At 43.3% G+C, this 68,605-nt stretch overlaps 1 protein-coding gene and 1 long non-coding RNA gene across 2 annotated transcripts; both read right to left on the bottom strand.

Annotated features, from left to right (window-relative positions):
* Nucleotides 1–20,925: 20,925 nt before the first annotated feature.
* On the bottom strand, nt 20,926–23,783 carry LOC106585332 (tumor necrosis factor ligand superfamily member 14). Its single transcript, XM_014171423.3, has 4 exons — nt 23,554–23,783; nt 23,017–23,044; nt 22,867–22,920; nt 20,926–22,776 (listed from the first exon to the last, which is right to left on the bottom strand). Exons 1-4 carry the CDS (start codon nt 23,755–23,757, stop codon nt 22,292–22,294), a joined length of 771 nt encoding a protein of 256 aa, XP_014026898.2. The 5' UTR covers nt 23,758–23,783; the 3' UTR covers nt 20,926–22,291.
* A 12,810-nt stretch (nt 23,784–36,593) lies between these two features.
* LOC145863969 (uncharacterized) lies at nt 36,594–46,734 on the bottom strand. Its single transcript, XR_014382537.1, has 2 exons — nt 46,287–46,734; nt 36,594–37,070 (listed from the first exon to the last, which is right to left on the bottom strand). It is a non-coding gene; the product is annotated as an uncharacterized LOC145863969 (long non-coding RNA).
* Nucleotides 46,735–68,605: the final 21,871 nt, after the last annotated feature.

A 68,605-nucleotide genomic window follows, 5' to 3' on the forward strand; every position in this document is an offset into this window, starting at 1 on the left:
TCTCAACGTGAGAGGCGAGGTAGTCTGAGTGACCCCTCGAAGTGTAGTTTCGCATCGCTCCACTTTTAACCAACGTTTAGTTGGCTTCAAAGCCCTTTTGAGATCATCAAACAATGTTTGAGAGATGAGTGATATTGTCGCACCCGAATCAATTAGCGCATGACAAGTTAAGCAATCCTCCAGGACTGTTTCCAGGTATGGCCGTTTAGATTCGTGGTTAGTGGACATATTCCCCACAAAGTGGAGTGGTCGTTCGCAACGACGTGATGTGCCCTTTCTGTTCAAGGTGGAAGCAGATTGACTTTTCCGATTTTGAATGGGCTTGGCTTTAACGAAGCGTTTGACCTTTTTCTTTGCAACTTTTGTATCAGAGTCTACAGACAAAGCCCGGGGGCTTGTTTCTTGATCAAGCGGGCCCTGGATAGGGTCTTGAATGAGAGCGGGAGAAATTTGATCTTTAACGTCCTTGCTATGGGTGTTAATTTCTGCGGACCTGGTGTCCGGTAATTCCCCGTCTAGTCCTTGTGTCTTATCTTTTACCCTTTTCTCAAATTGTTCTCGCTTTAGTTCTTCCCGTAGTGGGACTTCTGGAGAACATTGGTCTATGTTTTGATCGTCCTTCAACCCTTTGTTACCCTTGTGCTCTGACACTTTGTGTGGGTTAGGTGCAGGAACGTAGCGAACAGGTCGATTGTAGCGGTAGTCGTTTTGAAGGCGACGTACTTTACAGTTATTTCGACCGCGGCGGTTATTGGAATCATGGTTTCGTGGTAGAAACTGTTGTTGTGCGTCATCTCTCGACGCTCCAATACCTAATAATGCACCCTCTAACTGGTGTGAGTGCTCCTGGTCAAACTTCAAATCCGAGTGGTCAGGGCTCTTAGAGTTGCGAGCTTTTGATGCCTCAAAAGCTGTGCTTGCAAGCTCTCTGAGTTGTAAGATAGGCAAGCCAACGTGGGCTGCAGGGCCCAAGTAGGTAATGAAGGTGGGATACATGTTCGACAGAAACATTTGTTTGAATGGTAACAGCTCTTCCATTCCTGGTTCCGTGAGTAGGCTAAAGTAAGCTGAACGAAGCCTATGATAGAAAGCTTGTGGGTGTTCGTTCCGAGCTTGTTTGACCATGTTAGCCAGTGAGTTATCGTGTTTGCGAGTCGCAGAACCACTGAATTCTAATTTCAAAGCTGTGGCAAGTTTAGCGTAGTCATTTAGCACGTGTTGCTGTTGTAGACGAATGAACCTTGTCACGTGTCTATTCGACGTTTGCTTCAACAGGTAAACCCTGTCAGAATCCGTAGCGTTCGGGTAGCCACCCAACGCGTCCTCTATGTCAGCTAGGAACGTCTCAGTATCGTTTGGCTGACCTGGAACGGGGTCAAAGGTGGGGAAATTCTTGACAAGTTTGTCAAGGAATTCCGCGCCAAGCGGGCGGAGAGGGTTGGCTTCATCCTGTGGAGAAATTGGGGCCGACAGGCCAAGAGGAGAAGCCAAGCTTTGGCTTTGTTGGCCAAGAGGCTCCATATTACTCAGTGCCGAATGGCCAAGAGGGGAAGACTGAGGGACACATGATGGAGGCAATGTCTGAAACCTATCGTCTTCACTCCTTTGAGTACCGGACTCCGGTTGCTTGGATGGGTAGTCATGCTGTAGAGAGTGACCATTCTGGACTTCCTCCAGATGGTACCTAAGGGTGGTCTTCTGCTGCATTGCAGAGTCCACTTGAGCGCTTAGAGTACCGATTTTGGACATGTGAGTGTCACCTCTGCTCCTTTCGGTCTCAAACTTATCTGTCATGGTTTGCAGATAGAGGTCTCGAGTACGGAGCGAGAGATTCAGTGATGAGATTTCCTCTGCTTGCTTAGAGATCAATATTTCCATCCTCATCACCTGAGTTCTCTCATCATTCATTTGGTCAGCGACTTCAATAAGTTCTGCTGATTTGTCATCCAACTTTGTCATTGTGTTCATCAACTGATCGTCTTTGGTCTGCAGAATTTGGAGTAGAACATTGTTACCTTGAGTAACGTTCAACAAAACTGCCTGCATGTTATCAAATTGTGCGCTCCTGTTTATAGATAACTCGACAGATTTATCTAGTTTGGAGTGGACTACATCGTATTTAGTTTTGGCTATATCGAGTTGTTCCTGCAGATTACGATTTTGTTGGAGAGTTTGTGCTCGCTCATCGTCATAAGTATTAGCAATTACTTTTAATTCTTCCGATTTCAAACGCAGTTCCTCGGCTAGCAGAATGTTTTCACTTCCTGCTTTTGTCAATAGTTGCTCAGTTCTCTCCACCTTTGCCCTCATGCTAGCCATGTCTTGCACGTGCTTCAGCTGTGCACTGTGGTATTGGATCGATGCCAACCTTTGATGGCGATACATAAGTGCTAAAGTGGAGAGAACCGTCACAAAGCCTGTGTTTGATGGTTGATTTTGGACAGCGTTCGCAATTTCGGCTGTTTTTTCGCTAATGGCATAATTAGGGTTGGTATCGCTGCTGAGGTCAGAGATCAATCCTTTTATGGGTGGAGGTTCACTAATTAGCGGAGGAGTGGTGACCACCTCCTTTGGTAGCTTGCACATTATTAGAAAAATGTAGAGGAAAAATGTTCCTAATTTTTTCAATGTTTGGGTTTGGAATTCATTGGAAGCTGCAAAGACAAGTTTAATCTATTTATAGATGTTGATGAACCATCAGTACTGTACCAGTAATGTGGAAGTTGGACGTGAATGAATTTGCAAAAGCAAATTGAATTAATTAATCAATGCCAATGATTAATCCTACATGGGTAGGCTATCTGGGTATTAAACTTGAATTAACCTGAGAGGTTGCTTCATCCAGGTCAATATGCAAAGTTTAAGTGTCTCATTTGATTGGAAGAACATTAAGGTATGTTCAACAATTTAATTTATTAAACTGAATGAGACGATAATCCATACAATCTCCATTGATTGGATATCATGAGTGTAAACAGTGGATCAAATGTTGGGAACACTCCCCACTATGGTACACTTCTTCCTTGGGCCGAAGCCACATGGGATTCCCGCGGGGGGCGGGACTTCTGTCAGTACTGGATTACTGAATGGGTTTTGCAAAAACCAAATTTTACTGATTGATCAATTTTAATGATAAATCAAACCTGTATAGGCTATTTGGGATTTAAACTTTAATTAACCTGAGAGGTTTATTCATCTAGGTTAATGTGGGAAAAAGATTACAATGTCTCATTTAGAAAACTCATCAATTTGGATATTATTTAAAAGATCCACTTGAGAATGTAAATCTGGCAATTTCACTTATTAGTTCAATTGAATAAGACATCGATATCTGTCTGGATATCACGAGTAACGACTTGAGTGTCACCTGACTAATTCTTCTTGAAGGAAAGTACTGGTGACTCTTCAGAGGTCCCTGCTGGCACACACTGAAATCAAGCGGAAGTACCCAGGGCGGGACTTCTGTTCAGCAAGGCGGAGGATTTACAATGTGGCACAAAACAAAATGGCTGTTTTCCCTTTTGTTAGCTTAGCATCTCGAGCAAGCTAATGCTACTTTATGCCTGAAAAATGCACAACATAGGATTCCCTTGGCAAGGGAAAGGTTTTACTTATAACGTATTATGTTCAAACCCTTTTCGGCGATATTTGACGATGTTTTAACCAGAACTCGCGGCAAACAACGAAATGCACCGTGGTCTACTCGCATCGAAACGCGAGAGACAGAGAGATACTTATCGCTGGTCAAGCTAATCTCTCCTAAATTTCAATCGGCTGGCTCTTTGTCCTCGCTCGAGAGGCAGAAATAGCCCAGCGTTTGGCCAAACGCGCTATTTCTCAGATAGCTTTATCAGCCCTCATACAGAACTGTATAGCTTATGCTACCCACTGACTACGTCAGAGCACAACACGGAGGCGATTCTCCAGAGCACACACGCACCAATAATTCCGGTCTACAATTCCCATCATGTATATAATAAACTTGGTATATTATGTAATCCGCTTTTCAATTTTATATAGGCTGAATCAAAATGAAAGCGTCATCCTATTTTAGATTCCTCACAGGGGGCACCAATATGTTGTGTCTTTGGCTATGCCGGATTAAGTGATATGTCATGCTATTCTATAAAATCCTTTCTCTGTAATTAATATTACCTGATTAAGCTAATCATGTAAATGTAATTAACTAGAAAGTCGGGGCACCACGGAAGAACGTTTATAGAGCCGTTATCTTCCGAATAAACTCGTAAAATACTTAGTAATATTTTACATCGATAGCAGTCAATATTAACCCTTATCTTATTTTCAGTCTCATAATGAAAGTTGTAAATTCTTGGCTATCTTCACGAACCCTGGCTAACAAGTTGAATCAGCAATACAAAATTGGGTTTAATTATTTATTTGCTAAATACCTAAACTAATCACACAGAATTACAAATACACAGAATACAAATGATGTCATACAGAAAACATCCCTGGTGGACGGAACCTGTATGATGGCTGGTTACACAAAGGAAAGGGGGTTGGGCTTGAATGAAAGAGCGGGAAGACTTAGGAACAAAGAAACAGCAGCTATGCTATCGTAAATACATTATCTTATGCATTCTAAATTACCGCCCATTTGGAAAAGGAAAATGCAATAAATATTTACTCTGAGCTGCGCTTCGGTAGATTGGTCGTAGATGCTGGCCGGGTTGGCCAACAGATCTTCCTGTCCTCGGAAGAATGTCTCTGGTGGTAAATTGGATACATGGTGGTATCTTCATCTCTTTGTTGTTAGACTGGATCCGTCGTCCGTCCTTTCCTAGCCCACGTCTACAGCGGCCGCTGCTAACTCAACGGCTAGGAAGTATCACTTCTGTAGTGAATAAGCTCAAAGTTCATACCATTCACCACCAAAGCTCACGCCGAGGTTGGCTTAGTTCTGTACTTGACGTGTGTCCTTCTAACGTAGAGGCTGCAGACCTCACGTACTGGAACATGTATTTATCTTTTCGTCAAAGGCTTATATAGTGGAGGGGGGGGGGAAGGATGTGTTTCATCGTTTATAACCCCTGTCTCTTCACAGGGGTGGGCCACTGATCAAGCAGGGCACTTTCCTTATGAAAACCCAATTCTCTCATTTGGAAGCTAAAATTACATTTAATCTCCTAACAAACAATTTCAATATCAAACATTTCAATTGCATAACAATTCCATGTGACTCTGATAACTAGAGGGTGTATACTTTCCCAGGTACAGTTTATGTCGTCCTGTCATCAGTCATAATGTCTCAGATGACAACCGAACTGACATCCATACTCATTACGTTCCAAAGCATATTTCCAACTGGTTTTATTAACAAAATATGGTTCCTTTCCCCATTTGTTTGATGTTCCCAGACTCTCTATATTTAACAGGACAGCAGTCCTTCATGACAGCAGTCCTTCAGTAGGGTCAGAAAGAGAGGGGAAGGGAGAAAGGTATTTATGGGGGGGTCATAAACCTTACCCACAGGCCAACGTCATGACAATGGCAAAAATGTCAACATTGTGAACAGAGTGCCCCATGGTGGCGGTGGGGTTATGGTATGGGCAGGCATAAGCTTCGGACAACGAACCCAATTGCATTTTATCGATGACAATTTGAATGCACAGAGATACCGAGACAAGACCCTGAAGTCCATTGTTGTGCCATTCATCTGCCGTCATCATGTTTCAGCATGATAACGCACGGCCCAATGTCACAAGGATCTGTACACAATTCCTGGAAGCTGAAAATGTCTTCCATGGTTCTTTCATGGTCTGCATACTCACCAGACATGTCACCCATTGAGTTTGTTTGGGATGCTCTGGATCGACAGCGAGTTCCAGTTCCCGCCAGTATCCAGTATCTTCGCACAGCCATTGAAGAGGAGTAGGACAACATTCCACAGGCCACATCCTGGTCAACTCTATGCAAAGGAGATGTGTCACGCTGCTTGAGGCAAATGGTGGTCACACCAAATACTGGCTGGTTTTCTGATCCACACCACTACCTTTTTATTTACATTTTTACCCCTCTTTTTCTCCCCAATTTTGTGATTACTATCTTTTCTCACGGCAGCAACTCCCCAACGCACCCGGGAGAGGCAAAGGTGAAGTCATGCATCCTCCGAAACATGACCCACCAAACCACACGTCTTAACACCTGCTCACTTAACCCAGAAGCCAGCTGCACCAATGTGTTGGAGGAAACACTGCCACAAGGAGTCACTAGAGCACAATGATCCAAGTTAAGGTCCCCCGGTCAAACCCTCCCAATTGTGCGCCGCCCTACGGGAATCCCTGTCACGGCCGGTAATGACACAGGCTGGGATTGAAGCCCAGGATGTAGTGCCTCAGACCGCTGCGCCACTCAGGAGGCCCTCCCTAACTTTTTTTGCAGGTATCTGTGGCCAACAGATGCACATTTGTATTCCCAGTCATGTGAAAATCCATAGATTAGGGTCTCATTTATTTATTTCAATTGACTGATTTCCTTTTATGAACTGTAACTCAGTAAAATATTAATTTTTTTGCGTATTGCGTTTATTTTTTGGTTCAGTATAATTTTACATATACTCAGCAACTAAAATAAACGTCCTCTCACTGTCAACTGCGTTTATTTTCAGCAAACTTAACTTCCCTGGGCTAGGTGGGACACTTGCGTCCCACCCTAGTCAACAGCCAGTGGAATCGCGTAGCGCGAAATACAAATACCTCAAAAATGCTATAACTTCAATTTCTCAAACATATGACTATTTTACACCATTTTAAAGACAAGACTCTCGTTAATCTAACCACATTGTCCGATTTCAAAAAGGCTTTACAGCGAAACAAAACATTAGATTATGTCAGGAGAGTACCCTTCCAAAAATAATCACACAGCCATTTTCAAAGCAAGCATATATGTCACAAAAACCAAATATACAGCTAAAATTAAGCACTAACCTTTGATGATCTTCATCAGATGACACTCCTAGGACAATATGTTATACAATACATGCATGTTTTGTTCAATCAAGTTTATATTTATATCAAAAAACAGCTTTTTACATTAGCATGTGATGTTCAGAACTAGCATACCCACCGAAAACTTCCGGTGAATTTACTAAATTACTCATGATAAACGTTCACAAAATACATAACAATTATTTTAAGAATTATAGATACAGAACTCCTTTATGCAAACGCTATGTCAGATTTTAAAATAGCTTTTCGGTGAAAGCACATTTTGCAATATTCTGAGTACATAGCTCAGCCAATCACGGCTAGCTAATTTGACACCCACCAAGTTTGGGACAACCTAAACTCAGAATTACTATTAGAAAAATTGGATTACCTTTGCTGTTCTTTGTCAGAATGCACTCCCAGGACTTCTACTTCAACAACAAATGTTGTTTTGGTTCCAAATAATCCATAGTTATATTCAAATAGCTCCGTTTTGCTCGTGCGTTCAGGTCACTAAACGAAGGGTAACGCGCAAGCGCATTTCGTGACAAAAAAATTCAAAATATTCCATTACCGTACTTAGAAGCATGTCAAACACTGGTTAAAATCAATTTTTATGCTATTTTTCTCGTAAAATAGCGATAATATTCCAACCGGGCAACGTTGTATTCATTCAAAGGCTGAAAGAAAAAAATGGAGAATTCTCGTGACCGCGCATCTCAGTCTCACTGTCCCCAGGCTGACCACTCACAAAGCCTGCTGCTGTTCTTCGCCCAGAGACAGCAGACACCCCATTCCACTTTCTGGCGGCTTTAGAGAGCCAATGGGAGCCTTAGAAAGTGTCACGTTACAGCACAGATGCTGTATTTTCGATAGAGATGCAACAGAAGGACAACAAATTGTCAGACAGGGCACTTCCTGTATGGAATCTTCTCAGGTTTTGGCATATGAGTTCTGTTATACTCACAGACACCATTGAAACAGTTTTAGAAACTTTAGAGTGTTTTCTATCCAAATCTACTAATTATATGCATATTGTAGTTTCTGGGCAGGTGCAGTAACCAGATTAAATTGGGTACGTTTTTTATCCGGCCGTGCAAATACTGCCCCCTAGCCCCAACAGGTTAACATGTGTAAATATTTGTATAAACATAACAAGATTCAACAACTGAGACAAACTTTTTGCCAGTCCTGTCTGGTCCAGCGACGGTGGGTTTGTGCCCATAGGCGACGTTGTTGCCGGTGATGTCTGGTGAGGACCTGCCTTACAACAGGCCTACAAGTCCTCAGTCCAGCCTCTCTCAGCCTATTGCGGACAGTCTGAGCACTGATGGAGGGATTGTGCGTTCCTGGTGTAACTCAGGCAGTTGTTGTTGCCATCCTGTACCTGTCCCACAAGTGTGATGTTCGGATGTACCGATCCTGTGTAGGTGTTGTTACACATGGTCTGCCACTGCGAGGACGATCAGCTGTCCGTCCTGTCTCCCTGTAGTGCTGTCTTAGGCGTCTCACAGTACGGACATTGCAATTTATTTCTCTGGCCACATCTGCAGTCCTCATGTCTCCTTGCAGCATGCCTAAGGTACGTTCATGCAAATGAGCAGGGACCATGGGTATCATTCTTTTGGTGTTTTTCAGAGTCTGTAGAAAGGCTTCTTTAACTGTGACCTTAATTGCCTACCGTCTGTGAGCTGTTAGTGTCTTAACGACCGTTCCACAGGTGCATGTTCATGAATTGTTTATGGATCATTGAACAAGCATTGGAAACAGTGTTTAACTCCTTTACAGTGAAGATCTGTGAAGTTATTTGGATTTTTACAAATTATCTTTGAAAGACAGGGTCCTGAAAAAGGGACGTTTCTTTTTTGCTGAGTTTATTAGTAAAGACCAGATTAAATTGAGAATAGTCTGATGGGTGAAAATATGATCAATTGATGCGAGAACAGCTGTGCAGCCTGAGCCAAGTAACAGAGTGCAAGCTTTTTTTGCAACTTTCTCAAATCATCAATAGTCTATAGTTGCATCATGCATCCCATATATATTTTGATTTCTAAGGCATTCTAAGGTTTGTATCACTCACAACTAAAGTTGCCAAATAACTCTAAATCTAGTTTATAGACCTGTTTCAAATGATCACCTTTACGCTCAACATAGCCACTTTATATGCGCTCTCTCGCTTTGGAAATATCCTTTCTATTTTATTCAGCTAAGTTCAATTATATTCTTCTTACTACAAAATAATATCAAATAATGGCATGGAACTTAGAAGCATATTTTGTCTGCTAAATGAACAAGCCTAGAGCCTATGGCATGGCGCATAGCCAGAAAACATACAGTAGGCCAACTCATTTTCTGTTCTTCTGAAATGCACTTTCTTCATAACATAATGTTTCTTTAGACCTGCCCAAAATACATAACGATTTATTGTGATGGTGTATATTCAATTGGTTTATTATACTTTTTTAAAATGTAAATCTTCCAAAGGTGTGCATTAGCAGCTTGTATGTGGGAGGCCTGGAGATGCTAAACGTGTTTATGTTAATTAACGGTCAATTACCATAAGATCGGCAGTCTTTTACATGACAATAACCGGTTGACAAAATAGTTATTTTGCTCTATACTGATATTGTTTCTCTTTTATTTTGTCATAGGGTAGGTGGCTGGGCAAGGGCATGAACTGGGCCTGGTAGAAGGCTGGCTTGTTGGGTCCTGGCTGGCAGGCTATGATACGGGGGCCTGGGTAGTGAGGTGGTTTTGGAGGTAGATAAGGTAGGCCATCTTAGGGTCAGGTGGGCTGTAGGGTGGGTGCTTTTCTAATGGGGTGGATGCTGTCATATCTTGGTGAACCAAGAAGATCTGTGGTTGACACACGGTCGAGCACGTCCCTCCTGACTGGTCAGTCTGGCCTGGCAGCTGATCCTTGGTTAACCTCCCTTCACTGTCACTGTGAGCTCTACTGCAGACAGGCAACGGAAGTACTGTCTGCCTCAGGCACTGCAGGAATACTCTCATTATTATGAGTGGGATTTGCTGGGCAGAGAGTGTGGACACTGTCACTGTTTGATGTTAGATGGGTGGCTTGAACAGGTGAGCTTGTACATCTTGTGTTCCTGGGTTTCCTTCCTGAACTGCTGTCCTCCCATTGGACATGGCCTGGCTCTCAGTGCCGGATGGTTGAATGACTGAGGAGTAGAAAGCGGAGGGATAGATAGGATGAAGGTTAGACTGTGTGTAATTGTTAGTCAGCTGGCAATGAAAAATGTGACTAAAAGCTGTTCACTGAACATTCTGCTGGATAACTAGAGCATAATAGCAACCTAAGTTATTTTCAGTGTGAATTTTACCACCCTGAAAGAATATTGATTGTTTTAAACAATCCCATATTTTATTTTACATCAACCCAATGCATACAGTTTGGCCAATGTTGTACTGTTTGTTTATGTCTGACTGACCAAAGTCAGCATTTTATAAAATAATAAACTACAATTTTGGTTTGTAGTACTAAACATGCCTTAGAGTCAGAAATGAACAGAGACTAACCTATTTTGCCAGGCAGCGTACAGTACAGCACAGTATCCAGTTGGAGAACGGTAGAGAGGAGGATTCAGGGGGTCATCTGTAGAAAATGTCTGATCCAGACTACAGAGACAGAATGTGGGAATCTTGTGCCTCCACTCCTCAGAGGAGAAATATAATTATGTTTGTTTAAAAATTGACAGGCGGTGTGTGTGTGTGTGTGTGTGTGTGTGTGTGTGTGTGTGTGTGTGTGTGTGTGTGTGTGTGTGTGTGTGTGTGTGTGTGTGTGTGTGTGTGCATGCGTGCGTGTGTGTGTGCAGTGTGTGTTTTAGGATGTGACAATGAACTCAAAAAGGGGGAGTGGGATTATGGCTGAAGGTGGATTGAAACCTGGATTGTAACGTAACCTGGATACGACAACATCACAGTCTCTCTGGTCACACCAAAACCAATGTCAAAATAAACAACCATGTTTTAGAAAAGGATAAGCTTATTATCATGACTGGGAACTGTGATAACATTTGATAAAAAATAATTCTGATGGATTGTTTAAACAAGAATCAAATGAACCGTGAAGAACAATTAATTTCCAAACGGAAAACCCAGAGTGTGACTCAGTGATCAGGTATCTAGAGCACCGTACTTCCTTTCCTCATCCACTACAAAGGTTAGTAACAAAGGACAGGATCAGCAACAAGCATCAATAGGAGTATCTACAGTCCACTTTCCATTTGGAAACAAATGTGCGTTTAGAAAAGTTCTGATATTGTCAAATACAGTCAGGTCCATAATTATTGGCACCCTTGACAAAGTAGAACAAAAAAGACTATAAAATAATACAAATACTGAGCTATATTGCATTCTCCAATGTATTAATTAATTATTTTATACTAATTAAATTGCTCAGAGAAAGAGATTGTGTAATAAAACACATTTCAAAAAGATAGGGTTCAAAATGATTGGCACCCCTGTTTTCAATACTCCAGCACCCTACCCTTGCGACGACACTGAGCCTTTTTGTAAAACGTTTTATGAGATTGGAGAATCTGACCACAGCACCACTTGGAGTTTGATAAACGGCATTGGGACTTGAATGGTAACCGGTGCTTTGGTCAGATGACATAAAAATAGAGCTCTTTGGCCACGCACACCAGTGGTGGGTTTGGTGTTGGAAAACAAAAGCATCTGCAGAAAAGTATGTCATACCTATTGTAAAATATGGTAGTGGATCTTTGATTTTATAGGGATGTTTTGCTTCCCCTAGTCCTGGGGCTCTTGTTAAGGTCAACAGCATCATAAACTTTACCAAGTATCAGGACATTTTAGCCAAAAACCTGGTTGCCTCCTTACGGTTGTCATAAGGAGTAGACCAAGGTGCAGCGGGAACGTGTATACTCATCTTCTTTATTTTTATTAAAAGAAGGAAAAACAAAAGAAACACACATACAAAACAACAAACAACACTAAACAGTCCTGTCAGGTGCACAGACACAAAACAGGAGACAACTACCCACAAATTCCATAGAAAAAACACCCCTCTTAAATAAGACCTTCAATTAGAAGCAATGAGGAGCAGCTGCTTCCAATTGAAGGTCAACCCCATTAACTAAACATAGAAATAGAAAGACTAGAACTAACATAGAAATAAACTAACAAGAACATACCCCAACAAACTCCGAACCACATAAAACAAACACCCCCTGCCACGCCCTGACCAAACTGCAATAACAAATAACCCCTTATACTGGTCAGGATGTGACACCGACACTTGTTCGCAATTGGATCTTCCAGCAAGACAATAACCCTAAGCACTAATCAAAATCCACAAAGAATTGTTAATTTACCACAAAGTCAACATTTTACAATGGCCATCCATCTCCGGACTTGAACCCCATTGAAAACCTGTGGTTTGAAATGAAGAGGGCAGTCCATAATATGTCTGTATGGAGGAATGGTCTATTAAAGGCTCAGTGACATAATCGTCTCAAGGGGAGGGTGCAAGAGTATTGAAAACAGGGGTGCCAATAATTTTGAACCCTATTGTTTTCAGATTTGTATTTTATTCCGTTTATGCTCATCTACATCAAGGGTGCCAATAATTATGAACCTGATTTGTATTTCTCTCTTTTTTTTATATAACACAGATTGTCATCACACTTCTACCTTTCAATTATAGTTGCTAGTTTTAGATTTTATACTTATTTTCCATACTTTTATAATGATTTATAAAGTGTTTTGTTTTTCAAACTGCACATACAGTGCCTTAGGAAAGTATTCAAGACCCCTTGACTTTTTCCACATTTTGCTACGTTACAGCCTTTTTCTAAAATGCATAAAAAAAAATATATATACTTTCAGCAATCTACACACAATACCTCATAATGACGAAGTGAAAACAAGTTTTTAGACATTTTTGCGAATGTATACAAAATTAAAAACATAAATACCTTATTTACATAATTGATAAAATGGCGCTGGAGCAGAAGGCAGACATTTTATGTGCCCCCAACCAATTGAATCCTACAAACCATATATGTGACAATTTTTCCATTTTAAGATAATCAGTTATTTTTATATTATTCATTGTGTGTACCACATTGGGTGTTTTATGGTTGACAAATAATTCACCATACTCATATCTTCCAACAACAATTGATATTTTTTTGTTATTTCAAAAAATACTTTTTTTATTGCCGTTTTAATTTTTAGAATGTGGAAGAACAGTATATCTCCAGTGATGATTTCAGTTTGTGGAAGAACAGTATATGTGACATTTTGCATGACACTTGTAAGATGTCCTTTTTTAATACCTGATATGATGTTTTAAGTACTTTCAAGTACAGATGCCCTTCATGTAAATAACTTAAATGCAATATGTAGTTAATTCATTTGTATGGAGGTTCATTTAAAGGTGGTCTATCAACTTTAGCACCGATGACTTTTCTTAAAAGTTGAGTCATGAAATCTTAGTCTCATTTAAAATGAAGCCCTCAATGTGAACATACCATAGAATAACTACAAAAATAGAATACAATTAAATTAATTCAATCAAAAGAAGTACAACTTGTACATATCAAATATGGATCAATGTGATGTGCCAATATGCATGTCCATTATGCAGGTCCCTAAGGTCAATATTACAAAACGTTCAGAAAACCATTATCTTTGCGTTTAACACTATGATCTGCAATTAAGTTTTGAATTGCGTTAAACCCATGCTAAAGGCAAGAAACGTCCTTCTGTACTGAGGTGACAGCAGTAAATAAGTATTAACTGCTTAGAGTTGATGCTAAATGTGGTGACAGAGATGTATATTGTAATGAATAAAAAAAGGGAATCATTAGGATTTTTTATTGTTAGAACAACATGTTGCATGTTGATGGGATGTTAGTAAACTATTCTCTGTGCAATACATGTGACTTTTAACCACCTCACTGAAGTGATCTGTAGTCCAGCTGGTCGCTTGAGAACAGAATCTGGGATGTGACTGAAGTCTTCACATTGCATCCTCATCACCTTGAATGGTTTTGCTGGTTGTGCTTGTTGTTTCTCGTATGGGACAGTGTAGAAAATGTTGAACAGATGCAGCTTGCGCTCATCAATCAACTTTCCACAATCCTTTCTGCACGTCGTGGAACACGCTCTTCCCTGCAGGATACAGTGTAACGTTACATATAACTAGCTAGCTACTGTAGCCATGTCGAATCATCCGGTGGATGGACAAAAAGTAGCTAGCTATGTTTCTTCTATAATCTAGCAATAACATTTGTAACGATAATGTATAAGTTAGTAGCCAACGAACTTTAGCTAATATGTTTTCTCTATAGTTACAAATTAGACAACCCAGAACATACATGTTAGTTACTGTACTCTATAGCTAGCTAGCTTGATTGTTTGATATACGGTTCTTCCACATACCTCTTTTGGACAGCTTTTCCTATTTTTTTCTTGACCCTTACGATTTGTATAGGGTTTTCCCGCATCCCGTAAGATCTTCCTTTGCCTGTCTTTCCATTCTTTTAGTTTTGTTTTACATTTCTTTCCCACATTTCGGTGATTTTCATCAGCAACAGAAAAGTTGTGCGCTTGTCCGTCCATTCTGAGTGGTGCACATAAACGGTTATTCCACGAGAGCCTATCTTTAAATTTAAACATATTGTTAATTAGCGCGTGGAAAGCTTGTGAAACCGGTTCACTATAGAAAAAGGGTGTCCAATAATGATTTTTCATGTATATCTCGTTTTTTTGAAAAATGTCACATATACGGTTCTTCGTCTGTAGGATTCAATTGTCTTTTTTTGTTTGTTTTTCTGCATTGTTTGTAACATTTTTGAAAACTATTTTTGTACATAATGTTGCCGCTACCGTCTCTTATGACCGAAAATAACTTCTAGACATCAGGACTGCGATTACTCACCACAGACTAGCAGAATCCTCTTTTTCCTTTCACGACTCTGACAAGCCCGACGCGAAGGATATGATGCTTACTCGGGAACAGGCCCCCGATCCCCATGATCTGCGTGAAGAAGAGGCGGAGAAAGAGAGGCCGGAGGGCGGGCTGCCTTCTGAGGAGTAGGAGGCAATCTAATAAACCCCCACTCCCCTCAATTCTGCTCACAAACCTAATTGACATAATTGACATAATTTGAGTCAATTGGAGGAGTATCTGTGGATGTATTTCAAGGCCTACCTTCAAACTCAGTGCCTCTTTGCTTGACATCATGGGAAAATCAAAAGAAATCAGCCAAGACCTCAGAAAAAGAATTGTAGACCTCCACAAGTCTGGTTCATCCTTGGGAGCAATTTCCAAATGCCTGAAGGTACCGCGTTCATCTGTACAAACAATAGTACACAAGTATAAACACCATGGGACCACGTAACCGTCATACCCACTCAGGAAGGAGACGCGTTCTGTCTCCTAGAGATGAACATACTTTGTTGCGAAAAGTGAAAATCAATCCCAAAACAACAGAAAAGGACCTTGTGAAGATGCTGGAGGAAATAGGTACAAAAGTATCTATATCCACAGTAAAACGAGTCCAATATTGACATAACCTGAAAGGCCGCACAGCAAGGAAGAAGCCACTGCTCCAAAACCGCCATAAAAAAGACAGACTACGGTTTGCAACTGCACACGGGGACAAAGATCGTACTTTTTGGAGAAATGACCTCTGGTCTGATGAAACAGAAATATAACTGTTTGGCCATAATCACCATCGTTATGTTTGGAGGAAAAAGGGGAAGGCTTGCAAGCCGAAGAACACCATCCCAACCGTGAAGCACGGGGGTGGCAGCATCATGTTGTGGGGGTGATTTGCTGCAGGAGGGACTGGTGCACTTCACAAAATAGATGGCATCATGTGAAAGGAAAATTATGTAGATATATTGAAGCAACATCTCAAGACATCAGTCAGGAAGTTAAAGCTTGGTTGCAAATAGGTCTTCCAAATGGACAATGACCCCAAGCATAATTCCAAAGTTGTGGCAAAATGGCTTAAGGACAACAAAGTCAAGGTATTGGAGTGGCCATATTGGAGTGGCCATCACAAAGCCCTGATCTCAATTTGTGGGCAGAACTGAAAAAGCATGTGGGAGCAAGGAGGCCTACAGCCTGACTCAATTAAACCAGCTCTGACAGGAGGAATGGGCCAAAATGCACCCAACTTATTGTGGGAAGCTTGTGGAAGGCTACCCAAAACATTTGACCCAAGTTAAACTATTTAAAGGAAATCCTACCAAATGCTAATTGAGTGTATGTAAACTTCTGACCCACTGGGAATGTGATGAAATAAATAAAAGCTGAAATAAATAATTCTCTCTACTATTATTCTGACATTTCACATTCTTAAAATAAAGTGGTGATCCTAACTGACCTAAAACAGGGAATTTTTACTAGGATTAAATGTCAGGAATTGTGAAAAACTGAGTTTAAATGTATTTGGCTGAGGTGTATGTAAACTTCTAACTTCAACTGTACCACCACAGTCAGAGGCTGGCACCAAGATAGCATTGAATGAGCTGTATTCCACCATAAGCAAACAAGAAAACGTTCACCGAGAGGCGGTGCTCCTGGTAGCCAGGGACTTTCATGCAGGGAAACTTAAATCAGTTTTACCTCATTTCTATCAACATGTTAAATGTGCAACCAGAGGGAAAAGAACTCTGGACCACCTATACTCCACACACAGAGATGCATACAAATCTCTCCCTCGCCCTCCATTTGGCAAATCTGACCATAATTCTATCCTCCTAATTCCTGCTTATAAGCAAAAATTATTGCAGGAAGCACCAGTGACTAGATCAATAAAAATGTAGTCAGATGAAGCAGATGCTAAGCTACAGGACTGTTTTGCTAACACAGACTGGATTATGTTCTGGGATTCCTCCAATGGCATTGAGGAGTACACCACATCTGTCATTGGCTTCATCAATAAGGGCATCGATGATGTTGTCCCCACAGTGACCATACATACCCCAACCAGAAACCATGGATTACAGGCAGCATCCGCACTGAGCTAAAGGCTAGAGCTGCCGTTTTCAAAAATCTGGACTCTAACCCGGAAGTTTATAAGAAATCCTGCTATGCCCTCCGACGAACCATCAAACAGGCAAAGCATCACTACAGGACTAAGATCAAGTCGTACTACACCGGCTCTGACGCTCGTCGGATGTGGCAGGGCCTGCAAACCATTACAGACTACAAAGGGAAGCACAGCCGAGAGCTGCCCAGTGACACAAGCCTACCGGACGAGCTAAACTACTTCTATGCTTACTTCGAGGCAAATAACACTGAAACATGCATGAGAGCACCAGCTGTACCGAAAGACTGTGTGATCACACTCTCCGCAGCCGATGTGAGTAAGACCTTTAGACAGGTCAGTATTCACAAGGCCGCAGGGCCGGACGGATTACCAGGACATGTACTGCGAGCATGCGCTGACCAACTAGCAAGTGCCTTCACGGACATTTTTAACCTCTCCATGTCCGAGCCTGTAATACCAACATGTTTTAAGCAGACCAACATAGTGCCTGTGCCCAAGAACACTAAGGTAACCTGCCTAAATGACTACTGACCCGTAGCAGTCACGTCTGTAGCCATGAAGTGCTTTGAAAGGCTGGTCATGTCTCACATCAACAACATCATCCCAGAGACCTGGCCGTGTGGTGCCAGGACAACAACTTCTCACCCTACGTGATCAAGACAAAGGAGATGATTGTGGACTACAGGAAAAAGACGACCGAGCATGCTCCCATTCTCATCGACGGGGCTGCAGTGGAGCAGGTTGAGAGCTTCAAGTTCCTTGGTGTCCACATCACCAACAAACTAACATGGTCCAAGCACACCATGACAGACTTGAAGCGGGCACGACAAAACCTATTCCCCCTCAGGAGACCGAAAAGATTTGGCATGTGTCCTCAGATCCTCAAAAGGTTCTACCAACGAGAGCATCCTGACTGGTTGCATCACTGCCTGGTATGGCAACTGCTCGGCCTCCGACCGCAAGGCACTACAGAGGGTGCGAATGGCCCAGTACATCACTGGGGCCAAGGTTCCTGCCATCCAGGACCTCTATACCAGGCGGTGTCAGAGGAAGGCCCTGAAAATTGTCAAAGACTCCAGCCACCCTAGTCATAGACTGTACTCACTGCTACCACACGGCAAGCGGTACCAGAGCGCCAAGTCTAGGTCCAAGAGGCTTCTAAACCGCTTCTACCCCCAAGCCATAAGACTCCTGAACATCTAATCAAATGGCTACCCAGACTATTCACATTGCCCCCCCCCCCCCTCTCCACACCACTGCCACTCTCTGTTGTCATCTATGCATAGTCACTTTAATTAACTCTATCTACATGTACATACCACCTCAACTAACCGGTGCCCCCGCACATTGACTCTGTACCGGCACCCCTGTATTTATTGTTATTTTTTACTGCTCCTCTTTAATCACTTGTTACTTTTATCTCTTATCCATATTTTATGAAACTGCACTGTCGGTTAGGGGCTCGTAAGTAAGCATTTCACTCTGTCTACACCTGTTGTATTCGGCACATGTGACTAATACATTTTGATTTGATTTGATTTGAAGTATTCAGGCCCTTTGCTGTGAAACTCGAAATTGAGCTCATGGGCATCCTGTTTCCATTGATCATCTTTGAGATGTTTCTACAACTTGATTGGAGTCCACCTGTGGTACATGTTTTGGAAAGGCACACACCTGTCTATATAAGGTCCCACAGTTGACAATGCATGTCAGAGCAAAAACCAAGCTATGAGGTCGAAGGCATTGTCCGTAGAGCTCTGAGACAGGATTGTGTCGAGGCACAGATCTGGGGAAGGGTACCAAAATATGTCTGCAGCAGTGAAGGTCCCCAAGAACACAGTGGCCTCCATCACTCTTAATTGGAAACAATTTTGAACCACCAAGACTCTTCCTTGAACTGGCCGCCCGGCCAAACTGAGCAATGGTCACTCTGACAGAGCTCCAGAGTTTCAATGTGGAGATGGGAGTACCTTCCAGAAGGACAACCATCTCTGCACCACTCCACCAATCAGGCCTTTATGGCCAGACTGAAGCCACTGCTCAGTAAAAGGCACATGACAGCCCACTTGGAGTTTGCCAAAAGGCACCTAAAGACTCTCAGACCATGACAAACAAGATTCTCTGGTCTGATGAAACCAAGATTGAACTCTTTGGCCTGAATGCCAAGCCTCACGTCTGGAGGAAACCTGGCACCATCCCTACGGTGAAGCATGGTGGTGGCAGCATCATGCTGTGGGGACGTTTTTAAGTGGCAGGGACTGGGAGACTTGCCAGGATTGAGGCAAAAATGAACAAAGCAAAGTACAGAGAGATCCTTGATGAAAAGCACTCTGGAGCAGGTTAGGACCTCAGACTGGGGCGAAGGTTCACCATCCAACAGGACAACGACCCTAAGCACACAACCAAGACAATGCAGGAGTGGCTTTAGGACAAGTCTCTGAATGTCCTTGAGTGGCCCAGCCAGAGCCCGGCCTTGAATCCGATCAAAAATTTCTGGAGATACCTGAAAATAGCTGTGCAGCAACGCTCCCCATCCAACCTGACAGAGCTTGAGAGGATCTGCAGAGAAGAATGGGAGAAACTCCCCAAGTACAGGTGTGCCAAGCTTGTATTGTCATATCCAAGATGACCCGATGCTGTAATCGCTGTCAAAAGTGCTTCAACAAAGTACTGAGTAAAGTGTCTGAATACTTATATAAATGTGATATTTCCGTTTTGTTATTTTGATAAATTAGCAAAAATGTCTAAAACACATTTTTGCTTTGTCATTATTTATTTAGGCAAGTCAGTTATTAAGAACAAATTCTTATTTACAGTGACGGCCTACCCCGGCCAAACCCTAACCCGGACGATGCTGGGTCAATTGTGCGCCACCCTATGTGATACATTCTGGAAATGAACCAGCGTCTGTAGTGACACCTCTTGCACTGAGATGCAGTGCCTTAGACCGCTGGGCCACTCGGGAGCCCATTATGGGGTATTTAATCAATTTTAGAATAAAGCTGTATCGTAAAAATGTGGGAAAAGTCAAGGAGTCTGAATGCTTCCGAAGGCACTGTATAAGGTTCTTTCTCTTCATGATTCAGTAATGAGGTTATTTACATTCCATTCCATTCCACATTCCATTTTTCAACACAACCCACTCAGTTTTTTTTAAAGTCTGGTATTTTTTTCCTTCCCTAAAGTATTTGGCAGCAATAACACAAAATGTCATGTGCAGTTTACTCCCATAGAAATGATATTTATCATACCATTCACACCCTCCTAAAATCCAAGCCACCTGTTTTGTCACGCCTGCTCCCCCTCTCTGGGGGCCGCCCATCATTACACACACCTGTCACCATTGTTTGACATTTTTTTTAATTAGGCAAGTCAGTTAAGAACAAATTCTTATTTACAATGGCAGCCTAGGAACAGTGCCTTGTTCAGGGGCAGAACGACAGATTCTTACCTTGTCAGCTCAGGGATTCGATCTAGCAACCTTTCGGTTACTGGCCCAACACTCTAACCACTAGGCTACATGTCACCCCATTGTTATGTGCATCAGCGCTTCATTGGACTCACCTGGACTCCATCACTTTATTAAATGCCCCCTCTCTATCTATCCTCACATGTTTATTGTTTATGTAGCCCACCCATGCTTCTGGTGTCTTATTACAGCCTCATGATGCATTTTGTTATTCCTTTTAGGGTCACCATGCAAACCTTTAAGGTGATGATAAGTATCTTCTTTCATAAGAGGGGATGAATTATATTTTACATGTTTCAAAGTCATTTACTGTATTCAAAGATTAATTAAAATGCTATACCTTTTTCACACTAGAAATGCACCCGGATATTGGTACAGGTCATAAAGGGTAGACATTTATTTTACATGGAAGTGAAGACTATTGCCTAATAATGTGAATGTGAAAATGTTCTGTGAAAATGAAAACTTTAGTTTTTATTTAATTACTTTTTTTGAACATCAATGTAAACTCTTAGTCAACACTAAGTCGAGCAGACGGGTGCAGAACCCAAACACAGTGGGAATATTACTATTGCTCACCCCGTGTAAACATTAAGCCATGCATCAGTTAATCATCATTTACAATGGGTGTTGACCATCACGATGGTGCAATAGTGCGCATTCCTTACATTCTTAAGTAAGGTTAGGCTGATGTGGTAAACAACATATTGCATGTTAGCCTTCCTTGTGGCTCAGTTGGTAGAGCATGGTGTTTGCAACACCAGGGTTGTGGGTTTGATTCCCATGGGGGGCCAGTACAAAAAAAATGCATGAAATGTATGCATTCACTACTGTAAGTTGCTCTGGATAAGAGTGTCTGCTAAATGACTAAGATGTAAATGTTCATCCTGTTGTTAATCTGCTGGAGACACATCAAACATCACTTTTTTTATACAGTAGAAGATCAGGATGAGCTTTAGGGACATTTGTAGCGGACACAGTCAGACTCTACTCATGGCTAAGTTCAATAACACAAACTGATTACAAGGCTTTCCAGGTATTGGGTAAGATCATCAATTTAATTTGATAGAAAGTTCCCTAATTGCCTGTGTTACGGACATCACTGTTCTTGCTTATTATACTTTCTCTCCTGCACCAGCTCACACTGAGACTGACTGGAACTTGAGACCTCTGTCTTGCAAATAAACGTGACTACCCTCTTGACAACTTCTCTGGGGCACGGGTGGAGACATTTCAGGCTGAGGAGAGAGGTTACAAATCCCCATCTGTTACACCTGCTCATTTGAATTCTCTGTTGCTGACCAGGTGAAACAATATGAAACAGACTGATTTAAATAATCTACTGGAGTTGCAGAGTAAAATGTATGACATTTCAGAGTAAAGGAGTAGCCTCTCCTTTTATCACATTACGATCACATTTGTTTGACACTTTGATATTGGCAAAATACCAATTTGTGGAAACATAATTGGGCTGCCTGTGTTAATGCACTGTTTTACTGAACAACAAGTTATTCATGGACACTTTATGAGAGCATAATAAAACTGATTTCCTTCTTCAAGTGCTCTCTCACACACATTATGAAATAATTATAAAATGAAAACTCCAAGAAGTAAGTAAAGTATACAGTGGACAGACATTCATTTGTCTGATAAGTGTGGTTAGTGATTACACTAATTTCCACAATGTTAGGCTATCATGGAGATGTCACAGAAAACAACAAAGTTATGGCGTAGTCAATAAAAAACGAACAAAACAATATAGCAGTATATAAGTCCATTATTATCCCTGCACCTGTTGTTTCTGGGGAACAACATCAAATGAGATGTGCCCCAAAAAATGTCCTGTCTTCTTGAAGGAGCATCAGCTCATGGTACCTGTCCCCCTTCCTCACTCTGAGCCTGTCCCCAGCTTTTAGTTTAAACACCCCGGACGTGCAGAGGGACTTTTCCCAGTACTGAGTACCTGAGTCCTCGTTGCAGCCCTCTGAATCAGTTGGCTGACAGTCATTCGATTTGGGAATGCAGTCCACTGTGTCAGATGCTGTTAGCAGGTCTCTGTTTTTTTGGTAGCTCTTTGCAAACAGGATTACTTTCTGGGTGAGGATGAAACCTGAGTCCTCCTCATTACACACAAAGTGACCAGGGCTTCGGAAGGTGATCTGCAGGTAAACCATGTACATGCCATCTTTGAGCACGATGAGGTCGCCGTCATGATACTTAAAGCCGCTAAGGTGAGCAAGTCCAAGGTTGTACTCCCATTCAAGGTATACCATTTTTGAATGATTAAATGAGTATGGAGCTGGAGGAGAGACAAGAGAGGCCATTACTTTTTAGCTTAGTCTTAATGATTGGTCTTTCAAGGAATAGTGTGTGTGTATCATAATTGTACCTGTCAGATGGGCACTTAGATTGTTTTCAATTTGCTGCTGCTGTTGAACACTGCCTATGGCGGGATAAAATAGACAGTGAGGATGATGATGATGATAATAATAATGATGATGATTAGAATATCATAACCATAGTCATAATAATAATTTACCCATAGAATCACCTCCAGCTGAAGTGTGCTACAAATAAAAACACAAGATCCATTAAGATTTTCTGAGCATAATCTCTTAAAAATGTATTTGATTTGGCTCCCGAGAGGCACAGCAGTCGAAGGCACTGCATCTCAGTGCTTTGAGATGTCACTACAGACACCCTGGTTCGATTCCAGGCTGTATCACAACTGGCTGTGTTTGGGAGTTCCATAGCGCGGTGCGCAATTGGTCTTGGTTTGGCCGGTGTAGGCGTTATTGTAAATAAGAATTTGTCCTTAACTGACTTGCCTAGTTAAATATATATTGATCTAAATACAGTGCCCAAGTATTACCACAACCTCCAAAATTAGAATGACTAAGCGTGTTCTGATGTTGGTTCTCTAATAATTATACACATTTACTGTAGGCTACTGTACCAGTTCACGTTTCTAACCACACACAACACTATGCATAAATGATTCCGAATCGGGATTATTTGCAGGTAACAGGTTGATTTAATCGAAGAACACTTGTGCGCTGTTGAATGAGAAGCTCACCTGGTAGTCTGCTGCTTTATGATGATATGCGTTTAGCAAGAGTACAGCACAAGACAGAAGTAAAGAGACAAGCGCAGCGAACCGAGTGAGGCACATTGGCCGCCCTTTGTCTCTGCGGTTCACTCGGGCATAAAGACTCCTGTCACTCTCCGCTGGGATCTCACAGCAAACTGCTTCAGCGCCAACAGCTGTCATTATCAGCATGTAGGGAGTAGTCAATGGCTTTTGACATTCAAGTCCGACTTTTATTAATGTTGTCGCCCACGTTGCACCCAGGGGCGTTTCTAGGATTTGAAAACATTCGGAGTTTAGTTCCAAACCAGGGGGATCCTGAATTTGGTGCCCTTTGATATTAACATTGACAGAAGATATTTCTCACGTAACTGGCACCTTCCTACCTGCCACAGCAGACAGTTCCAGTACTTAATTACAGTAGCTACTGTGGGTCTCTACTCTGGAACACTCTCTACTCTGGAATACATCTACAGTCAGTTGTGGAAATAGTACACAATTGTCATACTTGAGTAAAAGTAAAGATACCTTCATAGAAAATTACTCAGTAGAAGTGAAAGTCACCCAGTAAAATACTACTTGAGTAAAAGTCTAAAAGTATTTGGTTTTAAATATACTTAAGTATCAAATGTAAAAATAAAAGTACAAATCAATTCCTTATATTAAGCAAAGCAGACGGCCACATTTTGTATATTTGTATTTATTTACAAACAAAGCATGTGTTTATTGAGTCCGCCAGATCAGACTAAGGATGACCAGGGATGTTCTCTTGATAAGTGTGTGAATTAGACCATTTTTCCTGTCGAGTACTTTTGGGTGTCAGGGAAAATGTATGGAGTAAAAAGTACATCATTTTGTTTAGTGAAGTTAAAGTAAAAGTTGTCAAAAATATGAATAGTAAAATAAAAGTACAGACCCAAAAATCTACTTAAGTAGTACTTTAAAGTATTTTTACTTAAGAGAGAGAATAAAGTAGACGGCATCGGTCAAAATCATGATTTATGACCCTATGTCTGGATGGGGCGTGCATGCCCAAATAAGGGCATCCGGCCAGGACATCCTGGCGGGAAGGTGTCACGTGATTAGGGCCATATAGTTGCATCCTGTTCTGTCACGTGTTAGAGTGTGTGTTATTTTATATCTATATTGCATCTATTCCTTTGAAGTTGTCATGATGATTGATGTGTAGGGACCTCGTTGAACTGGGGGGTTGTGTTTGAACATTTCAAAGAGGATGGCCCCACACCCCACCTATTTTATTGCTCTTAGGGTTGTTGTCTATAAAGTAGGAATGTCCAGGGGGGGGGATTGTGTTGGAGGCAGACGACTTATAAATAAGACCCAGAACAACATACGCGGCCCCAGAACACTAAACAAGATTTTAAAAATAAATATGGATTTTGGTAAAGCAGTGATGACCGTAACAATGGAAGCAGGACCGCGGGTGAAACATAGAGAAAAGACCCAGTATAAAGCAACAATATACGATGCGCCAAAAAAGCGGTTTCTATGTGTGTATAGAACCCAAATACCGCCCGCAACTGCACTGAAAGATCAAGTGATGATGTCTAATGGACAGCACTGGGGGTATCAGTTTGATTACCCGGCCCGTAGAGTGAAACTCTATACTGTAGCCGAAGGTGGAGAATATACAGACCCGAATTTAGGAGTGGACTATGGGGTTGAAGACTGGTCGGTTTTTCGCAAGGTTGTGTGTCCCGAACTGAGAGTTATCACAAAGGGGTATAGCTTGTTCACGGGCTACGAGACCTGTTGGGAAGGTACCCCAGACTCCTCTGGAAGAGTATTTCACAGGGTGAAAATACAGAGAAAGAATGGACTTCCTTGTGGATCCGTGGAGTTCTATATCAGCAACGAGGAAACCCGCAACCAAAACATTCGTGATGGTGGCCTGACTGGGGATTTCAGGTTGCGCATGCTTATTCCTTTTAAAAGTTGGGATCTAATGGAATTGAAAATGTTAGATTTGTTGGACATTCTTTTTGTACAGAGCCAAGAGTGGCAGAGCATTGCTCGGCTAACGAAGTGCATAATATATATGAATCCTGAGGATTATGATTCAAAGGAACCCCAAGAAGGGTCATCCTCAGAAGGGTCAGCCCCCGAAGAAAACTAAGTACACGGCTGCGTTAACCACGCCCTGACCCCCAAAGGACTGGTTCAACAATAAAAGGAGGTCCCTTAAAGCCTCCGGTTCTTTATTTCAGCATATACCATGGATATTCCTACAACATACCAGGACTCCGATATGTCATGGGGGCCAGACCCTAAGGACTCTATGCCTCACAGCCAACCATTCTACTCCCCCCAGCCAAGACCCCCGACATGTACACAGCCTGAGGATGTGTTTGATGGGGTGGTCAGTAGTATTTTTGTGGACACCATCAAGGCCTCTGTAGCCACACTTTTAAACGTGGTGATTGGAGAGTATATACGTAAAAATGCATCGGTTGTGAGATCAATCACCCCAGCCAGCGCCGGCATCCGTGTTTATACGAGCCCCCAAGATACTACTTCTTCAACCATTTTGAGGAGCTGGTGTAAAGACTGTGGTCCTGCAGGTTTATACCTGCGCTGGTCAGAGCCCTGGAGTCTATGGGTCTTGTGCCGTCTATTCCCAGAGTTTACGGGGTAACCGAGGCTTTCCTACATGAACTGAAGGAGGCGATCTACATCCACGAGAAACTCAAAGAAATCCGACACACTGTAACGGCCGTCGTGAGAGAAAGTAGACCAAGGTGCAGCGGAGTTAGTGTTCATCATAGAATATTTAATAGCAGAAAGAACACTATACAAAACAAAATGAGAAAACTGACAGCCAAACAGTCCTGTCAGGTGCAAACACTAACAGAAACAATTACCCACAAAACCCAAAGGAAAAACATGCTCCTTATGTGTGACTCCCAATCAGCAACAACGAGCTTCAGCTGTGCCTGATTGGGAGCCACACACGGCCCAAAACAAAGAAATACAAAAACATAGAAAAAGGAACATAGAACGCCCACCCAATGTAACACCCTGGCCTAACCAAAATAAAGAACAAAAACCCCTCTCTATGGCCAGGGCGTTACACACACCCTGGTGGACGACAACAAATACAGGGAAGCTGTGGTGGATGATGTGATGACTTTCTGGCTCAACAAAACCCAAGAGAACGAGTGACAATACCTATTTGTTATTTAGATGTAAAGCAATGGGGAACTATATACATACGATGTTAGAGAGAATAAATACGTTTTTTATTTTGAGAGAACTTACAAATGTGATGCATGAAATTATTGAAAATAAAGTAAACTTGGAGAAAAAAACAAAACGTTGATTTCACTTAATTTTTACATTCGGTCATAAAATGCACATGTTTAACTTCATAAAAAATAAGTTCACGTAAAACAAAATGACCCTATTAAGTGCCAAATAAAGTAATATTTCATCTTAAGTCAGTCAGAAATCCCCATAATACATGGGCTAATGTAGAGCGTGTGCTAAAAATGGAGCAAATCATGAATCATGTACGACATACGGGCAAGAGTCTACAATGGACACAACTGGTCTCCTGTCTTGTGGATGATTCTGAAGAACTAGAAACAACCTTGTCTAAGATTTTATTTTATTTGTTTGAAACACCATTTAATTGTAACATGTATCATATTTGTTGTTTATATACTTATATAGCGGATGTGTGTGTTTTAAAAATTCAGCGACACAAACCTGTAAATCTAAACCAGATATACAGGGTGTTGCATGCTTGGATTGTTGAGAAAACGGGGACAAGTATCCTGCAACGAATCCTGAATTGCCTGTATACGTAATACTTGATGTTTGCAAAAATAAAAATACAAAATGAAAAAGAAATGTTGTCGTTATTTGAAAGTGGCTCATTAACGTTATTGTACCTCAGAGAGGCAGGAAGGATGGGGGAGCAGATGTTGAAAAACGTGTATTACACCCCCTCTAACCCTGGGTCTTATGGGGGTAAGGAGCGTTTACAGAGAGCTATAGCCAAAGAAATAGGTAGCCGGTTAGGCATTGCTCAAGTGAATGAGTGGTTAGCCGAGCAGGATGCTTATACTCTGCATAAACCTGTACGAAAACAATTTCCAAGAAATATCGTTTTTTCTACTCATCCCTTGTCCCAGTTTCAGGCGGATCTATGTGACATGCAGGCCCTTGCAGAAAAAAATGATTGGATTCGATACATGCTAACGCTTATAGATATTTTCTCTAAAGGGCATTTGTAAGGGTCTTAAGAAATAAGAGCGGGGCAGAGGTGACCAGGGCCTTTGACTCTATCTTGAAGGAAGGAGGAGTCCCCAAGAAAGTGCAGACTGATTGCGGAAAATAATTGTTTAATAATGCTTTTCAGAAACTCATGAAGAAGCACAATATAGTATATTTTGCTACAGGCTCGGATTTGAAAGCTTCAGTTGTTGAACGCTTTAACAGAACTCTGAAGGAGCGGATGTGGAGATATTTTACAGCTCACAACACGCATATATATATCGATATAGTTCAAGATTTAGTAAAGGGTTACAACTACAGCTACCATAAGAGTATAAGGATGAAGCCCTCAGGTCTCTTCTGAAAACTCTTTTCAAGTCTTTAAAAATCTGTATGGCTTATTCCCCCTTCGCCGTAAGAAAAAAATTGATTTTAAATTCCTAGTGGGGGACTTGGTACGTATATCCAAGTTGAGGGGTGTTTTCGACAAAAAATATGAGCAAGGTTACAGCGATGAGTTGTTCACCGTTACCGAATGTCTACCGCGCATACCCCCGGTCTACAAGTTAAAAGACTATGACGGGGAGCTTATAGAGGGATCGTTTTATGAGAAGGAACTACAGAAGGTACAGATGGGTAAAGACAAAGTCTTTCACGTGGAGGAGATTCTAGATCATAAGAGTGAAAAGGGTAAGAAATGGGTGTTTGTCCGTTCGAAAAATTGGCCCCAAAAGTTCAACAGTTGGGTTTTAGAGCACAATGTGGTGGAGGCATCGGGGGTTAACTTAAACCCTCATGCATGATAAATACAACATCATTCGAGTGTACACAGGAATGCCTCATGGAACACAGCGGCTTCTACCTGACCCTCCCCAGTAATGCGTCTGCACATATATATCGTAATAATCAAAGTTCGAATTATACAACCAATTTTCCAAAGTCTATAGAGTTATCCGAGGCCTGGGAAGTAGGTCTCAGCGAGATTACATACCCGCATAGTTGGTATAATATCAAAGATAAGGACCAGGATTTTTATTGCAAAAGGATATTGGAACCTGCGAAATTTATAAAGATTAAAAAAGGGTTCTATAGAACCGTCGACAGGATCGTCTCAGAGTTGAACAAACTCCTAACCCAGAACAATACGGAAATACTCTTGAGCTACAACCCTATTCATAAACGTGTACAAATCTCAGGGGCTGCAGATAGGGGTATAAAGACCACCGGTAATTTAGCATACATGTTGGGGATGGTTCCCAATAAATGGACGTATGTGAAAGATCAATTATCCCCATTCCCTGCGAATATACATGCAGGGTTTTACAACATATTTGTGTATACCGACATCATATCATATCAGAGGGTAGGAGACAGTTGTGTGCCCCTCCTGAGAACAGTTCATATAGAGGGAAAGGATGGAGGGATAGTCACTGTCACCAACGACAAGCCACACTACGTACCTGTAAGCAAGAAATATATTGAAAACATTCTGGTTGAGCTTAAAACGGATCAGAACGAAAACATTGAATTTACTTATGGTAAAACGATTGTAAAACTCCACTTTAGGCCCTCCAAAGCCTCTCTACATATATAATATATTATTAGTATTTTATATATATATTATTATTATTATATTAAAAAAAAAATTATAAACATAATACAAATAAATTAAAAATTGTTATGGAACACAACCACTATCTCGACCCTAACCACTATGTCTCATACTATGTTGATCAAGTGGGTAATGGGTTACCCGGCTATCATGGATCCCCGACCATGTACGGTTCGGGGATAGGCGGTATATTTCGTAACCTCTTTAGGATGGTTTTACCGTTTATGAAGAGAGGCCTCAGCATAGCCAAACCACATTTAAAATCAGCGGCTAAAAATATAGTAAGTGAGGTTGTAGCCAATGCTATGAACCGAAGGGCGTCACCAGATGCCGAGCATCAAGAAGGCTCCGGGCTTATGTTGTCTCGAAGACCAAAAAAGAGACCTCCGGGTGTAAGACGCAGGCCAGCCCCTAAAAAGCAGAGGTTAACCGTTAAAAGAAACTCAGTAAGTCAAAGACGTGGCAAAGTGAGGAGGTCTGCACCAAAAACGACAAAAAGAATACTCGGAAGTATTTTCTAAAAGAACCAAGAAACATGGCTCTTTTACACCGCATGTCATCTGAAGCTATAAAGACAGAGCTCGATCTTTTCACGGCCCCCTTAACCCAACATTCAATAGATAGGTCCAGTTATGTGGAGATAGCCCCACTCTCTACCATTACCGACAACGGTCCTATAGAATTTTTCATACCAGGCCATTGTGACAACTATCTGGACCATGTCACGCCCTGACCCGAGAGAGCCTTTTTATGTCTCTATTTAGGTTTGGTCAGGGTGTGATTTGGGTGGGCATTCTATGTCTGTATTTCTATGTTGGGGATTGCTTTGTTTCGGCCGGGTATGGCTCCCAATCAGGAACAGCTGTACATCATTGTTGCTGATTGGGAGTCATACTTAGGCAGCATGTTTTTCCTTTGGGTTTTGTGGGTAGATGTTTTCTGTTTAGTGTGCTAGGTATAGCTTTGATACCTGACAGGACTGTTTGGCTGTCGTCTGTGTTTCTTTGTGAAGTACCTTTTTTCATCTAAAATAAAAGATGAACAAATTCCACGCAGCACCTTGGTCTACTACTTCAGACAGCCGTTACAGATCTACCCACCAAAAACGGACCAAGCAGCATGGAGGGGAGCAGCACCAGGAGTAGGGGAAGCAGCGTACTCGGGAGGTGATGGCATCCTGGTCGCTGGAGGAATTGGAGGGAAGAATAGACTGGACTTGGGAACAGCTATTTGACCATTGCAACAACCTGCCGGGGAAGCAGGTGGGGGTGAAGAGGCAGCCCCCAAAATGATTTTGGGGGGGGGCACACGGGGAGATTGGCAGAGTCAGGCGTTAGACCTGAGCCAACTCCCCGTGCTTACCGGCGTGGTACTGGTCAGGCACCGTGTTATGCGGTAGAGCGCACAGTGTCTCCAGTGCGCGCTCATAGCCCGGTGCGCTACATCCCAGCCCCCCGCAAGTGCCATGCTAGAGTGGTCATCGAGCCCAGAACCAGGCCTCCTGCATGTCTTCCCAGCCTGGTGAGTCCTGTGCCTGCGCCCAGAGCCAGGCCTCCTGCATGTCTCCCCAGCCTGGTGAGTCCTGTGCCTACGCCCAGAGCCAGGTCTCCTGCATGTCTCCCCAGCCGGGGGAATCCTGTGCCTGCGCCCAGAGCCAGGCCTCCTGCATGTCTTCCCAGCCTGGTGAGTCCTGTGCCTATGCCCAGAGCCAGGCCTCCTGCATGTCTCCCCAGCCGGGGGAGTCCTGTGCCTGCGCCCAGAACCAGGCCTCCTGCATGTCTTCCCAGCCTGGTGAGTCCTGTGCCTGCGCCCAGAGCCAGGCCTCCTGCATGTCTCCCCAGCCTGGTGAGTCCTGTGCCTGCGCCCAGAGCCAGGCCTCCTGCATGTCTTCCCAGCCTGGTGAGTCCTGCGCCCGCGCCCAGAGCCAGGCTTCCTGCATGTCCTCCCAGCCTGGTGAGTCCTGTGCCTGCGCCCAGAGCCAGGCCTCCTGCATGTCTTCCCAGCCTGGTGAGTCCTGCGCCCGCGCCCAGAGCCAGGCCTCCTGCATGTCCTCCCAGCCTGGTGAGTCCTGTGCCTGCGCCCAGAGCCAGGCCTCCTGCATGTCTCCCCAGCCTGGTGAATCCTGTGCCTGCGCCCAGAGCCAGTCCGGAGCCGCCAGAGCCGCCCGCCAGTCCGGAGCCGCCAGAGCTGCCCGCCAGTCCGGAGCCGCCAGAGCCGCCCGCCTGTCCGGAGCCCCCAGAGCCGCCCGCCTGTCCGGAGCCGCCAGAGCCGCCCGCCTGTCCGGAGCCGCCAGAGCCGCCCGCCTGTCCGGAGCCGCCAGAGCCGCCCGCCTGTCCGGAGCATCCAGAGTCGCCCACCAGTCCGGGGCCCGCTGCGAGGGTCCCCAGGCCATGGTCGGCGGCAGGAGATCACGCTCTAGGGGAGCCAGTGAAGTGGGGTGAGCCAGTGGTGGAGCGGGGTCTGCGTCCCGCTCCAGAGCCTCCACCACGGAGAAATGCCCACCCAGACCCTCCCCTATAGGTTCAGGTTTTGCGGCCGGAGTCCACACCTTTCGGGGGGGGTACTGTCACGCCCTGACCTGAGAGAGCCTTTTTATGTCTCTATTTAGGTTTGGTCAGGGTGTGATTTGGGTGGGCATTCTATGTCTGTATTTCTATGTTGGGGATTGCTTTGTTTCGGCCGGGTATGGCTCCCAATCAGGAACAGCTGTACATCGTTGTTGCTGATTGGGAGTCATACTTAGGCAGCATGTTTTTCCTTTGGGTTTTGTGGGTAGATGTTTTCTGTTTAGTGTGCTAGGTCTATACCTGACAGGACTGTTTGGCTGTCGTCTGTGTTTCTTTGTGAAGTACCTTTTTTCAGCTAAAATAAAAGATGAACAAATTCCACGCTGCACCTTGGTCTACTACTTCAGACAGCCGTTACAGACCTCAACAACACCTTGGTGCATTTATGTCTAAAAGTGACCAAAATAGATGGTACTAATATTGCAGATGATGCCAAAGTGAGTCTCATTAATTACCCCTTCTCCCAAGTGGATGTGACTTTGGGTGAACGCCTAATCAGTCAAAGCAGTGCCACATACCCCTATGGGGCCATCATGGAGTGTTTACTCAACTACTCCGAAGACACTCTCAAGACACAATTCACCGCCGGGCTGTTTAGCAAGGATATTGCAGGAGTCTCTATGGAATCGATAGACCCTTCCACCAGTGCAAACAAAGGATTGGAGGCACACGCTCACTACTGTGCCGAATCTCGAGAGTTTCATCTGCTAGGGCCTATACACTTTGACATTTTCTTTCAAGAACGTTTACTCATAAATTCGGTTGATTAAAGACTAAAATTAACCAGGGCCAAGGATGAGTTTTGTCTGATGTCTGCCCAAGACGGTGACTTTAGTTTAAAAGTGTTGGGGGCAACGCTTTTTATTAAAAAAGTGTCTGTATCTCCGGCAGTTCGTCTGGGTCACACACAGGCTTTGATGAAAGGAAATGCCCTTTACCCTCTCCAAAGAATTACCATGAAAACCTTTAGCATACCTGTGGGCAGTTGAATCTGTAGTCAAGAAAACCTTTTTCTAGGCCCTTTACACCGCTACGTGGTTATAGGTTTGGTTGATCACGCCTCTAGTACGGGCAGCTTACATAAAACCCCATTTAATTTTCAACACTTCAATGCAGAGTATGTAGCTCTCTGTCAGGACGGACGTCAGGTCCCTGCTAAGGCTTTCCAACCGCAATTTAGTAACAACATATCTGTGCGAGAATTTTACAATCTATTCCTGGCTACCGGGAGGCATCTAAAAGATCTCTCTTTACCTATTGAAAGAAATTATTTTGCAGAGGGTTACACATTGTATGCTTTCAATTTATCCCCTGATGATGACACCTCGGGAAATCTGCGTGGTGTCCCAAGGTAACCTCAGGCTGGAAATGCGTTTCCGTACACCTTTAGCCTGTACAGTTAGCATGATTGTTTATGCATGCTCTGATTCAATCTTGGAAGTGAATGCCCGAAGACAGGTCTTAGTGGATTATTATTAAGGATCGTTGAGCAAAGACATGAATACCCAAGAGTTGGAAGGGCTCATGACCCGCTTGATTGGAAAACAATTTTATGGAGTGTGGGCTTGTGATGAATTACCTATTGAGAAATGGCCTGAGCGGCCGGCCATGTTTATTGTCAATACCCATCCTAAACACATGCCGGGTGAACATTGGATAGCTGTGACACTAGAAGATGAAGGAGGAAGAAATATCTCAACTTCTTTTGATTCCTACGGCTTTCCCCCCGGTTTTTCACATTTCCCCAAATCTATTAAAGAATTTTTGACCAAAAACGGATCAAAGATCTACTACAGCATCAAACAAGTGCAAGATAACCTTTCCACTACAAGTGGTCAACACTGTGTATTCTACCTATGTCAAAGAGCCCGTGGAGTTTCTTTTGAAGATGTTATGTCTCTTTATAATGATGATTTAAGAAATAATGATAAAGTTGTAGCTTGTTTTGTTAGAAAATATCAAAAGTGTTCAAATATGTGTCCTTTAAGACTGTGTAATCAAGGCGTATGCTCACGTGAAATGTTTCAAGAATGCCACAAATGTTAAATTCCTTAATTTTTCAAATAACATTTCTTGAATTTAATCATAGTCATTCAAAAGTCATTCAAAAGTCATTCAAAAGTCATTCAAAAGTCTAACCACCCCGAGAGATCGGGATTAGGAAAATGTCCAGAGGCGTTCATGGGGTTAAATGAGTCATCATCATCATCCCCTTCATAGGGGGGATGGGTTGTTGGGACATCTTTAGGGGTGCTGTAGCTCGTGGAAGGGTTTTGTTTTAAAGCTTGAATCTGTTGACGAAGCTTATGGTTAGGTACCCCCGAGAGGGGAATGTTGAGGATTCAAAGCAAGATTTACAACCGTGGAAGAAACAACCGTTGTACTCAAACACGGTCTCAACACCGTCAATCTATGTGTATCCATCTACATGATAAGCCCCAAACACCTTCTCACCCCTATTCAAAGCATGTTGAATAAAAATGTTTTTATCCTGGGTCAAGTACTCCAACCACTGAATGGAGCCACTAGAGTATGACTTGAATTGGCGTCGGTAGTTGTCAGGCGAGGGGATAGCTATAGATGTTGTAGGTAGAAAGTGTGTACGACAGGTTTTCATGCATGCCGATGCAATAGTTGTACAACTCTAGGGGTCAATGCCTGCATCTTTGATGACCTCTGCTCTGAATCTGAGGCACCCCTCACGAAGTATAACTACGTCATTGTCACAGTATGACTCCATCTCTTTGTGGAAATCAAAAGTGCTGTGACATACTGTCTCGTACCATGTCATGAATCTCTCTTGCTCTTTGGGAGACATTTGATCACAACCGTACATTTCAGGTCTCGGATAAGATCCAATATAATGTAGATTCTCCTCAGATGTAAAAAAATCGGGGAAAAACCCTTTCACAGAGTTCTCAAAACCCAAGCCCTCAGGCATTTGAGCCAATCTCATGGATAAGAAGCTTAAACTGTCAATGTATCTCTGGTTGAAAGCGGGGTCTACAAAACACAAGATTTTACTACCTTGAGCTATGACACTGGGTGCAACGCCTTGCTATATCAGAGGGTTCAAAAGAAGGTATGAATCATATGCTCTAGAATTGTGCGCTATAAACGTGAAGTTTCTGTACTGGGGTTTTCTGAAGTGTTTTAGAAAGAGGAGTGCACAATTGGGTCCCTCTGCTGACCACTTATCCCCCTTGAAAGTCATGGTAGATACAAAAACAGGCAAATGAACCCCTCCCTGATTGTTGATTAGTCTCAAAATCATAAAAAACGTATTTCTCTGAATGTTCATCTTCAGCCAAGGGTTGAATATAACACTCGTGTGGCACTTCTTGAACCACTTCCGAGTCTCTGCTTTTCAAAGGCCCTTTACAGATTGGGCAATGTATGATTCCACACACATGAGGTTTAGGGCTGTCTATTTTAAGGTTGTAATTGCGTTGACATTTTGGACATTTCTTGTTAATGTCACAACTGCTTATGTTACGCCCCTGAAAAAGGGGAGAAATAATCACGAGAGTGATACGGTATTGTTTCCTCAATGAGAACTTTTACTGTAATCATTTTACCAAAGTAACACATTTTACAAAAGTAACACATTTTACAAAACAACAGATCTACAGGAAAGAGCTAGTGTTGTAGGGTACAAGGCTTATTCAAGTCACAACAGTATACTCTGTAATTCACTGAAACATACACTAATTTCAATATAACCGTCAAGCACAAAGCTTTACCTCAGTAAACCATAACTCAATTTATCAACAGTCAATAAAGTGTTCAAAAAACCCTTACACAAATAACACCGCAAAATATCTTATTAGCAACGCACATGTTCATTCACGATCGACATAAAATGGCAGCTACTCTCAGTACAAAGCTAGCCTTAGCTGCAACCGAGCAGGGCTCATATTACTCTGCAAACTTAACTCTAACTTCCTCAAGATGTTACTAAGACACCCCTTAAACACTCTTGACATGTTAGCGAATTATTACATTTAAATGACTCTGTTTTATCATCAATAACATACCTGAAAAAGGGGAGAAATAATCACGAGAGTGATACGGTATTGTTTCCTCAATGAGAACTTTTACTGTAATGAGGAAAAGACCGCGATTTCCCCGCGAACTTGGGTGGAGACCAGAGCAATCGATCTCAGGCTCATAGATTAAAGAGCATTTAGTAGATCACAGATTAACACTTTTCCCCTTCAATTAGGCACCACAAAATAAAGTAATCAATATAACGTTTACACATTCCTTTTACAATTCTTACCTTTTGTACGCTTGATGGATTTTAACTTTAACACAATTATGAATGTTATCAATCTCTATCGACTAATACAGAATGCATGATCTTTTTAACCTTAGATGTTTTAAGATCCTCACATACTATGAACTTACTAATACTTTTTAATGTATAACAGGCTATGAGTATTTCCTTTAACCTGTCACACTCTCCCCGACAAAATAAATGATGTCCCAACATTACCAACATCGTCTTCTTCAACAGTCTGTCTGCACTGGACCTAGGAAATCCTCTTCTGTAAGGTAGTACTTGAGCAGAGGTCAAGGGTCACAGTTCAAATATCAAATTTCAAATCAAATCAAATTTATTTTTATATAGCCCTTCGTACATCAGCTGATATTCTCAAAGTGCTGTACAGAAACCCAGCCTAAAACCCCAAACAGCAAGCAAAGCATGTGAAAGAAGCACGGTGGCTAGGAAAAACTCCCTAGGAAAAACTCCCTAGAAAGGCCAAAAACCTAGGAAGAAACCTAGAGAGGAACCAGGCTATGAGGGGTGGCCAGTCCTCTTCTGGCTGTGCAGGGTGGATATTAAAACAGAACATGGTCAAAATGTTAAAATGTTAAAATGTTCATAAATGACCAGCATGGTCAAATAATAATAATCATAGTAGTTGTCGAGGGTGCAACAAGCACGTCCGGTGAACAGGTCAGGGTTCCATAGCCGCAGGCAGAACAGTTGAAACTGGAGCAGCAGCACGGCCAGGTGGACTGGGGACAGCAAGGAGTCATCATACCAGGTAGTCCTGAGGCATGGTCCTAGGGCTCAGGTCCTCCGAGAGAAAGACAGAAAGAGAGAAAGAGAATTAGAGAGAGCATATTTAAATACACACAGGACACCGGATAAGACAAGAGAAATACTCCAGATGTAACAGACTGACCCTAGCCCCCCGACACATAAACTACTGCAGCATAAATACTGGAGGCTGAGACAGGAGGGATCAGAAGACACTGTGGCCCCATCCGATGATACCCCCGGACAGGGCCAAACAGGCAGGATATAACCCCACCCACTTTGCCAAAGCACAGCCCCCACACCACTAGAGGGATGTCTCCAACCACCAACTTACCGTCCTAAGACAAGGCCGAGTATAGCCCACAACGATCTCCGCCATGGCACAACCCAGGGGGGGGGGGGGGGGCGCCAACCCAGACAGGAAGACCACGTCAGTGACTCAACCCACTCAAGTGACGCACCCCTCCCATGGACGGCATGGAAGAACACCAGTAGGCCAGTGACTCAGCCTCTGTAAAAGGGTTAGAGGCAGAGTTTGGTGTGGCGCCATTTCCGTTCCAATTTTCTGGAAGCTTGCTTCAGAGCTCGTGTATTTTCTGTATACCAGGGAGCTAGTTTCTTATGACAGATGTTTTTAGTTTTTAGGGGTGCAACTGCATCTAGGGTATTGCGCAAGGTTAAATTGAGTTCCTCGGTTAGGTGGTTAACTGATTTTTGTCCTCTGACGTCCTTGGGTAGGCGGAGGCAGTCTGGAAGGGCATCAAGGAATCTTTGGGTTGTCTGAGAATTTATAGCACGACTTTTAATGCTCCTTGGTTGGGGTCTGAGCAGATTATTTGTTGCAATTGCAAACGTAATAAAATGGTGGTCCGATAGTCCAGGATTATGAGGAAAAACATTTAGATCCACAACATTTATTCCATGGGACAAAACTAGGTCCAGAGTATGACTGTGGCAGTGAGTAGGTCCAGAGACATGTTGGACAAAACCCACTGAGTCGATGATGGCTCCGAAAGCCTTTTGGAGTGGGTCTGTACCCTTGCCTAACGATCGCGTCTGAAGCTGGGCTTGCAGCACAGCTATCCTTGCCGTAAGGCGATCGTTCTCCTGTATATTATAAGTACAACGACTGCAATTAGAAGGCATCATGTTAATGTTACTTAGCTTCGGCTGTTTGAAGTCCTGACGAACCATGTCCAGATAAAACCTCCGGGGATGAATGAAAAAAGTTGAGTGAGGAAAAAAGTTGAGTGAGGGAAAAAGTAAAAATATACGGTAATGAAAAAGTAAAAAACCGTCAGGTATCAAAGTAAGATCGGCAACAAAAACGCACAGCAGCGTAAACAAGTCTGCAAGTTGTGACCGGAAACAGGAAGTGTTTGGGTAGGCTCACACTCACAGTACACACTCAATAACTAACAAGTTATTTTCACAGTCCATATCTGTTGACCAGCTGTATAAACAGTCCATAAGCAGTCTTTTCTCATACAATTGATTAACGGTCCATCAATTTTAATGATCTATATACATAGTCTGCAAATTGTCTCTTGTGACAGTCTGTGAAATCAGTCAGTAGTCCATGGTCAAACATGTCAACTCTGTAGCCTCATGTTTGCTGAAGCCCATACATGTAAGGTGGCTGAAAGTAACATTGCTGTAGTGATGGCAGCCATGGAACCATTCCTGGTGCAGAGTAGACAGGGAACAACTGTGGCTGGATACTGTAGCAGGAAGGGATACCAAGCTGATCATAAGTGATACGTCTTGGAGGGTGTCTCTCTCTTTGTGGCAGCTGGTAGGCTGGTTCCTCAGGTTCAGCAGCAGCAGTTAATGAAGGAAAGGCACTTGGTGGACGATCATCAGGCAAATTTTCAGCAGGCAAGTTCATCTCCTCAGCAGGCAGGTCTTTAACTGTTGTTGTCTCCTCCAGCCGCTTTTCAACCAGAGGCTGTGCTGGTTGCGTATCAGGGACTGGCACTGCAACTGCCTGTTTCACTGATGGGGGCCTGTGTTCCCACTCTCTTGCTGGTTCAGCATCCCTCTCCTCAGGTACTGTAGGAGATGTGGGAACCTGTAGCGGCTCATGATGAAGGTCATATTCATCCCCGCTGTCTTCATCAGAATCTAGAGGCTCTGATTCAGGCTGATGTCTCCTTTTTTTCAGACTTTTGTCATCTTTGCTCATTTCTGGTTGTGTCTCAAAAGGTAAGTGGTCACAGGACATGAGCAGGTTTCTGTGCAGGACCCTGGAGCGTCCCCTACCCTTTTCTGGTCTCAATTCATAAATCGGCAGGTCTGAACCCATTTGTCTCACTACTGTGTGAATTGTATCTTCCCAATAGTTACGGAGTTTTCCTGGTCCTCCTCTTGGTGTCAGGTTTTTAATCAGAACTCGCTCGCCAGGCTGTAGCACTGAACTCCTAACTTTAGTGTCATAGTACTTCTTACTTCTTTCAGCGGCTTTCTGAGCATTTTCATTTGCAATGGCGTATGCTTCTTCCATCCCTCGTTTCCAGTTCTCCACGTAGTCTCGCTGGTTACTGGAACCTGCCTCTGTGCACAATCCAAAGAGCATATCAACTGGAAGCCTGGGTGATCTCCCAAACAGAAGATAAAATGGTGAATAGCCAGTCACTTCGCAACGGGTGCAGTTATAGGCATAAACCAGTTTGTTCAGAGACTCCTTCCAGTTTGACTTTTGTGTCTCAGTGTCTTTAACATTTGCAACACTGTTCTGTTCATGCGTTCCACTTGACCGTTCCCCATCGGGTGATAGGGTGTTGTTCTGGACCCCGCCATGCCACTGAGTTTCTTTAATTGATGGAACAACTGATTTTCAAATTCTCCCCCTTGGTCATGGTGGATGCGGGACGGGAACCCGAACTTCAGGGCAAAGTCATTGAAGATGAGATTTGCAGCAGTTTTACCTGACTTTGATGTGGTGGCGTAGGCTTGAGTGAAACGTGTAAAATGATCAACAATCACAAGGATGTACTCATATCCCCCTTTGCATCTGTCGAGATGAAGGAAGTCTATACATACCAGTTCAAATGGCTGTGTCGTCACAATGTTTGTCAGAGGAGCTCTTGTTTCATGGGCTGGCTTTTTCTGCTTGACACAGCTACAAGTTTTAATCACATAGTGCTCGATGTCAGCTTGCATATATGGCCAGAAGAAGCGGTCACGTACTAGTGATACAGTGCGGTCAGTACCTTGGTGTCCCATGTTATTGTGCAACTCTTCCATTACTTTACCTTTGTACTGCTCTGGTAGAACTAACTGCTTGCGGGCTGTAGTGATTCTGTACAGAATGCCATCACTGTCTATTGTCAATTTGTCCCATTCCCTGAATAGGCATTTTGTCTTTGGACTGCATTCCTTTTGCTCTTTAACTGGCGGTTTGGAACCAGACAGTTTGAAATTGAGCACAGGACGGATGACCGGATCAGATTCTTGTGCTTCTCTTATCCCATCTTTTGGGATCGAGCTGATTGTTGCAGTGGTTGTCTCACCTTCAGCTGATACTGACATAGATGCAGCTGAAAGTGACCAAGGCACAACAGCCTCTGTCTGTACCTCAACTGCTTGTATCGTGGCGGCAATGGTGTCTGGTGGAAGCTCCTCAGAACATTCTTCCATCAGTGACTCTACATCCAGTGGCATCCTTGACAAAGCATCTGCATCACCGTTCTCTTTGCCTGGCCTGTACTTTATTGTAAAGTGGAAATCAGCCAATTCTGCAACCCACCTGGAAGTGGTTGCGTTCAGTTTTGCAGTAGACAGAATGTAGCTGAGCGGGTTGTTATCGCTGTATACAGTGAAGGTCGGAGCATAGTACAAATAATCACGGAACTTATCAGTGATTGCCCATTTTAGAGCTAGAAATTCTAGCTTGCCCGAGTGGTAGTGATAGTTCTTCTCAGCTGCTGTTAAGGTTCGAGAGCCATAAGCAATGACCCTAAGCTTCCCATCTTGCTTTTGATACAGAACTGCTCCCAAGCCTTGGTGTGACGCATCAGTGTGTACAACAAATGGCTGAGTGAAATCAGGGAAACCTAAGACTGGTGGGTGAAGCAAACACGCAATCAGCTGTTCAAGTGCCTGTTGATGCTGGTCAGTCCACAGGATTGGCTTGTTTGAGGGCACCACATTACTTACTTTCTTTGTTTTTGTTTTCCGTGGGTGGTGAGGTAATTTCTCTGAATCTGCTTTCAGGAGGTCATACAGGCAGCTGGCCCTCCTAGAAAAGTCTTTGATGCACTGTCTGTAGTAAGTGAGTAAACCAAGCATTTTTCTGAGCTGGCCCACAGTCTCTGGTCTGATTTCTTTCAATGCTCTTACTGCTTCAAAATCGGCTGGGTCAACTCGGCTGCCCTCTGCAGACACTATTCTGCCCAAATAACGGACCTGGGGTTTAAAGAGATCACACTTACTTGGTTTGAGTTTAATGCCATACTCTCTGAAACGCTGCAAAACTTTTCGCACATCATTCACATGGCTGTCGAATGTTTTACTGAAAACTAGCGTGTCGTCCAGATAAGGAATGCAGATGTTATCCCGGAGCCCTTCCAAACACTCCTCCATACACCGCTGAAAAGCTGCAGGAGCGTTCATGAGGCCGAATGGCATACGTATCCACTCATAGAGTCCCCATGGGGTCACAAAGGCTGTCAGTGGTCTGCTTTCTTCAGAGACGAACCCCTGGTGATACGCTTTTCCCTGATCTAAAAGGGAGAACAAGGAATTACCACCTAAACTGTCCATGATGTCTTGGACCCGAGGGATAGGCTGGCGGTCGGGATGTGTCTTTCTGTTCAGGTCTCTGTAATCTATACACAACCGGAGGGTCCCGTCCTTCTTCCGAACGCACACGACAGGTGGAGAATATGAAGAGTTTGACTTCCTAACCCAGCCCTGGGCTATGAGGTCATAAAGATAACCCTTCATCTCCTGATACAGTGGCCTGGGCACTGACATGTATGTGCGCTTGACTGGTTCAGAGTCCTTTAGAGAAATAGTCATTTTCAATTGTTCAATACAGCCAATGTCATTGTCTGATCTGGAGAAGGAGTGACACTCTTCTCTAAGCATTTGCCTAACAACTTCTCTCTGCTCTTCGGTTAGGTGATTTAACCTCTATGGGCTAGGTGGGACGCTTGCGTCCCACCTACTCAACAGCCACTTTAAGCCTGTGGCGCGATTTTCAAAACCTTAAAAATCCTATTACTTCAATTTCTCAAACATATGACTATTTTACAGCTATTTAAAGACAAGACTCTCGTTAATCTAACCACACTGTCCGATTTCAAAAAGGCTTTACAACGAAAGCAAAACATTAGATTATGTCAGCAGAGTACCAAGCCAGAAATAATCAGACACCCATTTTTCAAGCCAGCATATAATGTCACCAAAACCCAGAAGACAGCTAAATGCAGCACTCACCTTTGATGATCTTCATCAGATGACAACCCTAGGACATTATGTTATACAATACATGCATGTTTTGTTCAATCAAGTTCATATTTATATCAAAAACCAGCTTTTTTACATTAGCATGTGACGTTCAGAACTAGCATACCCCCCGCAAACTTCCGGGGAATTCGCTAACATTTTACTAAATTACTCACGATAAACGTTCACAAAAAGCATAACAATTATTTTAAGAATTATAGATACAGACCTCCTCTATGCACTCGATATGTCCGATTTTAAAATAGCTTTTTGGTGAAAGCACATTTTGCAATATTCTAAGTACATAGCCCAGGCATCACGGGCTCGCTATTTAGACACCTGGCAAGTTTAGCACTCACCATAATCATATTTACTATTATAAAAGTTTGATTACCTTTTGTTGTCTTCGTCAGAATGCACTCCCAGGACTGCTACTTCAATAACAAATGTTGGTTTGGTCCAAAATAATCCATCGTTATATCCGAATAGCGGCCTTTTGTTCGTGCGTTCCAGACACTATCCGAAATGGTAAAGAAGTGTCGCGCGCATGGCGCAATTCGTGACAATAAAATTCTAAATATTCCATTACCGTACTTCGAAGCATGTCAACCGCTGTTTAAAATCAATTTTTACGCCATTTTTCTCGTAGAAAAGCGATAATATTCCGACAGGGAATCTCCTTTTCGGCAAACAGAGGAAAAAATCACAAAGGCGGGGGCGGTCGGGTCACGCGCATAAGCCCAGAGTCCCTTGATCGGCCACTTGAGAAAGGCGATAATGTGTTTCAGCCTGGGGCTGGAATGACGACATTCTGTTTTTTCCCGGGCTCTGAGAGCCTATGGAAGACGTGGGAAGTGTCACGTTAGAGCAGAGATCCTTAGTAAAAGATAGAGATGGAAAAGAAGTTCAAGAAATGGTCAGACAGGCCACTTCCTGTAAAGGAATCTCTCAGGTTTTGACCTGCCATTTGAGTTCTGTTATACTCACAGACACCATTCAAACAGTTTTAGAAACTTTAGGGTGTTTTCTATCCATATGTAATAAGTATATGCATATTCTAGTTACTGGGTAGGAGTGGTAACCAGATTAAATCGGGTATGTTTTTTATCCAGCCGTGTCAATACTGCCCCCTAGCCCTAACAGGTTAAACCTACTGGTGGATCCCACTGTTCAGTAGCAGTACATGGGGTTTGAACGCTTGTGTGATTCACGGTGGCTGGGGTGACAGTTTTTTCAAAGACCTGGGCAGGTAACACAGTCATAATGGTTTGTACTGTACCGATTATTGTGCGTCCTAGCAGGGCAATGTCGTGGTCAGTGGGGTTAGAGACATAAAGCATGATAACTGGAAAAACACCTTTCCTGACTCTGACTAGTGTGTCAAAGAACTCAAGGTTGTCTGGCCACTGCGGGTTCAGGTCTGGCTGGAAAAGCATTGTCATGTCCTCTTTGAAAGGCTGGGAAGCTACACGGCACTCAATCTGAATGCTACTGTGTTTTGGTACAGCAACCTTCTCTTTCTTGGTTTTCACTGCATATTCATCTGTCTGTTCTGCGCTAACAGCCTGTATAAAAGCTCTCACCTTGTTTCTTTTGAGGCTTGGGAAAGCTGTTTTTACTGTACTGTATTGTTTAGTCTTGTCGGTCATTGTCAGGATGTGCTCGATAACATTGAAACCTATGATGGGATGAGATAGGTGACAGCCTTTCATTACTAGCACTGGGATGATCAGTTCCTTTGTTTGGTCAGTTTCAGAGGCTAGCCGAAAAGTTGTTTCAATCCATCCCAGGTACGGCATTTCAGTCCCATTTGCTGCAGTCAACCTTAGACCATCAGGTGAGTCCAGGATTTCTGAAACATCTCTCAGCCTTGCGTTTGGGAGAGATTCCTCTTTCCATCGTTCATCAATGACCGATACCTGAGAGCCTGTGTCCCATAGAGCTTGGAGGTGGCGATTCAGGTGACACTCAATAAGGCACTGTCTGCCGACTAGCGAGGTGACCTTACGGGGGTGGCAACCTTGAGCTAGGGATGGTAAAGAGTGGGCATTTTCCTCTGTGCAGGAAAACCTTTCCCTGGTAGAGTCAATTTTCAGGTGAGTGCATTTTCCCCTATGTTTAGTCCAATGTTGGTTTTGACATACTTTGGAACAGTACAGTGTCTCTTTACATGATGAACATTGTTTCAGGTTCTCAAATGAATCTTCTCGGGCACAATTTGCACATTTCTGGGACTTTTTGGTAGCTACGGTTACACTCGTCCCTCAGCGGTAACCCTTCCCCGTTTAAAGGGGCCTCTCTTGATGGTCTGACTCCCCCGGATTTTACATCCAGCTTGAAAATGTTCTCCACTCCCACATCGGAAGCAGTGTGTGCAGCGTGCATCTGTTCTGGCCTGCTGGCAGACAAAACACCTCCTTGGAGCTTGAGCAGAGCGGTTGGTATACAGGTTAGGTGCATATTGATGCTGAGCAGAGTCAGGTGCTTGGGGCTGACTGTAGTTGCTGTAATACTGCTGATGGGAAACAGGTGGCTGGGGGTCCCTATCTGGCCTCCGAACTGGAGGTGGGGCATAGACACAAGGCGGTGACTGAAACATAGGCTGCTGTAATGTCTCCTTAATCTGAGCAATCTCTGCACTGAGACCTTTTAGAGAAGCTACACCTGTCTTAAGTTCAGCTAACTCTGTTAACAGTTCTGCGGATATCTTAGCTTTGGCTTCCTTCACAGGACACTTTGCAGATGGCGTATCTTTTAACTGGACTACACTTACCGTTGTAGCAGGCTGTGGGGAATTAAACCGCCTTTTGTTTCGTCTTTCTATCTCATTAGCACAAGCAATGTTAAGCTTCTCTAGCAAAACCTCATCTGATGTTTCGCTATCTAGCAGGAGAGGCTGCATGTCTATCCTGATACTGTCACTCTGGAGACCTGTAAGGACTGTGTGTAAACACATGCGCTGGACTAGAGCAGGTTCATACTTAAGCCCTGATTCTGACTCCTGGGATGCAAACAGTACTTTCTGCCTCAAATCTAAGACGCGCATCAGGAAGCTTTGAGGGGTCTCCTTGCTATGCTGTGCTTCTGAAGCTAGCTGTTTGTAAAGCTCTGTTGCACTCTTCTCTTGGAAGTGGGAACGCAGGATACATCTAAGTGTGGGAAGAGTTAGCTGGCGTTTACCCTCCAAGTAGCTGCGTAGCTGTGAGCCTGGAGAAATAGCCCTGACTACTGCGTCTACTATTTCTAGCTCAGGATAGCCTCTGTTAAGTCCATTCTCGATCTGATGGGCAAGGCTGGAAAAAATCAGTTTATCTTTCTGGCCCGGTTCACCTATCTGACCAGAAATTTTAAACTCTTTGCGCCAGTATGAGCTGGGCTGTGCACTGGGTGAGAGCGGCACGCTCACCTGAAGATTAGCATGGGGTTGGGGCTGACGCAGAGAATCACTGGCTTTGGCTGCAGTAATCTGCTCAGTTCCCACCCCTTGTGGTGGGGTTGCAGTTCTCAGTTCCTCTATTCTGTGATGTGTTCCGGCTGTTTCAATATCATGGTCAGTTTGCCCTGTTTTGTTATCTATGCCACTGATCATCTCTGTCATTTTGTCTTTAAGTAGCAACAATTCCGACATGCCGCCATCTTCTAACTCTGCAACTTCCTCTCTTTCAAGGAACATCATAATGTGAGTCATCAATGATATGCGGGATTTGTCTTGAACATCTCTTCTCTGTTCGCCTGAGATGTCAAGGAAATCACATATCTCTAGTAACTTGTCTTTAGTCAGGGTGTGCAATTCTCCTACTACCTCTTCCTGTAGTTCTTCCAAGGCGGTCGTCATGTTGACAGAACAGGAGGAACTTTTACTGTGCAGGAGTTGACTCTGAATTAGATGGTCCTTACTGTCTCTGATGGTCGATCAATGGCCTCAGCTGACACGTACTTAACCACCAACTTCCAGCTCCCCTCGAACAGCAACTCTTTCCTCACTGCAGCCTGCCTGAGATGTTATGTGGAGATTTAGCTGGCTCGGAATTCAGCGACCAGGATGTGGAAACTGGACATCTGAGCAGCAATCTCAGCGGAGCCTCCAAAAATGTTACGCCCCTGAAAAAGGGGAGAAATAATCACGAGAGTGATACGGTATTGTTTCCTCAATGAGAACTTTTACTGTAATGAGGAAAAGACCGCGATTTCCCCGCGAACTTGGGTGGAGACCAGAGCAATCGATCTCAGGCTCATAGATTAAAGAGCATTTAGTAGATCACAGATTTACACTTTTCCCCTTCAATTAGGCACCAGAAAATAAAGTAATCAATATAACGTTTACACATTCCTTTTACAATTCTTACCTTTTGTACGCTTGATGGATTTTAACTTTAACACAATTATGAATGTTATCAATCTCTATCAACGAATACAGAATGCATGATCTTTTTAACCTTAGATGTTTTAAGATCCTCACATACGATGAACTTACTAATACTTTTTAATGTATAACAGGCTATGAGTATCTCCTTTAACCTGTCACACTTACAGATGTACAGGCCTTGGGGTGCCATGTTTCAATTTTGTGTTTTTCGTAACAGTAGGCCGAACGACATGTCCTGTGACAATCCTCACAGGGTGTCAGGTTTAAGGGCTGCATCGGACAATTTTCATCCAGACATACGGAACAGTTATAACGACACGAGTGCCCCCCCTTTCGGGTGTAGCCGGTATGACAGGCTGGACACACATAAGGTGCGCCTAAAAACGCGCAGATGTTGGTAACAGCATAATAATGGTCGTTTTGCACATAAAAGTACAGAATCTGAGGATGAGGTTGTGGGTTGTTTTGGAATTTCAAGAGAGCTGCATTAGCTCTACTGTGGTACAAAACCACAATCTTGATGTTCAGAAAGTTTTCAAATTTGACTATGTCAGAGAATGCCACAGCATCCTGTATGCCCAGACCGACAGCATTTTGAAGCTCTCTAGCCTTTTGTAAGGCCTCTAGATCCGTACATCCAGGGTTGAGTAAATGTGCTAGGCCTATTGCAAAGCATAGCTTATTACTGGGATTGTGATCGTTTATGAGGCATGCCCTTTTATTGTTTATGATTTCTGATTGCATTAGGCTATCTAGTTTCCTTCTCTGCCCCCCACCACCCAGGGGTTGACATATTATTTGCACTACAAGCTCTAAAGTTCTATCGGCTATGACTAGAGGTCGACCGATTATGATTTTTCAACGCCTATACCGATACCGATTATTGGAGGGCCAAAAAGCCGATGCCGATTAATCGGCCGATTATTATTCAGATTTTTTTATATATACACACACACACAGCTCTGAAGTGACAACGATACTGAAGAGTCTGCTTAGGAGACAAATACTCTCAACTGTTTGAATAATAAAAATAGAGTTTAAGTTACCTGTGATGAATGCTGAAAACAAAAACTGTAATTTCTATATGCAGGAAATCCTATTTTAATAATGGGCATGGTAAGAATTGACTACCAAAGTGCTGAGTCATAATTCCCATGACACCTTCTAGCAAAATCTGAAAAGCGGTTCCTTCATTTATTCCATTGGATATTTTTAGATTAACTTAAAATAAGGTCTGTGTTTGGTTTAGGCTTACACCACCTTGCCAATTTTATAACTGTGTAGATATCTATAGGATATAACTCTGATCAATATAAGCGAAGATCATTTTTTTTGAAGAGTGGATTTATGAAAATATGTTGACAAACGTTACCTAGTGAGATTTACACGGGTATCAAAACGCCGAGGCGGTTTAAGCACAAAATACAGACCTTATTTGAAGTAGATCAAGACATTCTCTATGGAAGACATGAACGGTAAAATAACGAAGGAACCCCTTTCAAGTTCAGCCGCAAGTTATTACAGGAATTATGATGCGTCGACTATTTCTCTCTAAACCATATACCTTTGACTATTACGAGCCTGCTGCTGCCTAACACCGCTCAGTCAGACTGCTCTATCAAATATCAAATCATAGACTTAACTATAATATAATAAACCTTAGGTCATTAATATGGTCAAATCCGGAATCTATCATCTCGAAAATATTATTCTTTCAGTGACATACGGAACCATTCCGTATTTTATCTAACGGGTGGCATCCACAAGTCTAAATATTCCTGTTACATCGCACAACCTACAATGTTATTTCATAGTTCCGTAAAATTCACGAAAATTAGTTCGCAACGAGCCAGATTCTGTATACCCTGATTCTGCGTGCAACGAACGCAAGAGAACTGACACAATTTCACCTGGTTAATATTGCCTGCTAACCTGGATTTCTTTTAGCTAAATATGCAGGTTTAAAAATATATACTTCTGTGTATTGATTTTAAGAAAGGCATTGATGTTTATGGTTAGGTACAGTCGTGCAACGATTGTGCTTTTTTTCGCAAATGCGCTTTTGTTAAATCATCCCCTTTGGCGAAGTCTGCTGTCTTTGTTAGGAAGAAATAGTCTTCACAGTTCGCAACAAGCCAGGCGGCCCAAACTGCTGCATATACCCTGACTCTGTTTGCAAGAGAAGTGACACATTTTCCATAGTTAAAAGAAATTCATGTTAGCAGGCAATATTAACTAAATATGCAGGTTTAAAAAATATATACTTGTGTATTGATTTTAAGAAAGACATTGATGTTTATGGTTAGGTACACGTCGGAGCAAAGACAGTCCTTTTTCGCGAATGCGCACCACATCGATTATATGCAAAGCAGGACAGGCTAGATGAACTAGTAATATCATCAACCATGTGTAGTTAACTAGTGTTTATGATTGATTGATCGTTTTTTTATAAGATAAGTTTAATACTAGCTAGCAACTTACCTTGGCAACGTAAAGCAGGTGGTTAGAGCGTTGGGCTAGTTAACGTAAGGTTGCATCCCCAAGCTGACAAGGTAAAAATCTGTTGTTCTGCCCCTGAACAAGGCAGTTAACCCACCGTTCCTAGGCCGTCATTGAAAATAAGAATGTGTTCTTTAACTGACTTGCGTAGTTAAATAAAGGTTTTTAAAAAAAATTTAAACATTAAAAAATAAATAAAAAATAAATACTAATCGGCAAATCGGTGGCCAAAAATACCGATTACCGATTGTTATGAAAACTTGAAATCGGCCCTAATTAATCGACCATTCCGATTAATCGGTCGACCTCTAGCTATGACGGATAAATTTGATTGAACAAGTCGTTCCAGCAGGGCTATAAATTGTTCAAGATCTGCTTCACCATTGGGTAAAATAAGAGATACAGTGTTTTGCATGCTATCTCCACAAATTTCCAACTTTAAGACATCACGAGGTTCGCCATAATCTCTTGCCCTGTCTAACAGTTCGTTTAGAGTATCCAAAATCATCACGTAAGAAAAAAGGAATAATCAAGGTTTTGATTCAACCATGTGAAATTGAATAACTGTCTAATCTCTGTATTGCTGAATTTATTTCTGTACACAACCCTGACACTTCTATCAAGACCATCTCCCTCCTGATTTATTAGACAATTTTCCAATTCCTCAAAAACATCGTATTTCGTTTCAGACTCTTCGGACATGGGCGTTAATGGCGGGGTCTGTGTGGGGTCCGGTGTAGAAGATCTTATGCTCTCGTTCATATTGTTAATTATTTCAATTAGGTCGGCGGGAATTTGGGATAATAGCTTTTCGTCTATCGGAATTATGTCCGTTACCCCACCCTCATTCATCCGTACAATTAAATCTTGAAGATCGGGTGGTATTTGGGCCAACAGGCTTTCAACTGTCTCAATTATGTCTGTTGGCTCGTCCATTTGGGTAACTATTGATGTGGGTTCTTGGGGTATTCTGGAAAGATCCATGTTACATATAGGTTTTTTAGCGCCTGTATTTGCGTTTTTTAAACGGTTTGTTGCTTAACAAACGGGGCATTGTTCTATGCCAGAAGGATAGATCCTGACTGTATTGCCGCTCGAGTAAATCCACCATTCGTTTGTGTAGCAAGACATTTCTGGATTTTAGAGCCCTGGAAAAGGCATTGATAAACCTAGCTTGGTCTATTTCAGGTTTGGGTGTTTCTACATAAGAATTGGAGGAATCAAGAAGGTTGGCAGCGTCACAGAATATCCAGTCATCTACCTCTGGAATGTCATTTAAAATGGTGAAATCATCCGGTTTCGTTGTTTTATTGGGAATGTCAGGCGTGCCCGAAATCCTCCGCGTGCTCTCGGTGTGTATGGTCTTCTGTGCCGTTATACGCCGGGGAGGAGTCTGAAAGAAAATAATATATACAAAAAATAGATTGTTAAACATGTAATATATTAGTGTAACGGGTGTCGTAATGATCAGACCAAAACGCAGCGGGAACGTGTATACTCATGTTCTTTTTAATGTGAAGAAGGAAAAACAAACAAATCACGTATACAAAACAAACGAATGACACAAACAGTCCTGTCAGGTGCTCAGACACTAAACAGGAGACAACTACCCACAAATCCCACAGAAAAACACCCCTCTCAAATAAGACCTTCAATTAGAAGCAACGAGGAGCAGCTGCTTCCAATTGAAGGTCAACCCCATTAACTAAACATAGACATAGAAAGACTAGAACTAACATAGAAATGAACTAACATAGAACATTAACCAAAACCCCGGAACACTCTAAACAAACACTCCTTTACATAAACACATAGCCCAACAAATCCCGAACCAGATAAAACAAACACCCCCTGCCACGTCCTGACCAAACTACAATAACAAAATACCCCTTTACTGATCAGGACGTGACAGTATCCCCCCCAAAGGTGCAGACCCCGGATGCACCTTAAACAAAACACAAAAATAAACCCCCCCCAAAAAATAATAATCCCAAACTAAAGGGAGGGAAGGGAGGGTGGCCATTGTCACCGACGGTTCTTGTGCTACACCCCCCCCTCCCCAACCCCCTGCTATGGAGGTGGCTCAGGCTCCGGCCTTACTCCCCAACCTAACCTGTCCACCCCCGCTAAGTACTTATTACATTTTACCACTCCCGAAGTCTCTGGGCTATAGCACATCGCTGAAGACCTCGGGCTAATGTGCGTTGCTGGAGACCTCGGCCTGATGCGCGTCGCTGGAGACCTCGGGCTGAAGGGCGACTCTGGCTGCGCCGATTCCGGACTGTAGGGCGACTCTGGCTGCGCCCCCACACCTCTCCCCGGACTGTAGGGTGACTCTGGCAGCGGCGATTCCGGACTGTAGGGCGACTCTGGCTGCGCCGATTCTGGACTGTAGGGCGACTCTGGCTGCGCCGATTCCGGACTGTAGGGCGACTATGGCTGCGCCGATTCCGGACTGTAGGGCAACTCTCGCTGCGCCGATTCCGGACTGTAGGCCGTCTCTCTCGGCTCCGAACTGTGGGCCGTCTCTCTCGGCTCCGGACTGTGGGCCGTCTCTCTCGGCTCCGGACTGTGTGCCGTCTCTCTCGGCTCCGGACTGTAGGCCGTCTCCCTCGGTTCCGGACTGTGGGCCGTCTCTCTCGGTTCCGGACTGTGTGCCGTCTCTGCTGGCTCCGAACTGTGGGCCATCTCTCTACGGGGCACTGTCACCGGAAGCTCTGGACGGGGCACTGTCGCCGGACACTCTGGAAGGGGAACTGTCGTCGGACACTCTGGACGGGGCACTGTCGTCGGACACTCTGGACCGGGCACTGTCGTCGGACTCTCTGGACAGGACACTATCGCCAGAAGCTCTGGACGAGGCACTGTCGCCGGAAGCTCTGGACGAGGCACTGTTGCCGGAAGCTCTGGACGAGGCACTGTTGCCGGAAGCTCTGGACGAGGCACTGTCGTCGGAAGCTCTGGACGGGGACTGCGCACTGAAGGCCTGATGCGTGGGGCTGGCTTAGGACGCGCCAGACTAGGGACACGCACCCCAAGGCTAGTGCGAGGAGCGGGAACAGGACGTACTAGACTGGGCTGACGCACTGGAGGCCTGGAGCGCACCTCCTGCACAACCCGTCCTGGCTGGATGGTAATAGTAGCCCTGTACAAGCGGAGTGCTGACACAGGGCGAACTGGGCTGTGCAGAGGCCTGATGGTTGCCGTGTGTAGAGCAGGCGTAGGGTAGCCTGGGCCTAGGAGGCGCACTGGTGGCCAGATGTGCTGCGCAGGCATCCTCTTCCCAGGCTGGATGCCCACTCTAGCACAGCACTTGCGAGGGGCTGGGATCGCTCGCACCAGACTGTGCGTGCGCACGGGCAAGATCGTGCGCACTTCCGCATACATATTTTAACATATTCAATCATAAAAAAATGTATAAATTATAATAAAGGATGTATTACTAATAACATATATATTGGCTTCATACCTTGTCCATGTAGCGCCGTTTCTTGAAGAACTAACTTTTCGGGCCGGGGTGATTCTGCACAATGCACTTGCACACAAGTTGTGCGTTGTTTGTTTGGGTCGGAAATATGGAGCTTGGTTCCTGGGGGAGTTAGGGTAAAGCCTTTCGAACAGAACGGGAGAATAGCATCTATGTCATCGTTCAGAGTACATGAAGCATCCGTGATCCTTCTTTGGGGTCTGTCAGCTGTAAACACAAAAATAGCTTTTAATATAGGGTTCACACTTTTTTTTTAATGTATAAATATTCTTATGGATTTTATTATTGGCCTTACGTCGACAATAGTGTGATGGGGACTGGCTGCACACGTTTTGCTCCACTGAAACCCCCTCTAACGAGGGCTGTTACAAATCATCTATTCCCCGGAGCAGCTGTGTAAAGGACTGAGATCCTGCATACGTTAAACTAATATTAACAGGTATTTATACTATATACACATTTTTTAAATATAAGAATACGTGCATTTGACATATTACCTAAAAAATCGTTGTCCATCCGTTTTAGAATATCGATATCAAATTTTTAATATCCATACAATTCCCTGAAAATACCTCTCCAAATCTAATATATTATTTTCACTAACTCACCTTCAGAAAGCTCCATTAGGACGGATTCATCGATTATCTTTTAGCTGTTGTGGGCGGATAACTCTTCTGGCTGTTGGCCTGACGTTGCGCTTTAGTCTGTCGTACAGACTGGCTAGTATCTGTTTCCCTAGCCTCGCTCCGAGGTTGTGTCTCTAACGAGAAATATTCTGTAATGAGTTTACAGAGCTGGGGGTGCCGTTTTTTCGGGCGACATCCTGTATGCCTAAAAGGGTCATATAAAGTACCCCCGAATGTCTAGAGACCCAAAAACCACAGGCGGGTGTCTCGACATATTCGGTCTGCCGATATTGTATTTATGCTTCATAGCACAGCTTGGGGGCGCTGATTAGAAAATAACATATGTTTTAAAACCGTAGGAGGTTGTCTAGACATGCTATATTCAGCCTGGGCTTTATTGACTTTTTAGCCCCCACATCCTTGGGGGTGAGATAAATATGTATTTGAAAGGCTTGTGTGGTAATAAAATCGAAAGTGCCAAGCCCAATTGAAGAGACGCACACAATCCTAAACAACTGCCCTAGCCTTTTGGCTTCAAAAGCCACCCATGCAGAGACACATCCCCCCACCCCCTTTTTGTTTTGAAACACACACACCTACACTCCCGCACATGCACACACACCCCCCGCGCACGCACACGTCTTTCCGGAATCCATTTTTCTCCGGGCCATGCATGCGGATAGCTCGATAATGCAGAGTCCCTTCGTTAAAGGTGAGATAAAGCTTTAAAACCATTTATTTAATTCATAATATTTAGTACAGACCTTTTTAAATACAGCTTGTAATCACTTAAATATTTTTACTGTGCAATATTGAAACATGCATTAATGTTTTTTATGTATAAACAACGTTTGTACTGCAGGTCAGCCACCATTACCTGGCACATGTAATGTAGGAAAGACATGTTGTTGTAGGAAAGACTATTCGTATAAAATAAAACATTGCATTTCTCCGCGACAGACCCGGGCGAGATAGAAATGACAGATTCCCGTTCGTTAAGGGGTAGCTTTAAAACCATTTATTTAATTCCTAATATTTAGTACCGACCTTTTAAAAAACTTTTTCTTTTTTTTTTTACTGTTCCTTTCTTACAGATAAAGGCATGCTATGGTTATAGGGTTGTCACTGACCCCAACCACTGTCTGTTTCCAATTCTCCCGCGTCAAGACTCCGTAAGTTTTCACTCCATGGATAGATCAAACGTCTTGCATGTAGACTCTGTGTATGTCTTAAGGGTAGAAGCGGCCAGTGACGTAATTGTTCACAATTTTGGTAAAGACTGTCCAGCTTATTCATCAGGGTTATGAATATAGGGTAATCCCTCCATTTAAAGCTAAACACAGGCATAAAAAAGTTGACATCCTTGCAGGCTTTGGAAAATACATATGAACTGACAGACTTCATCGCATTTGTACTATCAAATTGTTCACATGCTAAAATTGTCACTTTGGAGTCGGGACTATAAGCCATTAAAGAGATCCTTATGGCTTTCAAATCATTGTGCCCGCACACTTGCTCTTCCAATGCAGCCGTATCTTAAGCCATTCTCTCATACGCAGTGCAGGAGAAAAACTCCCGGGTTGTGCTTGATAAAGACAGCTGCCTCCAATTGAAGGTCAATCCAATGAACTAAACATAGAAATAGATAGACTAGACTGAACATAGAATTACACTAACATAGAACATAGACCAAAAAACCCCGGAACACATAAAACAAACACCCCTCTTACATAAGTACATAGCCCAACAAACCCCGAACAACATAAAACAAACACCCCCTGCCACGTCCTGACCAAACTACAATAACAAATAACCCCTTTACTGGTCAGGACGTGACACTTCTGTATTGCTGTCTCTTGTCTACCCTCCTCTCTTACCCTGCCCTGGTTGTAAAAACTGTAAAAGTAAACAATTGTTTAATGGTAATTTTACAGGCCTTTTCACCTCACCTGAAATTTTTTTGGAAACCATGTTTTAGTTTTTCACTGTCTGCATTTCACCTGTTATCATTTTTTGCAAATAAATCAAACTAATTATAATCTATAGAGCAGCTTGTAGTGATATTGTCTACTGTGTGCTCATCTAAACTCTGTTCTTTCTCCATCTCATCTGTCACTTTCTCTGTCTCTTGTCTGTTGCTGTCTCTCTTTTCATCTGTTTCCTGTCTCAGGTTCTTGTTGTTACTGTCTCCTTTGTCTATCCTCTTCTGTTTTTATGGCCTGTTCTGTTCTTCTGGTGTCCCTCTCCATCATATCCTATTCTTCTGTTACTGTCTCTGTGTCTTGTCTGGTGTGTCTTTCTCCATCATATCCTATTCTTCTGTTACTGTCTCTGTGTCTTGTCTGGTGTGTCTTTCTCCATCATATCCTATTCTTCTGTTGTTATCTCTGTGTCTTGTCTGGTGTGTCTTTCTCCATCATATCCTACTCTTCTGTTGCTATCTCTGTGTCTTGTCTGGTGTGTCTTTTTAGTTTTGCAATCCAAAACGGTCAAGGGGATACTGGGGTAGCTTAACTTATTTTGGGCCTGTGTCTTGGTCACCTAAATCATCCTCTTCCCTACCAATTTCCCCTGGCTACTGCTGTTCTAAGTGCTCCAGTGGCCTGCTGTTCTCATCTGTCCTCCTCCTTGGTTAATCTGCAAGGTATCAATGTAGAGGTACAACATGTCATTAGTTTGTTTTAAACGGTGACTGCATTTCCTGATTTGGCCACGTTTTGGATTTGGTTCATTAAGAAATGCTAGCGGCCATGACTGAATTCAAACGTGAGGTGGTTCCAATTCAACGTTCCAATTCATCCCAAAGGTTTTTGATAGGGTTAAGGTCAGGGCTCTGTGCAGGCCTGTCAAGTTCTTTCACACCGATCTAAACAAACTATTTCTGTATGGACCTTGCTTTGTGCATGGAGGAATTGTTATGCTGAAACAGGAAAAAGGGCCTTCCCCAAACTGTTGCCATAAAGTTGAAAGCAACAGAATTGTCTAGAATGTCATTGTATGCTGTAGCGTTAAGATTTCCCTTCACTGGAACTAAGGGGCCTAGCTGGAATTATGAAAAACAGCCCCAGACCATTATTCCTCCTTCACCAAACATTACAGTTGGCACTATGCATTCGGGCAGGTAGCGTTCTCCTAGCATCCGCCAAACCTAGATTTGTCCGTCGGACTGTCATATGAAGAAGCGTGATTCATCACTCCAGAGAACGCGTTTCCACTGCTCCAGAGTCCAATGGCAGCAAGCTTTACACCAATCCAACAAACGCTTGGGATTGCACATGATAATCTTAGGCTTGTGTGTGGCTGCTCAGCCATGGAAACCCATTTCATGAGGCTCCCGATGAGCAGTTCTTCTGCTGACATTGCTTCCAGCAACGGGTGTGGCTGAAATAGGCAAATCCATTAATTTGAAGGGGTGTCCATATTTTGTCGGGGTAAGGAGGGGGTGCTGTTGGATTAATTAAGAAACTCTTTTAAGAGGTAGGGTTTCAGGTGTTTTTGGAAGATGTGCAGGGACTCTGCTGTTCTAGCTTCAGGGGGAAGCTGGTTCACTATTGGGGTGCAAGGACAGAGTAGAGCTTGGACTGGGCTGAGTGGGAGCTGCCCCAGGGGTGGGAGGGCCAAGAGACCAGAGGTGGCATAACGGAGTGTTCGGGTTGGGGTGTAGGGTTTGAGCAAAGCCTGAATGTAGGGAGGGGCAGTTCCACTTCCTGCTCCGTAGGCAAATACCATGGTCTTGTAGTGGCTGTGAGCTTCGACTGGAAGCCAGTGGAGTGTGCGGAGGAGTGAGGTGACATGGGAGAACTTGGGAAAGTTGAACACCAACCGGGCTGCAGCGTTCTGTGTGAGGTAGGGTCGTACTCTACGGATGTTGTAGAGCATAACCCTGCAGGAATGAGTCACTGCTTTGATGTTTGGATAGAATGACATGTTGTTGTCCAGGGTCACGCCAAGGATCTTTGCACTCTGGGAGGGAGACACCGTGGAGTTGTCAACCATGAGAGAGGTCTTGGAGCAGGCAGGTCTTCCCCATGAGGAAGAGCAGCTTCATCTTGCCAAGGTTGAGCTTGAGGTGGTGGGTTGACATCTAAGCTGAGATATCTGCCAGTCACACAGAGATGCGTTTCGCCACCTGGGTGTCAGAAGGGGGGAAGGAGAAAAGTAGTTGAGTGTCATCCACATAGCAATGATAGAAGAGACCAGGTGAGGATGTGACAGAGTCGAGTGACTTGGTGTATAGAGAGAAGAGGGGCTAGAACAGAGCCCTGGGGGACACCAGTAATGAGAGTATGTGGTGCAGACACAGATCCTCTCCATGTCACCTGGTAGGAGCGGCCTGCCAGGTAGGATGCAATCCAAGAGTGTGCAGAGCCTGAGACGCCCAGCCTAAAGAAGGTGGAGAGGAGTATCTGATGGTTCACGGTGTCGAAGGCAACTGATAGAGCTAGGAGGATAAGAACAGAGGAGAGTGTCAGCTTTGGCAGGGTGGAGAACCTCCGTGACACAGAAAAGAGCAGTCTTGGTTGAGTGACCCGTCTTGAAGACTGACTGGTTAGGGTCAAGAAGAGCGTTCTGAGAGAGATAGCGAGAGAGTTGGTCAGAGACAGCAAGAAAAGAAAGAAGGGATACCGGTCTGTAGTTTTTAACGTCAGAGTTGTCGAGTGTTGATTTCTTGAGGAAGAGAGAAACTTGGGCCAATTTGAAAGTCAGAGTGGACACAGCCAGTGGTCAGGTATGAGTTGGTGAGGGAGTAAGAACTGGGAGAAGGCAACTCTCCAGACCGGAGGATGGGGTTGAGCGGGCAGGTTATCGGTCAGCCAGGTCCTCACTAGTTGCAGGATTTCATCTGGAGAGAGAGGGGAGAAGGCATAGGGTAGTTCTGTGTGAGTGGGAACAGTGACTCTAGGCTGCGTGAGTGAGGAGTGGATGTTGTCCACCTTCTTTTCAAAGTAGTTGGCAAAGTCATCCGCAAAGAGGAAGAAAAGAGGGGGAAGGGGTGGAGAAGGAGGAAGGGTTAGAGGCAGAAGCTTGAAATTTAGAATGATAGAAAGTGGCTTTAGCAGCAGATACAGAGGAAGAGAAGGTTGAGAGGAAGGAGTGAAAGGATGACATGTCCTCTGGAAGTTTTGTTTTCCTTCATTTTCGCTCAGCTGCCCATAGCCCTGTTCTGTAAGCTCGCAATAAGTCACTCAGTCACGGAAGAGGAAGGGAGGGCCGAGCTGGTCGGGAGGAAAGGAGACGAGTCATAGGATGAGGAGAGTAGGGTCGAAGAGGTAGACTCAAAAGACCTGGGGGAGAAGGATTGGAGGAAAGGGAGACAGAACAGGAAACAAAGTAGTGATCAGAGACCTGGAGGGGGGTTGCAGTAAGATTAGTAGGCAATCAGCCTCTAGTAAAGATGAAGTCAAGTGTATTTCCTGCCTTGTTAGTGGGAGGGGACTGGGAAAGGGTTAGGTCAAAAGAGGTAAGGATGCGAAAGAGAGTGTTGTGCTTATCAAGGTGTCAAGGTGTCAAGCTCATTGAGGAACTCTCTAAGGGCACCTGGTGGGCGATAGATGACTACAATGTTAAGCTTGAGTGGACCATTGACAGTGACCGCATGGAGTTGAAATGAGGAGATGGACAGGTGTGTGAGGGAGAAATTAGAAATTCTCCACTTAGGAGAAATTAATAGTCCTGTGCCACCACCGCAGAGAATAGATGCTCTCAGACCATTAGAGAAAACATACAATCGTCAGATGAAGTGAGAGAAGCTTGAGTAGCCCTGTTCTCTGGGGTGATCCATGTCTCTGTCAGGGCCAAAAAGTCAAGGGACTGAAGGGCAGCATAGGCTGAGATGAACTCAGCGTTCTTCACCGTAGATCGGCAGTTCCCAACGCTGCCAGAGACCAGGAATTCCACATGGGTTGTGTGCGCAGGGTACACTAACGTAGAAGGGTTGCTGCCAAGGGGTGGGGAGCGTCTGTTAAACCTACAGGGAGAGGAGCAAACTGGGATAGAAAACATACACATAGTTGCCAGAGCTACCAAAGAGCAAAGTTAGATCATTTGAAAATAACTAGGTAAGATACACAAGTGAGAGAGTGGTGTGGAGCCTTCCTCTCTTTCCTTCCTCCAATAACCCTGCAGAACAACTCGGCAGAACTGCCTTTGCTTCGGCAACGAGACCACCACTGTCACAACTGCTGCTGCGAAAACAGAGGAGACTAAAGTACTAAAAGACAGGAGAAACCACTCCCCTCCAATACAGCCACTGATTACAAAAACAACAACAGTCTCAAATTGCCCTGCCCTTTAATCCTGGTTGATGTGTCAACAATCATCTGCATGTTATGAGCAGTCAGAAGTTCACACACCAGTAGGCTACTGGGAAGACAGGCAGCACTTAAAGTAGATGGCTCTAGCTAGCAAAAATACAGTACTAGACAACAACAGATTAAGACAAAAAATGTATTTATCACACTTTGCTCAGTGCTATACTGCAGACTCTGACTGAGTGATAGGCATTTTGCTGAATGATGACATAGGGCGAGTTCATTTTGGATTGCCCAGTGCACCAGGTGGGTGGAGATTTCACTTAAAGACCAATTGAATGGTTTACAATGTGTAAACTCCGCTCACCTGGGCCACCGGGTGATGCAAAATGCCTATTGACATTTTACTGGTGCTTTATGTGTGGGGGAGTGGTCAAGGGACGTGAGCAGTCCACTACATTGTGAAATCTTGGCCAATCACAGCAGCTACCGTGCCACTCAAGGGGCTTCTTGCAGTGCCTACTACTGGATTCCCGCTAGATAACACATCCCCAAAGTCAGATTCCACAGACAAAATTGTCTACAAAAATGTTAAGGTTAGGGCTAAGGTTAGGGTTAGGTTTAAAATCAGATTTTAAGAACATAAATTGTAGGCATGGGTTTAGCCATAATTAGCAGAAGAAGAAAAATCATAATACTAGTAAAAATGTCAGTAAAACATATATTTTTTAAATACTGCATAGTGCAAGTGATGTGTGGTTATGGAAACTCATACCAGACTGGGAAAAAAAAGTTCTGGGCTGGATGAAAAATATCAGGGGCTGAAGCCCTGGAAGCCCAGGCTTAATGACGCCGGTTCCACCTACATTCAGGGTTTCATATGAAGGTGTTGTCCCAATCTGTGAGTTTCAGTGTAGTTAGTGGCCATTGATACATTAACTTCCTGTTTAAACATTGATCATGTATGGGAACCTAGGCTAGACCATTCAATAGACCGAAACATTATACCATCTATTCATGAAGCTGTCTGTCACCTGACACCTGGGGGGAATTCCAAGACAAACATTTTGTTTTTCTGAGTTACTCATTCATTTTAGTTGTTTGTTTGACCCGCTGGCCGCAATTCATTCTACAGCAGTATTAGGGTGATTCTGCAACTACGGGCAATTATATGTCCTCAGGGTCAATTTTCTGGACTTTATGTGTTCAGTTCACACTACAATCACCCCAGATTTTTTAACACTAATTATTTTTGTAACATTTCAGATGCATTTTATACCTCAATTTCACTGTCCCTGACCCAGACTTTTGAGTTCTTCTAGGAGAAAACATGAATAATTACACATTATAAACTGGGTGGTTTGAGCCCTGAATGCTGATTGGCTGACAGCAATACCACGGGAATGACAAAACTCGTATTTTTACTGCTCTAATTACATTGGTAACCAGCACCTCGGGGGTTTGTGATATATGTCTAATATACTATGGCTAAGGGCTGTGTCCAGGAACTCTGCGTTGCGTCGTGCTTAAGAACAGCCCTTAGCCATGGTATATTGGCCATATACCACACCCCCTCTGGCCTTATTGCTTAATTATATAATGTTATCTACTAGAGAAAGAGTCTATTAAATAAAATCTATATCAATATTTATTGTGAGTATGCCCTTTATATTATTATTTACACAAGATATACCTGTCCTTTGTTAGTGGTGTCATTTCCACCACTGAGAACCTATTCCTCATTAATAAAGTTTTGTCAAGAGAATGTTAATTTAGTTAACATGGAAACTTATTGCGACTCTGAAGCACATGGCTGCAACAGACAGTTGTTCCAGATGTGATGTCCAGAAGTTGAGGAAAAATTTAGGTAAATATTGCTTTTGTCGAGAATATTTTTATTGTCAGTCATTTCCAAACAGGCTTTAATTTCTTTAATTTGTGGTAGAATAATAAAATGACAAATATATATTTTATGTATTAAGTGTATGCTAGCTAACTATATACTATCTGTAATACTAGCCATAGCATACTAAGTAGTCTGTAATTTTTCTCCAAAAACTGTAGAAGCGTAATTTAGATCACAGTCATTTCCATCACAAACTTGAACTGTTGTGGTAATGACAGAATGTACTTTCTGTTATTTTAGGCTTATTTAATCATGTTTTAAATGAATTTAATTAGACGATGTCACATGAAACAGCACAGAGGTCACACACATAGAAATACCAGGAACATCTACAAAACGACAGGGAGAGATACTGGAAGAGAAAAGAGAAGGGAGAAATAAAATCTATCTCTGAGCTTACAAAGCGAGAACAAAGAAGCAAGAGAAGGCAATAGAAATGCAACCAACGGAAAAGAAGACAGACTTTAAAGAGAACAGTTGCAATGGAGACCTACTTATCAGGCAACACACCCCTTTAGTCACCAGATGAATAGCAGCCAGAACATTCCTCATCGTCTGTCTGCAACCTGAATGAGAAGTCGAATACTGGCTGGAAGGAAAAAGGTTGGAAGTCAACAGTCCAAGATATGGGACACATGCCTCTGCAAAACCCACGCTAACCTCCAGTTCATGGCGGACGAACTACAGTATCACAAAGTGATCAGCTGCAGCAACATTGAGAACCTTATTGAGTCTTTGTGCTGTGAGAACCTGAAGAAAGAGTGCATGTAGACAGAGTGCTCCCTTTGCCAAGAAAAAGAGCTTAAACATCTGACTTTGATGCTGGTGAGCAGACATGGTGGTTTGAGTGGAAAAACAAAGCTAAAGAGAGAGAGAGAAAGAAGAAAAACAAAGCTGAAGAGAGAGAGAGAGAAGAAGAAAAACAAAGAGGGAAACATGGAGAAGTTCACTGTACATTTGACAGTAAAAGAAAAGGTATGTGGCACACTGCAGATTCTACTGGAGGACTTCTCCAAAGGATTGACAGAGAAGTTGGGGAAACACATATACATCATTCGACACCAATACTCGAAACTGAGAGAATTAAAATAGAATCTGCGGAAAGAGGAGATCATTGTGCATATTGACTTTGCAAAGACCTACCTGTGTAAATACACCAGTGAAATCCGGCAGTTCACTTTGGTGATTCTCACAAGTAGGTGACCCTCCACACCTGTGTTGGATATACCACAAATGATACAGTTTCACTTTGCTCATGTAACCGATGTGAAATGGCTAGTTAGTTAGCGGTGGTGCGCGCTAATAGCGTTTCAATCGGTGACGTCACTCGCTCTGAGACTTGAAGTAGGGTTGCCCCTTGCGTTGCAAGGGCCGCGGCTTTTGTGGCGCGATGGGTAACGATGCTTCGTGGGGTGTCAGTTGTTGATGCGTGCAAGGGTCCCTGGTTCGAACCCAGGTTGGGGCGAAGAGAGGGACGGAACCTACACTGTTACATTGATGCTGTTGACCCGGATCGTTGGTTGCTGCGGAAAAGGAGGAGGTCAAAGGGGGGGTGAGTGTAACCGATGTGAAATGGCTAGTTAGTTAGCGGTGGTGCGCGCTAATAGCGTTTCAATCGGTGACGTCACTCGCTCTGAGACTTGAAGTAGGGTTGCCCCTTGCGTTGCAAGGGCCGTGGCTTCTGTGGCGCGATGGGTAACGATGCTTCGTGGGGTGTCAGTTGTTGATGTGTGCAAGGGTCCCTGGTTCGAGCCCAGGTTGGGGCGAAGAGAGGGACGGAACCTACACTGTTACATTGATGCTGTTGACCCGGATCGTTGGTTGCTGCGGAAAAGGAGGAGGTCAAAGGGGGGGTGAGTGTAACCGATGTGAAATGGCTAGTTAGTTAGCGGTGGTGCGCGCTAATAGCGTTTCAATCGGTGACGTCACTCGCTCTGAGACTTGAAGTAGGGTTGCCCCTTGCGTTGCAAGGGCCGTGGCTTTTGTGGCGCGATGGGTAACGATGCTTCGTGGGGTGTCAGTTGTTGATGTGTGCAAGGGTCCCTGGTTCGAGCCCAGGTTGGGGCGAAGAGAGGGACGGAACCTACACTGTTACACTCACTGAGCTCTACTATGCGGATGAACTCTCTGCAATCTGGGCCCATCTCTCAAAAATACTGGCCAACTTCCTTGAGCTCTGCCCATCGGCTACTTTTGGAATTTTACTTTGTGTCATTTTAATTAAATGTTTAACAATGGTTGTTGTTCAAAATGTTTGCAATAAAACATTGTTTTTGTACATCATTTGTTTACATATGTTATTTCCACCACACCTTGTCATTTCCACCTTGTCATTGAGGTAAATTAGTATATTATGTATAATTTACATTGATTGATTTGTTTTAGATGGGGAAATCATATGGTTGTTGTCATAATCTCACAAAAAGGTTCAGTGTAACTATCTTATTTTTCATAATAAATAAATGTTTTCAACTGTCACAAAGGCAAGTTTATACATTCAGACGTTGTGTTGAATTATTAATATTAGGAAAACCTTAAAAATCACTGAAAATAATATTCAACGCAAGTTAATGTACAAATGTATAAGAAATGTGCTAAATTAATTGTATGATATTTCATTTTTAACTAAAATGGATGCTTAATGACATGATGGAAATGACATTTGTCTATGGCTGTCAGAAAAAAAATACAAAAAAAATATAAATTCAGTCCGCCAAGAGTCCTTCACAGTCTAGTCTGCATGCAACCACAATCAGACATCATTTCAAATGTACCAAGAAATAATCTTATTTGTATTCCTAGCAATGAACAACATGAATGCGAGGCTTGTAGAATCATGACTATCTACAGTTCAGTTCATCGTTCGCCGTTATGGGTTCTTGCGTGATCTGAGCATTAAAGACTCATATGAACAAAATGAGTGGAAATATTTGTTATTTTCACTAAAAGAGTCGAAAAGATCAGAGTCAGTAAAAAGAGCCGAACTTCCCATCAGTAGTGAATTTCAACATCTAAATGGAGAAATCTATTGCACTTTGAGATGAACATTGAGAGATTAAATCTACTAAGAATGTTGTATAAAATACAAAAATAATAATATTAATAATAATAATTCAAAAGAATGTCTATAGTATTCTCTCTGGTATGCAATCTGGTTTCCGCTCAGGTTATGGATGTGTCACTGCAATCTTAAAGGTCTTCAATGATGTCACCATTACCCTTGATTGGAAGCAATGTTGTCCTGATATTTATATACTTGGCCAAAGCTTTTCATACGGTAGACCATTCCATTCTTGTGGGCCGGCTAAAGAGTATTGGTGTCTCTGAGGGGTCTTTGGCCTGGTTTGCTAACTATCTCTCTCAAAGAGTGCAGTGTATAAAGTCAGAAAATCTGTTGTCTCAGCTACTGCCTGTCACGAAGGGAGTACCCCAAGGCTCAATCCTAGGCCCCATCAACAACATAGCTCAGGCAGTAGGAAGCGCTCTCATCCATTTAAATGCAGATGATACAGTCTTATACTCAGCTGGCCCCTCAGCTGGCTTTCTTAGTGTCAAACAAGCTTTCTCTGCCCTTAACCTTGTTCTGAACACCTCCAAAACTAAGGTCATGTGGTTTGGTAAGAAGAATGCCCCTCTCCCCACAGGTGTGATTACTATCTCAGAGGGTTTAGAGCTTGTGGTAGTCACCTCAAACAAGTACTTGGGAGTATGGCTAGACGGTACACTATCCTTCTCTCAGCACATTTCAAAGCTGCAGGCTAAAGTTACATCTAGACTTGGTTTCCTCTATCGTAATCGCTCCTCTTTCACCCCAGCTGCCAAACTAACCCTGATTCAGATGACCAACCTACCCATGCTAGATTACGGAGACATACTTTATAGATCGGCAGGTAAGGGTGCTCTCGAGCGGCTAGATGTTCTTTACCATTCTGCCATCAGATTTGCTGCCAATGCTCCTTATAGGACACATCACTCCTCTGTAAAGTGGTCATCTCTGTATACCCGTCGCAAGAACCACTGGTTGATGCTTATTCATAAAACCCTCTAAGGCCTCACTCCGCCCTATCTGAGATATCTACTGCACCCCTCATCCTCCACATACAACACCTGTTCTGCCAGTCACATTCTGTTGAAGGTCTCCAAAGCACACACATCCCTGGGTCGCTCCTCTTTTCAGTTCACTGCACCTAGCAACTGGAACGAGCTGCAACAAACACTCAAACTGGACAGTTTTATCTCAATCTCTTCATTCAAAGACTCAAACATGGACACTCTTACTGACAGTTGTGCCTGCTTTGTCTGATGCATTGTTGTCTCTACCATCTTGCCCTTTGTGCTGTTGTCTGTGCCCAATAATGTTTGTACCATGTTTTGTTCTGCTACCATGTTGTGTTGCTACCATGTTGTTGTCATGTTGTGTTGCTACCATGCTGTGTTCTCATGTGTTGCTGCCTTGCTATGTTGTTGTCTTAGGTCTCTATGTAGTGTTGTGTCGTGTCTCTTGTCGTGATGTGTGTTTTGTCCTATATATATATATATATATATATATATATTTTTTTTTTATCCCAGCCCCCGTCCACTCAAGAGGCCTTTTGCCGTTTTAAATAAGAATTTGTTCTGACTTGCGTAGTTAAATAAAGGTTAAATAAAAAAATTAAAAAGCCAACACAATATAAATACAATACAAGACATTCAGGTAACTTGCACTTTCTCACCTGCCACAGCAGACGCTGCCAGTTTTCAATTACAGTAGCACGTTACTGTGTGTCTCTCTACTCTGGAACACATACATCTACAGTGTACTGGAAAAACCTCCCTACCTCTCGCTCTTTCAATTCAAAGGGGCTTTATTGGTGTTGGAAACATGTGTTTAAATTGCCAAAGAAAGTAAAATAAACAATAAACAAATGTGAGAAGAAAAAACTATATCAACAAAAAAACTATGAGAAATGAATAGTAAACATTGCATTCACAAAGGTTGGCAATATCTCATTCCAAAACCTTGTGCATTAATATGGAGTTGGTCCCCCCTTTGCTGCTATAACGGCCTCCACTCTTCTGGGAAGTCTTTCCACTAGATGTTAGAACATTTCTGCGGGGACTTGCTTCCATTCAACCACAAGAACATTAGTGAGAATGGACGCTGATATTGGTTGATTAGGCCTTGCAAGCAGTCGGCGATCCAATTCATCCCAAAGGTGTTCGATGGAGTTGAGGTCCGGGCACTGTGCAGGCCAGTCAAGTTCTTCCACACCGATCTCGCCAAACCATTTCCGTATGGACCTTGCTTTGTGCATGGGGGGCATTGTCATGCTGAAACAGGAAAGGGCCTTTCCCAAACTATTGCCAGAAAGTTGGAAGCACAGAATCATCTATAATGTAGGCTGTAGCATTAAGATTTCCCTTCACTGGAACTAAAGTTCCTGGCCCGAACCATCAAAGAAAGCCACAGACCATTGTTCCAAACTTTACATTTGGCACTATGCATTGGGGCAGGTAGCATTTTCCTGGCATCTGCCAAACACAGATTCGTTCGTCAAACTCCCAGATGGTGAAATGCGATTCGACTGCTCCAGAGTCCAATGGCGGCGAGCTTTACAGAACTCCAGCCAACGCTTGGCATCTGCCACTGTGTACTCTCTGTTTAGGGACAGATAGCACTCTCCAATTCACTCAGTTTTTTGGCTGATTCTTTCCAGTGTCAAATAGTTATCTTTTTGCTTTTTCATAATTTAGTTTGGTCTAATTGTGTATCTGTCCTGGGGCTCTGTTTGTGTTCGTGAACAGAGCCTCAGAACCAGCTGGCTGAGGGGACTCATCTCACTGTAGGTGAGGGCTTTGTGATGGAATGTGTAGGCATCACTTCCTTTTAAGTGGTTGTAGAATTTAACAGCTCTTTTCTGGATTTTGATAACTAACGGGTCTGGTCCTAATTCTGCATGCATTGTTTGCGGTTTTGCGTTGCACAGAAAGTACATTTTTTCATGCGGAGTCTCAACTGGGTGTTTGTCCCATTTTGTGAATTCTTGGTTGGCGAGTGGTCCCCAGATCTAACAACCATAGAGGGCAATGGGTTCTATAACTGAGTGAAGTATTTTTTGACAGATCCTAATTGGGATGTTGAGTTTGATTTTCCTTTTGATGGTGTAGAAGGCAAATTATATCTAGATACCACAGGTAACTTGTGACATCATTTTCTGGAATTTTCCAAGCTGTTTAAAGGCACAGCCAACTTATTGTATGTAAACTTCTGACCCACTGGAATTGTGATACAGTGAATTATAAGTGAAATAATCTGTCTGTAAACAATTGTTGGAAAAATTACTTGTGTCATGCACAAAGTAGATGTCCTAACCGACTTGCCAAAACTATAGTTTGTTAACAAGAAATTTGTGGAGTGACTTTAACTGTATATATATGTTTATTTATATTATAAATGTTTTGCCTCTTGGACTCCTATGGACTTGGGTCCAGCCCCTGACTCACACAATTGACCAGTAATTACCCAATCAAGACAGAGCCCCCAAGTTACCAACGTGGGCCCCCTACATCCTCTCCTCGCCCCATCTGACGATTAGCAGAGCGGCAGCAGCAGATTGTCTACACTCATTGAGAGCGGGCTCCTGAATAGAGTACCACAGTATGAGTCATAATAGCCATAAAACCTAGCGGTCAAACAGGGAAATGGTTCAAAACGTTTTTTCACCATTCATTTTTCCCATAGGGGATTTTAGAAACACTTAAAATAAGGACTGTGTTTTGTGTAGGCTTATCCTGGCATGATAACCGTGTAAATCGCTTTAGGACAAGGTGACTTATCACACCTCCACAGTAAAAAAAAAACTATACAGTGGGGAGAACAAGTATTTGATACACTGCTGATTTTGCAGGTTTTCCTACTTACAAAGCATGTAGAGGTCTGTCATTTTTTATCATAGGTACACTTCAACTGTGAGACGGAATCTAAAACAAATCCAGAAAATCAC

The sequence above is a fragment of the Salmo salar genome, chromosome 24, assembly GCF_965601325.2.
Source record: "Salmo salar chromosome 24, fSalSal1, whole genome shotgun sequence".
NCBI classification, from domain to species: Eukaryota; Metazoa; Chordata; class Actinopteri; order Salmoniformes; family Salmonidae; genus Salmo; species Salmo salar.

Coding starts and splice junctions, on each gene's coding strand:
- LOC106585332 (XM_014171423.3), bottom strand. CDS start 23,757: ATGCTGATAATGACAGCTGTTGGCGCTGAAGCAGTTTGCTGTGAGATC. Junction 22,921..23,016: donor AGCTGGAGGTGATTCTATGG/GTAAATTATTAT, acceptor ATCCCGCCATAG/GCAGTGTTCAACAGCAGCAG. Junction 22,777..22,866: donor TCTAAGTGCCCATCTGACAG/GTACAATTATGA, acceptor TCTCTCCTCCAG/CTCCATACTCATTTAATCAT.